The sequence below is a fragment of the Apodemus sylvaticus genome, chromosome 12 (assembly GCF_947179515.1).
Source record: "Apodemus sylvaticus chromosome 12, mApoSyl1.1, whole genome shotgun sequence".
Classification (NCBI taxonomy): Eukaryota; Metazoa; Chordata; class Mammalia; order Rodentia; family Muridae; genus Apodemus; species Apodemus sylvaticus.
In genome coordinates, this window is record NC_067483.1 from 9736157 (window position 1) to 9808245 (window position 72089).

Consider the following 72089-nt stretch of genomic DNA (forward strand, 5'->3'; position numbering starts at 1 on the left):
GTGGGTGGTTCTGAAACGGAAGGGAATGTTCCACTTTTCACAAGCCAAATAACCAGCTCAACCCAAATATCCAGAGAAAGACTTATACTGCCATATGTAAACTTTCTATTATCAATCTTTTTGTGCATATGTGTACATGTATGTGCATACATGTCACTGGCCTGCACATAGCTAACTAGGCTAGGCTTTTTAGCCAGCAACATCCAGGGATAAATCTGACACAACTTCTCCAGGGCTGGGATTAAAAAGTGCAAACCACCATGAGAGGTCCTCCTGCTCAAAAGTACTTTATCAGCTAATCTCCTATCCTATCTCTTCCATATGTGTTCATATCTCTTTGTTACAATCAAAACTGAAAGTTTTTCTCTTGTGGGTCAACATATTTTTAGTTTTATTTTTTGGAATCCCACCCTGGAAGATACCTACCTAAACAGCAAACTCACATGTATGGATATTTTATCACAGTGCACAATAAGCACATGCATAGTAACAAGCAATTAGCAAACCTCAGTGGGTTTACCAAGCAGAAATTTGTATTACGCTTGATACTCTGTTGGTCTATGCAGCCTATGGAACTTCAGTGATCGAGGATACTTTCTTATGTTTCATAGGCATAAGAGTTTCCAATTCTCTGTACTGAGGGAGACGACAAGAAACATATGTGAACTTGTCACTACCCAGAACAAATTGAGAATTATCTTGTGACCATTTTCTTTTTTTGCCTAGAAGTGAGCACAATCCAAATGAAATATGAAACAGTTTGATAATGCTATGATCCAAGAGGAAGAAAGACTAGCTATGTACAGCAGCATTCTGGACAGTATTTTCCTATAGTATACCAGTTTCTTCTGAATAGGAACGTTTCACTCCCACAGGAAGCTCCTTGAGACTCAAGAGGTAGACATACTACAAGTCCTGGAAATTTCCTGAAATTTACAAGATTCTTAAGATCACCCTCTTCAAGATTAAAAAAGCAGTAATACCAACTGGGGAGACTAGACTGCACTCTAGTTCAACCTGTTGAGCTTCATGCAAATTCTCTAAGGAATTCCAACAATATAACTGATATGAGTCATCATCCACACTGAGGTATACTTTTAAGTGATGCAGCTACTTTTAAGTCACCCATACTTCTGTAAGCAACATCAATAAACTTACCACATCACCAAAACAAGTTCTGTTACTATTAATACTTTGTTTTGACATTGGTGCCCTATTTTGATATGTAGATATTTATTCACATGTTCCCAAGTGAAGTAACACCAAGAGAGATGAAATAACATTGTGAGAACCCACTGTTCACAGAGAAACAGTGCAGTAAGTGTTGGGGTCCTGGAACAGCCAAGCAAGCAATATGTACATCAATCCCAGTTAAACAAAAATAGTTTATTGAATGCATACCATAATGCTGGACTTCTAGGACCACAGGATAGTAAAACATAATTGTGGTATGAGTTTGTCCTCCAGGCAGGCTTTTTCTACAAAACAAAACAAAAACAAAACAAGAAAGCAAAACAAAAACAACCCAAATTCACTACTTGAAAGGCAAGCAGTGATGTGGTACATTTTTGACTAACTAGATAAATTATTATCAACTAACCTTTAAACTGATTGATCTTGAGTAAGGTAAGAGGCTTGGTAGACAGGTGTTGAACAGGAAAATCTTAAAACATTTAAATAACAGGGTATAAATGATTCAACCATAACATTTTGGCTTATTTATAATATTGTTTATGTCCGCTATAGATAATTACTTCTGGGAAGTAGAGTCTGAGAACCTGAACTTAATTTCACCTTCTGAACAAAATGGAGACTAAATACAATATGGCTATAGTTATGTTAAAAGGAGAAGGCCTCAACAGTAATTATGTCCCAAAGACCTCACCCAGAGCCAAGAATATGTAGTTGCTTTTCTTCTAGGACTATATAAGAATGCACACCTTTGCTTGGCAGATTCCTTTTTTTATTTTTATTTTTATTTTTTCTACATTCTTTGTTTATATTTCAAATGATTTTTCCTTTCCTGGTTCCCCCCTCCACATAAGCTCTCTTCCCTCCACCCATTCTCCAATCAACACCATCATAAATCTCTGTCTTGGTCATCCCCTATAATACTGCATCAAACCTTTCCAGGACCAATGCCTTCCTTCCTTCTTCTTGGGAATGATTTGATATGTAAATTGTGTCTTGGATATTCAGAGCTTCTAGGCTAATATCCACTTATCAGTGACTGCATTCCATGTGTGTTCTTTTGTAATTGGGTTACATCACTTAGCATGATATTTTACAGATTCAACCATTTGCCTAAGAATTTCATAAATTCATGGTTTTTAATTACTGAGTAATATTCCATTTTGTAAATATACCACATTTTCTGTATCCACTGAGGAACAGACATGTGGGTACTTTCCAGCTTCTGGCTATATAAAATAAGGCTGCTATGAACATAGTGTGGCATGTGTCTTTATTGCATGCCAGGGAATCCTCTGGATTTATGACCAGGAGTGGTATAGCAGGGTCCTCTGGAAGGGACACGCCCAGTTTTCTGAGGAACTGCCAGACTGATTTCAAGAGTGGTTGTACCGACTTGGATTCCCACCAGCAGTGGAGGAGTGTTCTTTTTTCTCCACATCCTTGACAACACCTGCTGTCTCCTGAGCATGCAGGGATGATTCAATATATAGAAATCCATCATTGCAATCCACTACGCAAACAAACTCAAACTAAAAAACACATGGTCATTTCATTAGATGCTGAAAAAGCATTTGACAAAATTCAACATCCATTCATACTAAAAGTCTTGGAAAGAACAGGAATTCAAGACCAATACCTAAACATAGTAAAAGCAATATACAGCAAACCTGTAGCCAACATCAAACTAAATGGAGAGAAACTTGAAGCAATCCTAGTAAAATCAGGGGCTAGTCAAGGCTTCCCCCTCTCTACATATCTTTTCAATATAGTTCTTGAAGTCCTAGCTAGAGCAATTAGACAACATAAGGAGGTCAAAGGGATACAAATTGGAAAGGAACAAGTCAAACTATCACTATTTGCAGATGATATGATAGTATACTTAAGTGACCCAAAAACTCCACCAGAGAACTCCTACTGCTTGGCAGATTCTGATCACTCAATAGAACCATGTATGTTAGAAAATCCATCAATTTCATGGTGAGTCTGGCTTTGCCAAGGTAAGAAATGCATGACATGGTTGCCACTCCTGGAACATAGTCAACATTGTGTGGGCCACCATGAGTGTTGATATTTGCTGTGGCTTGTTCATATAATAATTTATATATTTCCATGTTACTTTTCAGGGAATGCTCTTCCTGTTAACATTAATAACTACAGGAAAATTAGAAACAGCATAAAAAAGGAGTCATGTTTACCAAAAATATAAATGCTGTGACTTTTAAAACAGCACTTAAGTCTGTTTACATAACTCTGAAAACATGATTCCAAAAATATGTAATTTCTGGAATATGCAAAATTTAAGAATGAAATAGGAATTATATAAAGGGCTTCACAGATATAAAAGGAAACAGGTAGCTGCTCTGAGTCAGCTAGTTAGAAAGATATTAATAAAGGAGATAAAGAGATTTAGAGAGTAGGGATTAAAGAACAAGTTTCCACCTAGTTATTTGTGCTTAAAAGGTATGTATGAGTTCGAGGTCAGGCTGGGACAAAGGAAGCTTTGTTCCAGGCTGAGGCACGATAAGAATGGTAATTTTAGGGTGGGATTCCACCCTGCTAGTTTATTGTCTGTGATTCACAAAGGCAAGCAGATCTATGAATTATTTTAAATATTATAAAACAAATATGCTTGCTGTCTTCAGCCATTAGGGGGCTATTGTCATGGGATTCTGATTCATGAAATAATCAAAAAAGAACCTGGGGTGAATGGCTGAATTGATATGTAAATAAAACACTGGACTTTTGATCTACAAGAGATGAACTATCCTGAGAATTTTTTTAGGATAGTGAGAAAGCTGTCTCAAGCAGAATATAGAGTATTCTGAAAAGTTATCTAGAGCAGAACATAAGCCATCCGTTTGTAATCCACAATTTGACCTCAAGTCATTTTTCTTTTTGCCCCTCCCAAACATCCATTCTTTAGAACTACTCTTCAAGCCAAGGTTGTCTCTCAGTAGGTGGCACCTAAATCACAGACTTGGACAAGGGAAGTTAAGTAGATTAGGCAAGCTCAGGATGCATTTCAATTATGGTGTCTCAGATAACCCTGCTCTGAGCTTGGTAAAGGAATGCACATTTAATAAATAATAAAAAAAATATGTCAAGCAAATTCAAAAATCAAAAAAAATAATGTTTTGAATTAAGCCATTTTTAAGAAAGTTATGAGGATGCACACAGCCTTTTGTAATATTTCATTAAGTTCATACAGAAATTACTCCATAGTTCCCTAAAAAAAGGGTCATTGAGGTCTAGTACAAGGCATAAGGTCATAAAAAAACCTTTGCAAGGAGGTACAGGTCCATTAGGGTGAAGAAATGCCTAAGCATACTCTTTTCTTGTGGAAAACATTTAAGCAATATTTAAAGACAGAAATGGTTGATGATCTGAATCACTCTAGCTCAGCCATGGTAAAGTCAACTTGCTTCAATTTGATTAGGTTGGGTTAAACTATGCTGTAATTTAGGAGACTACCATCAGCATTTTGCTTACTGCTACCAAATGTTTTACAGACAAATCTTGCTATATCTGAGAATGCAACTACATCAGTAAATGAGCTGGTGATGCTCTTGATTCAGAAGAGGAGTTCATTGAGTATCACTGTAATAAATTACCTCCTTTCTTGACCACAGCTCTGACACCACAAGAATGGCAGCATGTAGTGCAGCTTGTCTCACAGGAGAATAGTTTTCTTGTAGTAAATGGAGTATGAGGAGGTCAGACAAGCATTGTTTTTCAAAAAAGAAGAAAATAAGTAGGCTATATATTAAGCATTGAATAAAACAGGGACATTTTTGGACCCTAAGGCATAATTAAGAATATATAAGTTGGTGATTATTTTAAACCTTACTATTACTGTCTAGACAATGTTACCCACTTCGGGATCACAACACTCAGCTGTGGCGGAAAAAGAATCATACTATGATCTTGTGGCTCATCTAATGGAATCAGTCACAAAAAATTATAACTTGTGGAATGGTAGCAAGTGTATTGCTGAACCAATTAGCTTACAAAAATGCTAATATAGCCTGCAGAGACTTGCTCAGGTCAGCAAGGCACTGTGGAAATGTTTAATATTTTGTCTGTCCCTTTGCTGACTTAACACACTTGCTGGCACAAGGCTGGCAATAGCAGTAGCATTACAGCGGCTTTCCACATTTCAAACTGGTGGACCTACTGCCTCAAGAGCAGAGAACTGCCAAATACCTCTGGCACTTCACATCCAATTCTACTTTCCAGGGTTTCCTGAGTATGGAACACATCCAAATGCCCCCCTCAAAGCTGTGGGGACTCATAGCCAAGAGGAGAAACAAGCAGTGAAGAGTGACCTGAAGGCACAGACACACAGGTGATGACAGAATGGGCTCCTCCTTATGTTATAGGTCAGACATGGATGAAGTCCAGGCAGTAAGGACCAACCTACCATGTGGAGTACAGTGGAATATTGCTTCTGACCCCTTTGAACAGCACAGCTCACCCAATATTTAAAAAATTCTTACTTGTTTTTGAAAAATGTATTTAAATTCTTATTGTTCCTTCATAAAAGGAACACCTGAAACATTGTTCGTGATTTTTAACCCAAAATTATTTAATTTTTTTCAATTTGATTAAAAATTCTTTTCTGTTTCAGAAAATCAGGCAAGCTGACTATTAATAAACAACACTTAATCTTTAATTAATAAAATAATACTTTCTACTTAAGCTGTTTATTTTCTCAAACAAATTCATTACTGCCTAGTCCAGGTCATTACTTACTTAACATGATATCTTCTTTGTCAGGTATCTAAAGCCAATAAGACAAATAATTCCTCAATCTTTCCTCTGCTTTGCTTAATACAGCATAGGTGACTTCCCAATAGTTAAGGTCCAGGTACAGGAATGATAGGAATGGGAATTGTAAGACTGAGTCCCACCTAGCTAGCTTATTGTCTGAACTTTACAAAGATAGGCAGATCTGTGAATTATTTCACAATGTTAAAAAATATGCTTCCTGTTTCCTTGTAACAATCAAGGTACTAAAGTCATAGAATGTTCATTGGTGACATAATTAAAAGGGATCCTAGGGTAGATGAGTGAATCAATACGTAAATAAAAGACAGTGCTTTTGATCTGCAAGAGATTTGCTATCAGTGACTTTTTAGGATAGGAGGAGAAAGTTATCTCAAGCAGAGCATAGAGAGAGCAGGCAGGAAAACTGTCTCAAGCTAACGGAGGCCATCAACTTGTAGCCAATAATGTGACTTCAATTTGTTCTTTTGCCACCCCCCAAAACCCCTTTCTCAGAAACCCACTCCAAGCAAAAGCTGGTCTTTGGCAGTTTAACAATTAAGGTTTTTATTAAAATGGTGTGTGATCTGCATCATACATGTTATTTATGTAATACAGAATTGGAACACACACATATGTCAAGGTATGAAATGGAATGTTTAAAGATGGCACAAGCTTCTCAGGTAAAGATGAGGACAAAGTTTCCAGAATACATATATGACAAATGACAGTTACAGGCATGGTAACTCTAACTGTCAGACTTCTTTTATGGGTTGATGTTGTAAGGTACTTAAATGCAGAAAGTGACTGTGCCTGGAAAATGTCCAGGGTGCCAATAAATAGCCAGGCATGAAAAATTCATTGTCTAGTAGCCACAGTGCCAGGATGGACATGAAAACAGCAACAAAATATCCACTGATATTACATTTACAATGTCCCAAAGAGAGGATGACAATATGGTGCTAACATATAGAAGGTACTACAGCTAAGCATAATACAGGCTCAGTACAAACAGATTAGAATGGGCCTAACAAAAGATCATTGTTCAGGAAACAAATAACGGTGGCAAGCCACACTGATTTGATTTCTGATGATTCAGTTCTGACTTTTGACTCAATTTTTTTTTTATCTGTGTAGATACTTTGGGCATTTTCTTTAACCATCAGTATTGAAGTACATATACTCTTTGCCTACCTAAGTATAGCCTTTATCTCTGGGCTGCTTCAAATCCAATTCAGGGTGGAAACCTCATCCAATATGTACTGGCAACCTGTTCCCAGTCTATGAGACCACATTTATCAAACAGAAGAACTAGACCAAGAGCCACAGGACTGAGACAGTGATCTTGCCCAAATCCAAGAGCATAGAAAGCTGCCTACCCCTTAAAGATACTCTGGTAGAGAGTGGCTGGCTGAGCCACAACACTTCTTATCACTCCTATATTTAGTAATTATTTTAGTAACTATTTATTTTTAGGTACAGCCACATATAAACCAACCCCATAATTCAATCATATGTCCACTATCTAATCTTTCTTCAGGACAGCGCCTGGCAGTCATGCATTAACATTACCTCAGGGCAACTAAAAGAAAAAAAAGCATGTTACATTTATAGAAGGCACTTAGAAACAGGAAGTTATATCAAGTAATAAAAGTTTAAATAGCACTCTCAAATGTAAGTCCTTAACTTGGCAAGCAGGAATATATTTGTCCAAATTGATCATTCTTTCAGGATGAGAGAGTAGCCCAGTTGGTTAAAACAATGAATTGGCCCATCTAATGGATCTATTCAACTGAAATAATGGTCCTGAGTTTTGGAATGAGCAAGGTTTTGTCTTGGTTTGGTTTTTCTTTCTTTTTTTTTTTTTTGTTCGTTTGTTTATTTTTTGTTTTTGTTTTTGTTTTTTGCTTTGTTTTGCTTTTGCTTTGGTTTATTCTTTTTCTTGGTTTGGTTTTGTGTGTCTATAATTCAGTGATTCATTTTCTTTTGCTTCTCCCAAAAGGCTGAATCCACAATGAGAAGCCTGATTTCTCCTTAACCAGCAAAGTAGCAAGAAACCTCAAAACTGGGGTAGAAGTAAAATCTAAAAGCAAGATGTCTTAGTATATTTAAACATTTCTCTATCAAAATACCTGACTAAGGCAACTTAAGGAAAAACTAGTTGACTCCAGTTGACAGTCCATTACAGTAGAGAAGGCATGGTGGCTGGAAAAAGAAGGTGGCTAGTCATACTATGTCAGCATTCAGGAATCATTTTGAGGGCACAAAGAGGGTCCCAGCTAAAACATCAATGCCCATGCCCTAGTGACATACTTACTCCCACAAGACTCATGACCTAAAGACTCTACAACCTTCACAAATTTCACCACCGTCTGGAGACTAAATGTTCAAACATTTGAGAATGTAGCAAGCATTTCACAATAAAGTCACAAGAACATGATGTGATGTTCAGGTCTTGTTTTTTCAGCCATGTTACTAAGACACCCTAGGTGAAGCTCCCTGTCATTTCTAGGAAACACTCTCACAGCAGACTTATTAGTCCTCTTCCTCTTACAGACTTTCCATCTATTTTTTAGTGATACTCCCTCGTTCAGGAATTGTGTTTGGACACATTATGGTTGGGGTTGGGTACTCTGTGGTCAGTTTTCTCTGCATTTTGACCAGTTTTGTTTTGCTTCTTTTCTTTTCTTTCCTTTCTGTTTATTTATTTATTTTTTTGTTATGTTCCCCCGGCTTTTTTTGCCATGATGTGTCTTTGATGAGTGCTGAATGATACAGTTATTGGTGGGTATAAAGAAAAATATTTAGAATAAAATTAGAAATCACTAATTTCCTAAAGTGGTGATGAAAGTATACAACTCATAGCTTCAGTAGATTCAGGTGCTTGGGTAAGTTTCCAGTACCAGGCATGATTTGCTTTCTGTTAAACAGGCCTTAAATCCAGCACAAGGATTTTAGTTGCCAATAATACATGTGAGTCACTATTATACCCTTACAAATGTTTTCCAAGTTATGGTTCTTACTTGTCACAGCTAAAAAGAACTATTGGTTTCTTCTCTCCCTTGGCAGTTTTCACAGCACCTTCTGGTTGATTTTTAAGGTTAGATCCAGGTCAGTACTGTATCTCATGTGCATGATGTCTTTAGCAATAGAAATTTACATTCAACCTCTGGGAAGTAACCAAGACCAATAGAAATACCCTGGATTATTTTTAAGTCTCTTGAACTCTTCTGACAAACAATTGGGAAGGGATTTCTAGAGCCTGTTATTGGGTTTTTGTTAGTCTATGGCTCTTAGAGTGTTATCAGCCCAAAATGGCATGGTTTCATTTAAACTACATATGTATATGTGTGCAAATATATGTTATGTGGAATTTTCATATATAAAATCAGTCTGATTCCTGCACTTTTTTCTAAAATTGTTTAGTGTAATTGTTTTCTTCTTGCTTCCTCTCCTTCCATATTGATACCAATTAAACCATTTCTAAAAACAAAAAGAAAATGGTAGCTTCACAATCCTAACATATGGGTTTTGGTCTTGGCTCATTCATTTTTCTGAGAAGATCTATGAAGTCATATCACAATTAAAACTGTGAGCAGCTGCTTGCTTAACTGACCAATGTATTTATCATCCTACACTCCCAACCTGAATCTGTGACTTTCTAGAATGAATGTTTTATTAAGACTGATTCTTGATACTTCCTTACCTTAGGACTTGCTAAATAGACATTTCATAGCATTGTAACCAAAAATTAAAAAAAAAAGATGGGAGACTGGTGAAATGGTCTAGTCCATAAAATACTTGTAACACAAGCATAAGGAACAGAGTTTGATTTCCCCATAACTCAGGCAAGAAAACTTGGTGGCATGCACATGCAATCCCAGTGTTAGGAAAGAAGACACAGTGTCATCCCAGGGACTTGTTGATCAGCTGGTGAAGATCAATCAGTGAGCTCCAGTTACACCAAAAGAGTCTGTATCAAATACAAGTTGGTAAGCAATTAACAATACATTTATTATTGACTCCTGTTCTAAACACACACACACACACACACACACAGAGAGAGAGAGAGAGAGAGAGAGAGAGAGAGAGAGAGAAACACATATACACACACCACCATGGAGGAAGTACAGAGTTCAGGAGTTACAGAGGGTGAAGAACAACTATAAGACAGGAGCTTATCTAGCTATGTCACCTGTTGAGATCCTGGATCGTGTCTGAAATCTTCTGGCCAGAGTCAGTCCTTGCTATAAAATATTATGTTGCTTTGAATAAAAATGGCCCAAATAGGCAATTACATTTGAATGTTTGTTCGATAGTTGGCAGAATTATTTCAGAAAGAATAGGAGATATGACTTTTTGGAAGAGGTGTGTTATTGGGGGAGGTTTTTGAATTTTCAAAAGCCAAAACCATAGTTTTTCTCTTGCCTCCTGCTTATGGATCAAGGTATAAGTTCACAACTACAGCTTTACCACCATGCCTTCCTGCATGCTGCCAAATTCCCCACCATGATTTTCATGAACTTTAGCACTATGTAAATGTGAGCACAAAATTGAAGGTTTTATTTTATAAGTTGCCTTGGCAATGGTGTTTTCTCATGGTAATTGAAAAGTTTTCCCAAGTCCCCACCACTGGGGCACAGTTACTGAAACTGAACCTTGTACACATAACTGATACAAGAGTAGATAGCATGCATTAGAGAGGTGGGGAAGAAAGAAAGGTATAAAGAAACCAAAGAAAATATTTTGCCAAATATTGGCCTTTGATGTTGATACTGAAGGCAAACTTGTGGATAATATTAGACTAGGAGGCTCCATTATCTACCTAAAATATACACAGTGTAAACAAGACTTTGAGAAAATCATCCAAAGCCAAATGTTCATATGACTTTCTGTTACCTCATTTTAGATGTTCCAGTGGAAGGAATATATGCCCTTGCCTTAGTCAAGTTAATTTTAATTTGTTGATAGTTTGACAGGAGTCTCTTTCCTAGGTATCAGAAAAGCAAGCTGTGTGACACAAGAAAGTCATTCAGTGCAGCACAATATAATAGCTGCTGTTAGTTCAAACTTCAAGAGTTTGACCTCAAGTTCTTTATTTTAGGTATATTTAACCATGGGACAATCTGCTGAAAATTACTCTTGTGATGACCATTTAAGTCCCATGTGCACAGAAAAGCATACCTAAATTACTAAACAAAGTAATTAAAATATGAATCAGAATGTGACTAAGTTAAAACTCTTTGTAATGTATGTATGGCAACATCCATAAAGATGAGTTTGATAGAATGACTCAAAATATTAAAAACAAGACAAAGAAAAAGGAAAAAATAAACAGATAAGCAAACAAACAAGTTCTGGAGAAATGTGAACGGTCAGTACCAGAAAGTCTTTGACCACACAGATTTCATAAAAGTTCAGAGACTAGGAAGCACACCCAATCCAGTCTTCTGGGCAGAAAACAGGTTTTCTTCTTTCCCTTGAATGAACAATCCCGTGTACTGAACATTTCAAGTTATCCTACTGTTTGTGAGCACAATGACATGCATGCCCTCTACTCAGTTTCATTTCTCACTTAGGCTTTACAATGTTCTAAGGCAGTAAAGTCTCACATTAATAGAAAACAAGCGTAAAAAGCCCTGTGCAAAAACAGGAATAAAAAGATGCAAAATCAGGAACATGACTATATATAGAGAAGCTCGACTCAACCATCTGCTCTCCTTGTAAAGCAGGCTCACAGTCCCTGTGTGCTCTCCAGGTCAGGTAAATCAGGATAGTTTTCCTTGCCTGTACATAGTTCTCTGACAACATTGGACTCCCTAGCCTCAGTTTTCAGAGCTGATTCTATTGCTAAGAAGCAAGTCCTAGTTCATTGCTGGTGCCTGACCAATGCATGTCTGGTTCCCTAATGAACATGGACTTTCCATGTTGCTTTTCGGTAGTAAGATCCATTACTTCTCAATATTCTTTCATGAGGAACATATCATAGTTATGTGGCAATGCTGTCTACAGAGTGCACATCTTCTAGTCTCTAAGACTATGTATTATTCAATTAAAACTAGCCTACAACAATTTTATTTCAAAAGTTGTTTGAGAATAAAGTAAAGCAAAATTTTAGTGCTACATTTCAATAAGACTTCATCCCTTATCTTCTTACACTGGACACTTACAAAAGAATAGGTATATCTATGAGAATGTTTGTATAGTGAACACAACCCTGATCTCAGTGGAAGGAGTACCTAAGGGACCATAAAAGTTGAATTTGAAGCTATGGATCAATCTTGAGAATATTATATTAATATCTTCAGATATGTAAACTAGATGTTCAGGAAGAAAAACCTGGTTCTTGTAATGCTGGAGGCTAAGATGGCCAAGATAATGAAGCAGAAGTTTAAATATCTGGTGAAGTCCTATGTCCTGATTCAGAGAACATTTTCTTCTTGTGTCCTAGAATGTTAGAGCAAGGTAGCAAGTATCTCAGGCTAACAAGAAACTGTTGACTACTCACCTAAAGCCCCACTTCATAAAACTATCACTTCTAGGTATAGATTTCAAAAATGAAGTGTATGTGCTTGTGTGTGTGTGTCTGCGTGTCTGACTGTGTGTGCACATGCAAGTGCAAATGTGTATTTGGATATGTGTGTGTGAGTGGAGGCCAGATCCCAACCTTGCTGTCATTATTCAGGTGCTGTTCATCTTATTTTAGGGAAGTGGAGTCTCCCAATGCTGGGAGCTCATCAAATAGGCTAGCCTGGCAGGATAGCCAGCTCTAAATTTCCTGTCTGGCTCTCCTTCTGCAGCTCTGGCATTACAAATATATGCCACAACTTTCAGAATTTTTAGCTTTACATGGGTTCTAGGAATGGAAAGGTTTTTCTGCTTATAATAAGGTAATTGATTATCAGTTAAGGTATCTCCCCTGTCCCAACATACAGATTTTGAAAAGGATACAACATTGAATAAAGTGCATATATGAGCCAAATCGAAAGAGGTCTTGAAATGGAAGATCGATAGCTTTGGCCATGATGAGCTTACCTTATCACCTGATCATGCTACAACTTTACATATTGTGGACATCTGAAGATAAACAGAAAGCAACATTTAGACAGGACATTTATTAAAGACATGGCTTGCTGGAAATTCAGCAAAACTCAGACTTTTTCATCTCCAGAAATAATAGTGAGGGATTTGCCAATAATTGTTCCTGGCAGCCCCCTCCATGGGAGGCACTAGTGGCCAGCCTTGTTATAGTAAGTGAAGAAGTAAATGTCAAATACAAAAAGAAAATAATACCATGTGCCAGCAGTAATAGCTGGCTGCAAGAGGCAATGGGGCCTGGGGAAGCTTGTGGCCAGCAGACTTCCCTGCCCAGCTAATAAAGCTTGGATGGGACTCAGTCCCAGGGGCTATGCTGATGTTCAGAGACAGGTGTCTGGATCTAATCATCAGACCTCTTTTTCCCTGGCACATGCTCATGGTACCCACCTGCTGGAATAGCAAGCTGCCTGCCAACCCAGAAATGCTATATTCACTTACCCTGCCAATTAGGTTCAGACTTAAAAAGTTGCAGAAGTGCGGCCCCTTCTGTGCAAAGGAATCATTCCAGCCTCCAGAACCCATCTGAGACACATGCCAAAGACAAGCTGTGATTCCTAACAGCAGCAGCCCTCTCCCCAGCAAGGAAACAGAAAGACTAAAGTTGCATCTAAATGTCCTCTCAGAGAACTTGTTTTGATTTTTTGTTTATTGTTTTTTTCATTGGAACTGGTGATGACTTCCAAGAGAAATATAGGGGCCTTTACAGGCTGGGTGAAGCATGGCATGAAAATGTGCTAGAGGACCAGGCCCTAATATTCAAAAGATGCCAGCAGATCTTGGTTGATATGCTGTTTGTACCTGATGGGTCCAACTGACAGCAGGATTTGGTGAGAGGTGACAAGGGGCACCCTGTGCATGATGATGACTCACATCAGGGTCTAGATACATAATATCATTACCAGGATCTAAATGAGCAGGATTCTGGATGTTACGATCCACTTATTTCCCCACATAACTCTGTGAACCCTTATCCTAATTGGAAAATAAAATCATATTTTATACATGTTTAATCCTAGATCTGGAGAGGAAAAGATGTATATTCCTGGGGGTTTTTGGACAGCAAGCTTAGAAAGCTTTGGGCTAGTGAGATACCCTGTCAGAAAAACAAGATTGAGATTAAGTGATGGATTTTTTAAAATTCAGTAAGGCAAGCAACCAGTGGATCTCAGAACTCAAACCAGGCTCTCAGGTGTCCTGCACCGGGCAACTGTTCTGTCATTATAACACTGCTGGTTTATGACACTATGTTCCAGGAGGGTCCCACACCTCATGACCCTAGCTCCTTGATCTACCACCCTGCCCTCTCCCCAGCCCCAGCTTAGTTACTAGGTAGAAACATGATTCATAATGCTTAATTAATTAGCCTATTAGATTTATGTATACTTTAATCACAATGACAAGATGCCAATACAGTGAAAGCGTTATCCCAATATATCTAACCTTATGAAACACACAGAAAAACATCACAAGCCTCGATCCATCTCTGGCCACGACCCTCTCTCAGTGAGCCTGCACCCTTCCTCAGCAAATCCTACCTCCGCCCCCTTTCCTTGTCCAATCACAGACCCTTTCTGCCCTGATGTAATGTTACAGGAAAGTTTCCTGTAACAGGAATGACACTCAAAGTTATTGTATAACCTTCACTCATCCAGACATTCATATAAATGACAATACTTTATAAATTTAATTAAATGGGGATTTTTTTCACTAGGGAAGATAAAAGCATGAAACTCATGCATCAGTCCATCAACTGAAGTCTTAGCAACTGGGGTAATCAACTCTTAGAGCTTAGTGCTTTAGTCCAGTGACCACCTCACATGACTGGATAACACTATCTGAAACATTATGATTCCCTATTCTAGGAATTTCGTGAAAATTACAGAAACAAGAAAAGGAAAGAGGAAATGAAGCAAGAAGGAAGAAAGGAGAGAGAGAGAGAGAGAGAGAGAGAGAGAGAGAGAGAGAGAGAGAGAGAGAGAGAGAAAGAGAGACAGACACACACACACACACACACACACAGAGATTATTGAACAAGTGTAATCTCAGGGCCAGTAAGGTGAATTTGTTGGTAAAAGCACTTTACCCAAAGTCTAGTGACATAGGAGCCACATGGTAACTGGAAAGAACTGATACCCATAGTTGTGCTCTGAACACAGTAATAACATTCTCTTACACCTCAGATAAACATATAATAAAAATTATTAAGAAAGACTACTTACAACTTTGAAATTGATCACAAGCCTGAAGCTGACTTTTCTTTGTTGTTTGTTTGTTTGTTTTGGGAGGGTTGTTTCTTTTGTATCTATCTAGTATTTATGAACCATTCTGTGTCATTTAAAACATTTGGGTAAAGTTTTAGGAAATTTTCTTCCTTTTGATTTAAATTGTATATTTTATTTATTTACATTTCAAGTGTTATCCCCTGTTCAGGATTCCCTATTGCATCTCCCCTTATCCTACTTCAATGAGGGTGCTTCTAAACCCATGCACCAACTCCCATCTCATTGCATTCCTCTACACTAGGAGATCAAGCCTTCAAAGGACCAAGGGCCTTCCCTCCCATTGATGCTAGATAAAGCTCCTTCAGCTCCATCAGTCCTTCCCCTAACTCCTCCACTGGGGTCCCTGTGCTCAGTCTGATGGTTGGCTGCAAGCATCCACATCTATTTTGGTCTGGCTCTGGTAGACCCTCTCAGGAGACAACTGTATCAGGCTCCTGTCAGCAAGCACTTGTTGGCATCCACAATATTGTCTCTGTTTGTTCTCTGCATGTGATATGGATCACCATGTGGGGCAATCTCTAAATGGACTTCAGGCTCTGCTCCACAATTTGTCCCTGTCTTCCATTTTGACAGGATCAATTCTAGGTTGAAATTGTCGAGATGGAGGGTGGCAGGTGTTGGCATGCCTAACCTCTAGATATGGTCTCTACAGGTTCTTCCTTCCATTTTTATGATATTTCAGCCAATGTTATCCTGTGGTGTCATAAGAAGATCATGCTTTCCTGATATCAGGGACTTTCTGGTTGTCACAGCCAGTTCCCAATCCTCAATTGCTATACAAATCTGTTCAATTTCCTGACCCCTTCTACATCTCCTCCATCTCCACTCATACTCCCCTCTTCCCCCCTTCTCTTCCCCCCAAGTCCCTCAAACTCTCTACTTCTCTTTATTAATTTGGATTAGTTTGTTCCCCTTCTAAGTAGGAATGAAGCATCCACACTTTGCGCTTCCTTCTTCTTGAACATCGTATGGTCTGTGAGTTGTTTCATGGGTACTCCACATTCATTGCCTAATATATACTTATCAGTGCATACATAACATGTGTGTTCTATTGTAACTGAGTTACCTAATTAAGGGTGGTATTTTCTAGATCCATTAATTTGGCAGTGAATTTCGTGAAGTCATTGTTTTTTAAAGCTGAGTATTATTACATTGTATAAATGTATCATGTTTTCTGTATCCATTCCTCTTTTGAGGGGCATCTGGGTTGTTTCTAGGTTCTGGGTATTATTAAATGGTTGCTGTTAACAGAGTGGAACATGAGTCATTACTAGATGTTAGAACATCTTCTGGGTATATGCCCAGGAGTAGTATAGCTGGGTCCTCAGGTAGCACTATGTCCAGTTTTCTGAGGAACTGCCAGACTGATTTTCAGAGTGGTTGTTCCTGCTTGAAATCCCACCAGCAATGGAGTTTTCCTCTTTCTCCACATCCTCACCAGCATCTGTTGTCATCTGAAATTTTGATCTTAGCCATTCTGACTGGTATGAGGTAGAATCTCAGGGTTGTTTTGATTTGCATTTCCCTGATAACTAAGGATGCTTCTCTGCATTCAATTTTCTTCAGTTGAGAATTCTATGTTTCACTCTTTTTCCCATTTTTAACAGGGTTATTTATTTCTCTTGATTCTAACTTCTTGAGTTTTTTTTTTTTTGTTTTGTTTTTTTTTTTTTGTATATAATGGATATAAATCCTCAATCAGATAAAGGATTGGTAAAGATCTTTTCCCAATCTGTTGGATGCCACTTTGTACTATTGACAGTATCCTTTGTCTTACAAAAGATTTGCAATATTATGAACTCCTGTTTGTCTATTTTTTATCTTATAGCATAAGCCATTTGTGTTCTGTTCAGGAAATTTTCCCTTGTACCCATATGTTTGAGGATTTTCTCCATGTTCTCTTCTATTAAATTCAGTGTATATGGTTTTATGTTGGGGGTCCTTGATCCACTTGGACCTGAGCTTTGTACAGGGATATAAGAATAGCTCAATTTGTATTCTTCTGCATGTTAACCGCAGGATAAACCAGTATGATTTGTGGAAAATGCTGTTTTTGTTTCAATTGGATGGTTTTAGCTTGTCAAAGTTCAAATGAGCACAGGTGTGTGGGTTTATTGCTGGGTCTTTAATTCTATTCCATTAATCTAACTGCCTACCACTGTACCAATATCATGCAGTTTTTAATCACAATTGCTCTGTAGTATAGCTTGAGATCAGGGATGGTGACTGCCTCAGCAGCTTTTATTGAACAGAATAGATTTCACTACCCTGGGTTTTTTTGTTATTCCAAAATGAATTGAAGAATTGCTCTTTCTCACTCTGTGAAGAATTGAGTTGGGATTTTGATCATGATTTCATTGAACGTGCTGATGACTTTTAGCAAGATGGACAATTTTCCTATATTAATCCTGGAATCCATGAGCATGTGAGATCTTTCTATCTTCTGGGGTCTTCTTCAATTTCTTTCTTCAGAGATATGAAATTCTTCAGAGACTTGAAATTCATTTGGTTGGTAACAGTCACACCAAGACATTTTATATTGTTTGTGACTATTGGAAAGATGTCATTTCTCTAATTTCTTTTTCAGCTCTTTTATCCTTTGGGTGGAGCAAGGCTACCCATTTGCTTGACTTAATTTTATATCCATCCACTTTGCTGAAGTTGTTTATTATGTTTAGGTGTTCTCTAGTGGAAATTTTGGGGTCGCTTAAGTATACTATCATATCATGCACAAATAGTGATATTTTGACTTCTTATTTTCAAATTTGTATGCCTGTGTCCTCCTTTTGTTGTTTATAGGACTTCAAGTACTATATTGATTAGGTAGAAAGAGAGTGGCCAGCCTTGTCTAGTCCCTGATTTTGGTAGGATTGTTACAAGGTTTTCTCCACTTAGGATGATATTAGATATAGGTTGATGTCTGTATATTGCTTTTACTATATTTATGTATGGGCTTTAAATTCCTGATATTTACAATACTTTTAACATGATGGGATATTGAATATTGTCAAATTATTTTTCAGCTTCTAATGAAATGAGCATGTAATTTTTTTCTTTGTGCTTGTTGAGTAGTGGATTGCATTGATGGATTTCTGAATATTGAACCATTCCTATATTCCTTGGGTTTTAATCATGGTGAATGATCATTGTAATGTATTTTTGATTCTGTTTGCAGGAATTTTATTCAGTATTTTTGCATCGATGTTTATAAGGGAAATTTTCTGAAGTGTTTTTTCTTTGTTTCCTCTTATTAAGGTTTAATATCAGCATAACTATGACTTCATAGAATGAATTGAGAAGTGTTCCTTCTGTTTTTATTTGGTAAGATAGTTTGAAGAGTATTGGTATTTGTTCTTCTGTGAATGTCTGATAGAATTTTGCACTAATCCCATCTTTTGGGCCTGGGCTATTTTTGGTTGAGTGCCTTTTGATGACTGCTTCTATTTCTTTAGGGGTTATGGGACACTTTAGATGGTTTATATGATCCTGGTTCAACGTTGGTACCCCATATCTCCCTAGAAAAATCATCCATTTAATCCAGATTTTCCACTTTTGCTGAGTATAGGCTTTTGAAGTAGGATCTGATAGTTTTTTTTAATTTGGACAGCCGTGGCACAGTGTTGGATCTGGGAGCAGATGAAAGCCAAAAGGACCCTGTCCGAGGCTGCTGTTCTGTTCCTATGTTCTGAGGGCCTAGGTAGGTCTTTCAAGGCAGAAGTGGTGGTTTTGTCCGTGTTCACAAATGCTTCACCACTCCTGGGAGACCAGCTCTCTCCAGGCAGTATTTGGGTATGGAAAGCTGTGGCACCCTAACCCTAACCCTAACCCTAACCCTAACCCTAGCCCTAACCCAGGTACCAATGGAAACCAGATGCCCTGCACAGGGTTTTAACAATAGTTTGCAAATATGGTATTTCATTTCTCTAGTATGCAGCATACCAATTTGGAGCTGTATCTGATTTCTTCCCTTGGCCCGGGATAGTGGAATCAAAGGAATGCATCACCATGACTTTGTTCACTATAACTCTAAAATTTAGAAAACAATGTGCAGACATCCATCTATCTCTTCAAGAATGAAGAAATGCATAGGCTATCTTCATCCCACTCAAATATTTAATTTTAGGTATAAATCATTCCAATGGTGACAGATTTATAAAAGAAGTTTGAACTGCCTTAAACTTTTGAATTTACATAAAAGAGTTTAAATTTCTTAGCTCTGTCTTTATTAACAAATACTTTTTATTTAATTAAGTAGAAATGTCAATACTCATGTCCATAACAGTTTGTGTCATGTGACAATCTAAAGTCTAACAATGTAATATGGAATTAAGACATGACGTTCAAGCAAACTTATTTTTTAATTTCTTTCTAGGAAGGCAAGTGTGCTTTTGGTAAATTATTATTTGAAAATATATTGTTTTAATGTTTTCCTTCCTGATCAAATGAAAGACATTTGTTAGTCTTTATAAGTTAACCATGCTTTCTGATTATTCAGTAGATCCCTCCTGTTTGAATCCAATCTTTATCAGTTTTGATGTTATCTATAGCATTTCATTTCCCATGAAAACAAAGACAAAACCTCTTCCTCAACATAACACATATACCACCTTCCATTCTGAAGTCAACACATCTTTAAAATATACAAGTTGATTTAATTCTACAGGCTTTTCCAGTATCCAATGTCTTCCTTAAACTGTTGTTTCTTTCTCTCTAGCATGAAATTTTAAATTAGGTATGGTGTTATGCATCTTTGGGGGGTGTTTATTACCTCTTTATGTTTAATGAGCATATCTTTTAAAATATAATTAGATCTTTCTATAACTATTTGTCCTGCATTATTGTGTGGCATATGTTGTGACATACAAAAAGATGCTTCATTTTACTAGACAAATATACTGCAGCATTGTCAGTCTTAGTTTGTACAGGCAGCGGCACAATAGCCATAACTTTTAATACTTATAGAATTATAGAATCAGCCTTTTCAGAAAATAAAGAATTGCCCATTGAAATACTGAATATATATCTATGATATGGTGCACAAATTTTAAGTTTCCAAACTCTGAAAAATGGTACACATTCATTCACTAAACTTTTTTGGGGTGGTACTTCCAGAAAGTAATGGCATTTGGTAATATGAATAACAAGCAGGGCATATATTATCATTTCTTTAGTGTATTGTCATACGATCTTACTTAAAGCCTTCACAATAAACATAGTGTATCTTATGAAATTGTGAAGATTCTAGCAGAATTGCTATTAAGAGCTGATCAATTTCATTATTACCTTGTGATGAAGGGACTGGTAAAACCATTTGAGATCACATAAGACTTCTATATAATGCATGGTTTCTATTTCTTATTACTTGTTCAGTAAATAGTGAGGTTAATTTGGAATTATCTGTAATAAGTTCAGTAACTATAGTATGTAAAACAATTCTTTCTGAATATTGAGAGTCAATAATTATAATCAGAGATTCAGAAATAGCTAATAATATAATCTTGGCATATATATATATGATTTTTAAACTAAACCATAAGGGCTCCCCACCACATTACTTACATTTTCTGTTTAATAACCTGCCTTTCCTGATTAATTCACATCAGTAAATAAAGTAGTTGCATTAGAAATTAGTGTTCCTTTTTCTTTTTTCTTTTTTGGATATTTTTATTTTTTATTTATAATTTTTTATTTTCAATATTCTTTGTTTGCTCAAAATGATTTTCCCTATCCTGGTTTTCCCCTCCCCTTAAGTCCCCTAAGTCCTCTTCCCTCTGCCAATTTTCCTATCAACCCCCCTCCCCCCCCCACTCTTTTTTCCATTTAGAATCAATTCAGAAAGCTTTCTTACATAGGACTCTTTTTTTTTTTTTTAATATATATATTTACTAAAAATATCCCTTCTAAGATATTTGCTTTTCTCTGACTAAATATTCCTGTGGGAGAATGAGAAAGTAATTAAAATCTGGTCCATGTTTCCATCCAAGTGATGTACAAGTACACATGTACATCTTGTAATTTCTTTTCTACTAAAGCCAACTATCTCTCAGGCTCTACTGATAATTTTCTTGGATTGTTTATGTCTGTATCACATTGTAAGGTCAGAAATAAATTATTTAGTTCTTGAGTATTTAATCCAGTTGTAGGATGTTACAAGTTTTTCCCTGTCCAATCACATTAGGGTATCAAAAATTCTGTGATTAGACAGGGAAAAAGGAGACATAGCTAAGAGTAAGGGAGACTGGGAGTGTCTCAGGAGAGAGGGAGAAGGAAATTGGAGGCAGATGAAAAACGGGTACCTTCTTGCCCTTCTGAATGGTCCTTTCTGCTGGGGCTGACTCTTAGCTGGTCTGCTCCAGTGAAGACACCATATCCTGACCCATCATAGATAACCCACTGCAGAAGTTAGTAAGAAACACCTTCAGCAAAGTGGCCAGATATAAAATTAATTCAAATAAATCAGTAGCCTTCCTTTATACAAATGATAAACAGCCTGAGAAAGAAATGAGAAATACAATTCTCTTCACAACAGCCACAAATAATAAAAAAAAATATTCTGGGATAACTCTAATCAAATAAGTGAAAGACTTGTTTTTGTTGCTACTTTGTTTCTAACCCAATATCCAGTAAAAGAAATCTCAACTCAATCAGTTAACAAAACAAGCTATAAGCCTAGACTGGGCAGATGTCCCACTATACTACTCTATTTACATCTATATTATCCCATATAACTTGTGGTTTCTCCAGGCCACGAGCTGCTCTCTCTGAAGCCTCTCCTTCAATCTCTCGTAGCTCTTCTCTGTCCAGTTGATGCCCTGAGGTCCCTACCCTAAACTCTCAGCTCCTGTCTAATCATTGGCTAAAGCCTTTATTGAATAAGGGAGAAGGTTTAGAAGGCCACTCCTCATCTGCAACCCCTCTGAGGAGTGAAATTAGCATCAAAATACAAGCCAACAGACCTGTATGACAATAACTTCAAGACTCTCAAGAAAGAAACCTAAGAAGATCTTAGAAAATGGAGAAATTTCCCAAGCTCATGGATTGGCAGATTTAACATAGTAAAAATGGTAACCCCACCAAAGGCAATCTATGCATTCAGTGCAATCTCCATCAAAATCAAAAGACAATTCTTCAAAGACATGCAAAAAGCAATTCTCAAATTCTTTGGGAAAAGCAAAAACCCAGAATATCAAAAACAATACTTAACAAAAAAAGAACGACTTGGGGGATTGGGTGGCTGCAGCAGCAGCAGCTGGTCCAGTGGAAGGGCAATCAGCAGTGGAACCAATGTAACAGGGTCCGGGCAGGCCTTGCACCCGCTACCACTGACCTTCACTGGCCAGCTGGGCTGCAAGCTGTGGCAGATTTACAGCGCCTTTCACAGAAGCTACATTAGAACTCTGCCTCCCGCCAGTCAGTTATGAGAGTTTCTCCACCATCTTGGATCTCAGGTACCAGAGAAATCAGACAGACTGAGGTATTCAAATATTACCCAAGGCCAACATTGCGGGTGTCTTAACCCGGCAGGCGTTGGCCTGCACCCAGGCCCTGGGCTGTTTGGGGGGTCATAAGTGTGCCAACCCGGCCAGGAAGCTGCAGAATGCCAGAGAGTTCTAGCAGGCAAAGTCAGCTAAGAGTCATAGCCCCAGGCTAACACAGCTGGGGTATAAGCCAGACAGGTCTTGGACTGACCCCAGGCCCTGGGCTGCTCAGTGGGCCATCTGTGTGCCAACCAGGCCAGGAGCTAGTTAGCCTAGCAGACTCTCTGGGCACTTTCAGGCAGTGCACGCACACTCCAGCACACTCCGCCATCCTGGCCTCCTGACAGAACCAATTAACAGTCATAGCCCAAGAGGAACTTTGCTCAGGCCTTAGCCTGCCTGGCTTTTACCTAGACTCAGGGCCTCAGCAGCTACGATAGCCTTGTGTACACCAACCCAGTTGGGAGATTGCCCAGCAGGATGACCAGCACTCAGAAAAGGTCCCGCAGCATAGACCATCAGCACTCACTGAAGGAGCAAACGGGCACCACCTGGTTCACACAGACAATCTGGGGCAAGGAACACTAGGTCTCCAAGGGCACCCAAGAGGAGGACAGCACATCAGCAATCTTTAATAGGGGAAACCCAGCCATCCAGTGTTGCAGAAATAGCCCTACAGCCTCACAGAAGGCACAAATACCAGCCAGAGACAAGACCAACTAATGCCAGAAATAACAAGATGGCAAAGGACAAATGCAGGAATGCTACTAACAAAAATCTAGGCAATATTGGAGTGTCTGAACCAAACTCTCCAACATCAGCAAGTCCGGGTTACACAAACACACCAGAAAAACAAGGTTTGGATTTTAAATCACTGTTCATGATGCTGCTAGAAGAACACAAAAAGGACATAAATGAATCTCTTAAAGAAATACACGGGAACATAAATAAGCTAGAAACCCGTATAATGGAAACACAAAAGTCACTTAAAGAAATTCAGGAGAATAAGGCTCAAGAGATAAAAGCCAATAAAGAAGAAACACACACACACACACACACACACACAGAGAGAGAGAGAGAGAGAGAGAGAGAGAGAGAGAGAGAGAGAGAGAGAGAGAGAGAGAGAGAGAAATGCAGGAAAAAGTGAGTCAAACAGCAGAAGTCATGAAAGAGGAATCATTAAAATCTCTTAAAGAATTACATGAAAACACAAACTAGCAAGTGAAGGAGCTAAGCAAAACCATCCAGGATCTAAAAATCAGAAGTAGAAATAACTAAGAAATCACAAAGGGAAACAACTTTGGAGATAGAAAACCTTGAGAAGAAATCAGGGGCCATAGAGGCAAATATCAACAACAAATACAAGAGATGGAACAGAGAATCTCAGATGCCAAAGATAAACATATAAATCATTGACTCAACAGTCAAAGAAAATGCAGAATACAAAAAGCTTGTATCCCAGAACTTCCAGGAAATCCAGACACATTGAGAAGACCAAACCTAAGGATTATAGGTAGAGATGAGAGTGAAGATTTACAGCTAAAAGGTCCAGCAAATATCTTCAACAAAATTATGGAAGAAAAATTTTCTAACTTAAAGAGAGAGATGACCATGAATATACAAGAAGCCTACAGAACTCCAAACAGACTGGACCTGAGCAGAAATATCTCTTATCACATAATAATCAAAACCCCAAATGTACTAAACAGAGAAAGAATATAAAAGGCAGCAAGACAAAAAGTCCAAGTAACATATAAAGGAAGACCTATCAGAATCATACCAGACTTCTCACCAGAGACTATGAAAACTAGAAGATCCTGGGCAGATCTCATGCAGACTCGAAGAGAACACAAATGTCAGCCAAGACTACTATACCCAGCAAAACTCTCAATCACAATAGATGGAGAAACCAAGATATTCCATGACAAAACCAAATTTACACAACATCTTTCTACAAACCCAGCTCTACAAAGAATTATAGGAGGAAAACTCCAATACAAGGAGGGAAATAACATCCTGGAAAAAGCAAGATAGTTACCTTCTTTCATCATACCCAAATGAAGATAACCACTCAAATATAAAAATAACAGGAAGTAATAATCACTATTCCTTAATATCTCTTAATATCAGTGGACTCAACTCCCTAATAAAAAAACAGAGACTAACAGACTGGATAAGGAAACAGGATGCTACATTTTGCTGCATACAGGAAACACATCTCAATGTCAAAGACAAAAACTACCTTAGAGTAAAAGTCTGGAAGACAATTTTACAAGCCAAATGGTCTCAGGAAACGAGCCGGAGTAGCGATTCTAATATCAGATAAAATTGGCTTTCAAGCTAAAGTCATCAAAAGAGACACTGAGGGACACTTCTTGCTGGTCAAAGGAAAAATCCACCAAAAGAACTTTCAATTCTAAACATCTATGCTCCAAATACAAGGGCACCCTCATTCGTAAAAGAAATTTTACTAAAGCTCAAAGCACACATTGCACCTAACACAATAATTGTGGGGGACTTCAACACTCCACTCTCCTCAATGGACCGATCAGGAAAACAGAAACTAAACAGGGACACAGTAAAACTAATTGAAGCTTTGGACCAATCGGATTTGACTGATATTTATAGAACATTTCACGCTAAAGAAAAAGAATATACCTTTTTCTCAGCACCTCATGGTACCTTCTCCAAAATCGACCATATAATTGGTCACAAGACAGACCTCAACAAATACAAGAAGATCGAACTAATCCCATGCCTCCTATCAGATCACTATGGTGTAAGAGTGGTTTTCAATAACAACAAAAAGAACAGAAAGCCCACATACACATGGAGGCTGAACAATACTCTACTCAATGACACCATGGCCAAAGAAGAAATAAAGAAAGAAATCAGAGACTTTTTAGAATTTAATGAAAATGAAGGCACAACATACCCAAATCTTTGGGACACAACGAAAGCAGTGCTAAGAGGAAATCTCATAGCCCTGAGTGCCTCCAAAAAGAAAATGGAGAGAGCATATACTAGCAGCTTAATGACACACCTGGAAACCCTGGAACAAAAAGAAGCTATTTCACCCAGGAGGAGTAGAAGACAGGAAATCATCAAACTCAGTGCTGAAATCAATCAAGTGGAAACAAAGATACTACTACAAAAGCCTATACTCAACAGAACTGGAGAATCTGGATGAAATGGACAATTTTCTAGACATATTCCAAACAGCAAAATTAAATCAGGACCAAACAGATCACCTAAACAGTCCCATAATCCCTAAAGAAATAGAAGGGGATAAAAAGCCTTCCAACCAAAAAAACCACAGGATCAGATGGCTTCAGTGTAGAATTCTATCAGACCTTCAAAGAAGACCTAACACCAATACTCTTCAAACTATTCCACAAAATAGAAACAGAAGGAACACTACCCAATTCCCTCTACAAAGCCACAATTACACTGATACCAAAACCACACAATGATCCAAGAAAGAAAGAGAACTTCAGACCAATTTCACTTATGAACATTGATGCAAAAATACTCAATAAAATTCTTGCCAACCGAATCCAAGAACACATCAAAACGATCATCCACCATGATCAAATAGGCTTTATTCCAGGGATGCAGGGTTGGTTCAATATTTGGAAATCCATCAATGCAATCCACTACATAAATAAACTCAAAGAAAAAAAAAAACACATGGTCATTTCATTGGATGCTGAAAAAGCATTTGAGAAAATTCAGCATCCTTTCATGCTTAAAGTCTTGGAACGAACAGTAATTCAAGGCCCATACCTAAACATAGTAAAAGCAATATACACCAAACAAGTAGCCAGCATCAAACTAAATGGAGAGAAACTTGAAGCATTCCCACTAAAATCAGGGACAAGACAGGGCTGCCCCCTTTCTCCTTATCTTTTCAATATTGCACTTGAGGTACTAGCTTGGGCAATTAGACAACATAAGGAGGTCAAAGGGATACAAAATGGAAAGGAAAAAGTCAAACTATCATTATTTGCAGATGATATTATAGTCTACCTAAGTGACCCAAAAAAACTCCACTAGAGAACTCCTACAGCTGATAAACAAAGGGCTGGTTATAAAATCAACTCAGGCAAATCAGTAGCCTTCCAAAACCCAAAGGATAAGCAGGTTGAGAAAGAAATTAGAGAAATGACCCCCTTCACAATAGCCACAAACAGTATAAAGTACCTTGGGGTGACTCTTACCAAACATGTGAAAGATCTGTTTGACAAGAGCTTCAAGACTCTGAAGAAGGAATTAGAAGACCTCAAAAATGGAAAAACCTCCCACGCTCATGGATCAGCAGGGTTAATATAGTTAAAATGGCCATTTTGCCAAAAGGAATATACAAATTCAAAACAATACCCATCAAAATCCCAACTCAATTCTTCACAGAGTTAGAAAGAGCAATTCTCAAATTCATCTGGAATAACAAAAAACCCAGGATAGCTAAAACTATTCTCAACAACAAAAGAAATTGTGGGGGAATCAGTATCCCTGACCTCAAGCAATACTACAGAGCAATAGTGTTAAAAACTGCATGGTATTGGTCCTGTGACAGGCAGGCAGATCAATGGAACAGGACTGAAGATCCGGAAGTGAACCCACACACCTATGGCCACTTGATTGTTGACAAAGGGACTGAAAACATCCAATGGAAAAAAGATAGCCTTTTCAACAAATGGTGCAGGTTCAACTGGAGGTCAGCATGCAGAAGAATGGGAATTGATCCATCCTTTTCTCCTTGTACTATCCTCAACTTCAAATGGATCCACATAAAGCCAGACACTCTGAAACTAATAGAAAAGAAACTGGGGAAGACCCTTGAGGACGTCGGTACAAGGGGAAAGTTCCTGAACAGAACACCATTAGCATATACTCTAAGATCAAGAATTGACAAATGGGACCTCATAAAATTACAGTTTCTGTAAAGCAAAGGACACCATCAAAAGGAAAAATCAACAACCAACAAATTGGGAAAAGATCTTCACCAACCCTACATCAGGTAGAGGGCTTATTTCCAAGATATACAAAGAACTCAAGAAGCTAGACCCCAGAAAACCAAATAACCCTATTAAAAATGGGGTACAGAGTTAAACAAAGAATTCTCACCTGAAGAACTTCGGATGGCAGAGAAACATCTTTAAAAATGCTCAACTTCATTAGTCATGAGGGAAATGCAAATCAAAACAACCCTGAAATTTCACTTTATACCAGTCAAAATGGCTAACATTAAAAACGCAGGAGACAGCAGGTGTTGGCGGGAAAATGGAGAAAGAGGAACACTCCTCCTCTGCTGGTGGGGTTGCAAATTGGTACAACCATTCTGGAAATCAGTCTGGCAGTTCTTCAGGAAACTGGGCATGTCAATTCCGAAAGATCCTGCTATACCACTCCTGGGCATATAACCAGAGGATTCCCCAGCATGTAATAAGGATATATGCTCTACTATGTTCATAGCAGCCCTATTTATAATAGCCAGAACCTGGAAAGAACCCAGGTATCCTTCAACAGAAAAATGGATGCAAAAAAATGTGGTATGTATACACACAAATGAGTACGATTCAGCCATTAGAAACAATGAATTCATGAAATTCTTAGGCAAATGGATGGAGCTGGAGAACATCATTTTAAGTGAGGTTGCCCAGTCTCAAAAGATCAATCTTGGTATGCACTCAATAATAAGTAGATATTAGCCTGGAGAACTGGAATACCCAAAACATAATCCACACATCAAATGAGGTACAAGAAGAATGGAGGTGTGGCCCCTGGTTCTGGAAAGCATCAGTGTAGCAGTATAAGGCAAAACCAGAACAGGAAAGTGTGAAGGGGTCAGTGGGAGAACAGGGGGAGGGAAGAGGGCTTATGTGACTTTTGGGAAGTGGGGTAACAGAAAAGGGGAAATCATTTGAAATGTAAATATATATATAAACAACCCTACATTCAACAGAGGGCTAAAGAACTCAAGATGTTAGCTAAAAAATATATCAAATAAAAGAAAAAAATTAACGATTGGGGGAATCACCATTCCTGACCTCAATCTTTACTTCAGAGCAATAGTCATAAAAACTGCATGGTATTGGTTCAGAGACACATAAGCTGATCAATGAAATAAAATTGAAGACCCAGAAATAAAATCACACACTTATGGACACTTGATCTTTGACTAAGTAGCCAAAAATATAAAAGGGAAAAAAAGAAAGCATCTTTAATAAATGGTTCTGGTCTAACTGGCTGTCTATATTTAGAAAAATGAAAATAGAACCATATTTGTCACTTTGCACAAAGCTCAAGTCTGATTGGATCAAGGACCTGAAAAAAAAAAAATTGAATCTAATAGAAGAGAAAGTGGGAAAGAGCTTTGAACTCATTGTCACAAGGGAAATTTTATAAACAAAACTCCAGTGGCTCAGGCTCTAAGATCAAGAATTGACAAACGGGACTTTGTGAAACTGGGAAACTTCTGTAAGACATAGTAAGATAAATTGGCAACCTACTGTATGGGAAATAAATCTTCACTAACCCCAAATTCAATAGAGGGCTGATATCTAAAATATATAAAGAACTCAAGAATCTAATCGCCAAAAGACCAAACAACCCAATCCAAAATTAGGGTATAGAACTAAATTGAGATTTCAAATTTGAGGAATCTCGAATGTCTGAGAAGGACATAAATTCCTTAGTGATCAGAGACATGAAAATCAAAAAGACCATGAGACTTCACCTTACTCCAATCAGAATGGTTAAGATCAAAACTACAGGTGACAACACATGTTGGATAGGTTGTGGAGAAAGAGGAATGCTCTTCCATTGCTGATGGAATTTCAAATTGGTATAACCACTCTGGAAATAATCTGGATGTTCTTCAGAATACTGGAAATAGATCTACCTTAACACTCAGTTATATCACTCTTGGGATTATATCCAAAAGATGACCCACCAAGCCACAGAGGCATGTGTCCACTATACTCATAATAGCCTTATTTGTGATAGGCAGAAGCTAGAAACAACCCAGATGTCTCATGACAGAAGAATGGATACAGAAAATGTGGTTTATTTACACAATGGGATACTACTTAGCTATTAAGAACAAGGACATCATGAGTTTTGCAGGTAAATGTATAGAACTAGAAAATATCATCCTGAATGAGTAACTTAGACCCAAAAGGACAAGCATGGTATGTTCTCACTAATAAGTGGATGTTAAAAAGTACAGTGTACCCGAGATACAGTCCACAGAACTCAAATACATCAACAAGCTGAAGTGCCCAAGTGAGGACACCTCAGTCCAATTTGGGAGGGAGAACAAAGCAATCACAAATGGGGAGGGATGGAGGGACCTGGGAGGAAAATTTGAAAGGTGGGGAGAGAGTGTGCAAAGAGGGGAACAACATCTAGTATTGGGTCAGGGAAAATGACTGAAGTCCTGAGGGCCAGCAGAAATAATGGAAATAGTGAACCTCAGGAGATGAGGTTGGGGAGCCCTTCAGAATATACAGAAACTTGGGAAATGAGAGACTATCAGGACTGAAAGGCAGGAACCTTAGATGAAGTGTCTGACAGTAGGGAGGGGGAACTTATAGAGCCCAACTCCTGCAGGAAGACAGGGTATTAAATGAGGGAGAGGGTGGCTATCCCACAGTCACAACTCTGACCCATAATTGTGCCTCTCTGAATGAATTACAGGGATGGAAATGGAAAGAAGCTGAAGGAAAGGAAGGTCCAGTGACAGGCACAAAATAGGATCCAGCTCAATGGGAGGTCTTAAGGCCTGACACTATTACCACTATTACTAGACTACTGAGCACCTACCAAAAGGGCCTAGCATGACCACACTCCAAGAGACCCAATAAGTAATTTAAAGAGTCAGATGCAGATATTTGCATCCAACCAATGGACAGAAGCTGCTGACCCCTGTGGTTGAATTAAGGAAAAGCCGAAAGAAGCTGAGGAGGGCAGTCCTGTAGGAGGCCTAGCAGTCTCAATTAATCTGGACTCCCAAGACTCCTTAAACACTGGATTACCAAACAAGTAGCATACACCAGTTTATATGAGGCCCCCAACAGACATACAGTAGAGCACTGCTGGGTCTATGTTCATTCAGAGATGATGCATCTAACCCTCAAGAAAATGGAAGCCCCAGGGGGGTCAGGTGGGGATAAATGTGGACATATCCACGTGGAGAAAGGGGTGTGAGGAGGAGGTATTGATGTAGAACAGACAGATTTTAGACAGGGGTTGGGGGGAAATATGTAGTGTAAAAATTAAATAAGTTAATTAATTAATAGCAATTAAAAATGGTACCACAAATGGATTTGCAGTAAGAACAAAAATAAATAAATAAATAAATAAATAAATAAATAAATAAATAAATAAATAAATAAATAAATAAGAAAAGAAAGATGTCCTGTTGATGGACAAACTGGTCAGTATGTGTCTATTATTGGCAATAACTTTAATATTTTCTTCTGAAGAATTCATTTTTTACAGTTTGTTTCTGAGTTTGGAAGAATATTAGTCATTGTTTTCCATTGCTACAACAAACCACAACCCCATATATTCATGGCTATATTAGTTACATATGGCTTTAATTTGCCTATTTGTTCTTTTAGCCCTATAAACTCAATCCATCCTATACTTTGTTTCACCTAACATGAAGTTACAAGCTGTACAAAATAAATATTTACCTGCTGGAGAGGCCAATCTGGATACTAATACTTTGGTGAAGTTAAGTAGACACATCTGCTCCTGTGTCTACTAAATTTTCAATGTCAATGTCAATGCCATTTATTCACATTTTTAGCTTTAGTCTTTGGTCATTTATAACATTTTGCCAAATTCCTTTTTTCTTTTACACCTATTCTGAATTGTTTTTATCTGCTGAAGCTGTCTGCCCCCAATGATATCCATAGCACAGTTGTTTTAACAACAGGTAATCAACCTGTTAATTGCACTGTAGATGAGTTTCCCTGATGGTGACAGAGACTGATTGAATCAAAATTGATATTAACATCTTTGAGAGGCCACTTAAGGTGTTTCCTGATAGCAAAGGATTACCTTTCCTCTCTTTTTAAATGTATGGTTAGTCTAGTGCTGGCATTTGCCAAATTGTCTATATATTCCAGAAGGCTTTTACATTATGTCAAAGTTTAAACAAAAAGTTTCTATAAATACCTGGTCTATGATCCCATTTCAAAAGACCATGCTTACCACAATAAAAGCATCTGGCAATTTGATTAAAAAAATAAAAAGCAAAAACTTTTAGAAATTACTTCTATCAGTAGCATTATAAATGGGAGATCCAATATTAGGAGTATTTCTAATTCATTCAGCTCTTGGTACTGATCATGCCAATAAAGCTCTAATCACCCCTTTGTATTCTGAATTAGCATTTATAAAAGCCAAAGATTCGATTAATACTTATCTGATTTCTTAATTTGATTTGACTATATTTACAGCTGAAGTAAAACTTTGCAAAAAAAATTAAGCAAAGAATTGTTTTGTGCTTTATATAATCAGACCTCTTTCTGATACATCAAACATGTCTCAGGCTTTGAAAACTGGTAAAAGACATAGTACCAAAGTGACATCATAAAATGGAATCTGCCTTTGTAACTCAACATATTTACCTTCACCTACAACTGATCTTGGGAAACATCAATACTGATAACTTGGTATTAGCTCAGAAACTCTGAATACCCAAGACACAATTCACATATCAAATGACTACCAAGAAGAAGGAAGGAGCCAGAAAAGGCTTGTTCCAGCATTGTAGGGGAATACCAGGACAGAGAAATAGGAGGGGGTTGATAGGAGAATGGGCAGAGGGAAGAGGGCTTAGGGAACTTATGGGGAGGGGGGAACCGGGAAAGGGAAAATCAGTTGGAATGCAAACAAAGAATATAGAAAATAAAAAGTATAATAAAAATAACTAAAGCTTTTAGGATTTTATGTTTTATTAAGACAATTGTTTATCATTTTAATAAAATGTTAATTAAAACAGTAAAAAAATCAATATATCAAGCGCTAATTAGTTGTTCTATGGCACTAGCTTCCTCTTTCCACTGTGTTTGCCTTTATAACTGAGGACCATCTTTCAATATTGCTGTGCCCAAATTTTCCCAGTCTTAAGAGGATAATTCTGCTCTTAGTTGCTAATGAATTTTATACACACTTCACATAGTGTGAATGCATACTATATTAAATGATCACTTATATGAATTCAAATCTAACATGCATATAGGATTAGATTAAATTTCTTCATCACCGTGGGAGGTGATAGCATGTATCATTTTGCTGGTATTTCTTGTTCAGTAACTAGAAAAACTAAGGTTGGTTTTGTAAAAGCCATAGGCTCTTTCAGTTTCTTCATGTGATGGTATAGTAAGCTCTTGTCTAAATTCCTCTTTGAGTGTCTGAATATTTTTCTTATTTTCATTTATAAGTCATCCTAAGGCTTGCATCTCATCAATGCACTTTTCATACTTGGGACAAAAAACACTATGGCTTTATTAAGGAAAAATATGAATTGCTAGACTGATAGAAATTATACTCGGCTTTATGTCAACTTCAGTTCAGTTACTTTTATTTTCATTTTTTCCTTCTATTTTCAAGCCATCTAAAGTAGCATTGTGCAGGGTCCACGTGTCTTGTATTATGGTATTTCCCATCCTTAACTCTCTGCTTGAAGATTTTCCAGGTGACTTACAAAATCTAATGTCTTCTATGTTTGTCTGCAGCTGGCTATTCAGCAGGTTGTCCCACACATTGGGATACCAAAGAGTTTATACAAAGTATCAAATGTTCAATTTCACCAATGAAATTTCAGGATGCAGATGCTGTTTTGAAAGCCTGTTATGTCAGAGAGGCAGATAAAGCACCCAGATGTTCTTCCTCAACTCATGACCCCAGAAGGAAGCTCTTTTTCTAAATGCCATCTCAAAAACCCACTCACATTGAAGGTCTCTCTCTTCTACTTCCTGTGTGTTTCTTTATTCATTTTGCTGAATCCTGTCACCCTCTAGGTTGTTTATTCCCCATGTTCACTTCCTATCAATTGCTTGATTGCTTGATGACTTTACCTACAAATTATGTTATTTAATACTGTTCACAATAATCAGAAAGCTCTTGAATTAAAGGTTGTGCTAGGGCCGAGCAATACTACAATTAGAAACAGGGCTTTTAAATATTTAGCACAATCCTTACAGTGTGATCAAATATCCTATAACAATCAAAAAAATCCCACTTTTAGAAGTGAAAATCTTCCTAATAGAGAATGTTCTTTTGAACATGTACACAGTGTGCAAACACTCTACCATTGTGCAACAAAGCAAGTCCAACCACCAACTGGCCAGTCAGACCATTCTATCAGGGTTCAAGCATTTATACACCCTTTGATGAGTGCCTAGAACTTAAAATGTCAGAGGCTTACATAAAATATCTGCAGTTATCAAAATCTCAACCCTACTAGAGCACAATGCAAATCATAATCAGCTAATGTGAATAGGCTAAAGCATCCCAATATTTCACACCTTGGATTATAACGAAATCATATTCCTATAATATTCCTGTATATTTTTCTTTTAAGAAATCAAAATTTACATTACATTTCCTCCTTTCGGTTTAAAACAGTTAATTGTGCTGTGTTTAGAGAGAAACTATAAACAGAGACATTTTCAATAAAATAAGTGTTTTTGGATCAGTTGCCAAGATTTTCAACAGAACTCGCTTATTCTTTGTACCTTTGTCAGTTGTGGGTCTCCATCAACTGTGAATAGATAAAAATGAAAGGCACACTGTTTTATGATATAATGAGAAATCACTACTAATCTACCTCATACTGTGTCTGTGAGAGATAGCAAGGTTTTAGAAGAAGTGCTGTGTTTTATTATTATAGAAGTGATACAAATGCTTAAATTCAAGGGTATAAAGTTCCAGTCTCTTTCATAACAACATAATCTAAAACTCTACAATTTGGTACAAATTTACTCATAATATTACTCAGTTTTGCTATGAAATAGATGATAAAGTAGAAACAACAAAATATGTAAATATTAAACTAAATCAGTAGTGAGAATACATTTTCCCTCTGTTCGTATTCCTTCACGACATTCTTACACAAATAGAAATGAACTGAAGAAACTGTTCATGGTTAAGAGTACTTGCTGCTCCTTAAGAGGACCTGACTTTGGATTCCAACCTCCACATAGAAAGCTCACTAGCCTAGTGAAGCTCTAGCTCCACAAATCCTGAAAGCCTCCTGTGACTGCTATGGGGACCCACATGTCTCTCTAAATAAATGATAACTAAATAAAAATATTCAAAAATTAATGAGACAAAAAGAAATTGAGAAATGCACTGTGTGCCATGTCTAAACAACTGAAAGTTTATTCAGGAGACCTCAAGGACATTCTAAATGGAAAATATAAAAATAGAGAAAGAAAACAGATGAGGAAACTGACATCAAGAAGCACTAACGACCTTGCCCACATCACTAAAATCAAGTGGTAAAAGTAACATCCTGGCCCAGGCAATGTGGTTGTAACACTGTGAATAAACCACCACTTAAAAGTATGCTCTAAGAGCAAGAATTGACAAATGGGACCTCATAAAATTACAAAGTTTCTGTAAGGCAAAGGACACCATCGAGAGGACAAATCGGCAACCAACAAATTGGGAAAAGATCTTCACCAATCCTACATCAGATAGAGGGCTAATATCCAATATATATAAAGAACTCAAGAAGTTAGACTCCAGAAAACCGAACAACCCTATTAAAAAATGGGGTACAGAGTTAAACAAAGAATTCTCACCTGAAGAACTTCGGATGGCGGAGAAGCATCTTAAAAAATGCTCAACTTCATTAGTCATTAGGGAAATGCAAATCAAAACAACCCTAAGATTTCATCTTACACCAGTCAGAATGGCTAAGATTAAAAATTCAGGAGACAGCAGGTGTTGGAGAGGGTGTGGAGAAAGAGGAACACTCCTCCACTGCTGGTGGGGTTGCAAATTGGTACAACCACTCTGGAAATCAGTCTGGCGGTTCCTCCGAAAACTGGGCACCTCACTTCCAGAAGATCCTGCTATACCACTCCTGGGCATATACCCAGAAGACTCCCCACCATGTAATAAGGATACATGTTCTACTATGTTCATAGCAGCCCTATTTATAATTGCCAGATGCTGGAAAGAACCCAGGTATCCCTCAACAGAAGAGTGGATGCAAAAAATGTGGTATATCTACACAATGGAGTACTATTCAGCCATTAGAAACAATGAATTCATGAAATTATTAGGCAAATGGATGGAGCTAGAGAATATCATACTAAGTGAGGTAACCCAGACTCAAAAGGTGAATCATGGTATGCACTCACTAATAAGTGGATATTAACCTAGAAAACGGGAATACCCAAAACATAATCCACACATCAAATGAGGTACAAGAAGAAAGGAGGAGTGGCCCCTGGTTCTGGAAAGACTCAGTGAAACAGTATTCAGCAAAACCAGAACGGGGAAGTGGGAAGGGGTGGATGGGAGGACAGGGGAAGAGAAGGGGGCTTACGGGACTTTCGGGGAGTGGGGGTCTAGAAAAGGGGAAATCATTTGAAATGTGAATAAATTATATCGAATAAAAAAATTAAAAAAAAGAAAGATAAACACCAAAAAAAAAAAAAAACTGCTCACAAGTAAGAAAAAGGAACTAAAGAAAGATAGAAAAGAAACTGAGCTCTAAGAAACACTCAGAATTTCGAACAAAAAATACATATTTAATGGCCACCATTTCTTTTTTAAAGCAACTGATTTTGTTTCCATTAACAGGTCTGCTGCAACCTTGGAACAACAACTAGTCTTCTCCTCCTTCACAGGAAGATTGGGGGCATTAAATCCCAGAGAGATTGACTGCTGAACTAAAAGGCAATTGTGGTACAGGAAATTTTCATCAGGGAGAGATGAGCCATACTTCTTTGAACATTCCAGGAGGGTTCAGTCAGGTGGCCACTATGGGTATTGGAAGGAGTCCTTGTTGGAAGCTGTAATTTCTCAAAATTGAAAGCGTTTGCTAAACCTACACACTCTGAAGCACTGAGAAGCTATTGACACTGGTAGTGACACATCAATGTAGACTAAAAAACAACTGATAACATTTCTGCAATAGAAAGAATACTAGAGCATGAAAATAACCATAAGAGACCCTGTGAGGGTAGGTTTGTGGTGACACATTTCACATTCACCTCCAGAAGCCTCTCTTTACCCTCATAGATTTCATTAATTCTACTGCCACAGAGAAATAACAAGCATTCTAATAAGATATTCTGTCTGCCAATCCTTGATTCTCCATTCACTGAAGCAAATTTACTAAATACAATAAGCAGTCAGGGCTGTGGGTGCCACCTCCCATATGGTAGACACTCATTAATGCTCATTTTGTTTTTACCAAAGAATCAGAAGCAACATGCTTGTATGGCTTACCTAGGAAATACAGATGACACCTCTAATATGGGTCCCAAAATTTCCTTCAGGGACTGAACCCTGCCTAGAGCCTCAGCCATGCCCACTCCCAATCTGTAGAATTGGGCACACTTCTAATAAATCTCTCATTCAAAGGGGCAATGGTATCTGTGTCCTGGAAATATAAGTCCATATACTAAGCATATCCAGTTAAGGAGTACCTTCCTATGTATGCTGAATCTGAAGATATAAATTAAAAGAGAGTAAAAAAAAAATCTGTGTATTTAGTCCAAGTTTTGGATCACATGTATAAAAAAATGGAAGTGATGAGAAAAATGCTTCTGGACATGCTCATGTTGTGCCAGAAAAATTTAGCTGAAATATTGCAAGGAATACTTTGAAGGTGCATCAATTAGGAATCTTTGCCTGAGGGTGCCTGACACATTTAGCCTCTAACAGAATCAGGTCATGTCTAAGCAAACAGCACCATTTTGTTCCTCTTGATGTGATGCAATTAAACACTTTAGAACTCAAAATAACTGATATTATGAGGATGTAATCTCCAAGTATGCCAGAGAAAATATGAGGTTACAAGGAATGCCCTCTTAATGTCCAAAACAGAAACAAAACTAATGTCACTATCTCCATTCTAGAAAATGTATAAGTTAATTAACATGCCAGAGGAGGACTCATGAGTCATAAGCAGACAGTGTAATTAAAGTATGTATATGCATGCACTAGTTTGAGGCAACAGAATAAATGGGATGAGCAGATGACATTGAAGATTGATAAAAAATAAATGAACCAAAATATCAATGCAGAAATTTTCATGACTGTTCGGTAATCATTTCTTCCAAATTAAAATTTTCTCCCTAGAAGGAAGAATGAGGCTCTTAAACATGGAGAAATAGGACAAACATCCAAGGCACAGGAAGTAAACAAAAATTACAAAATGTAGGCAACTTCTGAAACTTACAACCTTCACAAAACCTGGGCTCAAGGTTATAATTTAGAAAAAATTTACTGGAGAGAAGAGACTATTTTGTGTAAGGCTTTAATTCCTTAAAGGAAGCTCAGTGGTTGCAGGGTTTTTTTTTAATTTTTTTATTCAATATATTTTTTATTTACATTTCAAATGATTTCCCCTTTTCTGGCCCCCCACTGCCCGAAAGTCCCATAAGCTCTCTTCCCTCCCATAGTTCTTCCATCCACCCCTTCCCACTTCTCTGTTCTGGTAATACCCTATACTGCTACACTGAGTCTTTCCAGAACCAGGGGCCACTCCTCTTTTCTTCTTGTACCTCATTTGATGTGTGGATCATGTTTTGGGTATTCCAATTTTCTAGGCTAATATTCACTTATTAGTGAGTGCATACCATGATTAATCTTTTGAGACTGTGTTACCTCACTTAGTATGATGTTCTCCAGCTCCATCCATTTGTCTAAGAATTTCATGAATTCATTGTTTCTAATGGCTGAAGAGTACTCCATTGTGTATATATACCATATTTTTTGCATCCATTTTTTTCCGTTGAGGGATACCTGGGTTCTTTACTTCTTCTGACTATTATAAATAAGGCTGCTATGAACATAGTGGAGCATGTATTCTTATTACCTTCTGGGGTAATCCTCTGGGTATATGCCCAGGACTGGTATAGCAGGATCCTCTGGAAATGACATGTCCAGTTTTCTGAGGAACTGCAAGACTGATTTCCAGAGTGGTTGTACCAATTTGCAACCCCACCAGCAGTGAAGAAGTGCTCCTCTTTCTCCACATCCTCACCAACACATTCTGTCTCCTGAATTTTGAATCTTAGCCATTTTGTCTGGTGTAAGGTAAAATCTCAGGGTTTTTTTGATTTGCATTTCCCTAATGAGTAATGAAGTTTTCCCTAAAAAGGATCCACAATTTTTATGATACAGTTGCTGTTGAGTCACACTTGCACTTTTAGGTTACTTAAAAAAAAATCATTGATGGACCAAGACAGACCTGAGTGGAATCATTTCATTGTTCTGTCTACAGTGCCCTAACTGATGTGAAAAGATGTTAATATATGACTATGGAAAGGGCACACAATACTGATGCCTAAAGACAATGTGGAACTATTTGGTACAGAAATTTGTAAAATAATACTAATGCATTCAGAGAAAGATGAGATAGGACTCTGTCATTAATGGACATTTAAAAAAAAATCCAGTCTTTATTTACCAATTCATTTCTTCAGAAAGTATTTAGTGAGTAACTTCTGGATGGAGTATGTTCTATACATAACAGAGAATAACAACTGGTCAAAGTATAGAGAATAAGTAATTTTGTAGTTCTCTGTCCTAAATAAGATACCTTGTTACAACTACTATCCCATGAGGATCTGGAAGCATTGTGGAAGATTGGAAAGAATGAATAGAAGAGATTAAAAAAAATTCCAGGAGCTGTGGTTGCCTTAATAAGATCTTAGAAGCAAACATTTCACATGGATGGAGGATGAATTCACAAGTGTTAATACTTAATTGAGGAGCTACTGATTTATGAAGGCTTCTAGGAGATGGCGATTCAACTTCCCTCACTGGAGTAGCCCCTGACAAGATTTTTATTCTCTAGTGAATGACACCATACCTATGCACACAAAAGCAACAGTAACTCAATTCAGTGGGGGGTTATATTACTGTTTTTATTAAATGTGTTCCTTGATAATGTTATTCATTTAGGTCTATTACATTCTGGTTAATCTCATATGATTTTTCTTCGAAGTGAGTTTTTTTTTTTTTTTTTTAAGGAGTTGGAAATTACAGTGAATTCTGGGAGTCATCAGCTGGGTAAAATGTTAATATTATCTAAATATATATTGTTCACATGTATGAAATTACCAAAGAATAAGTAAAAAGTAAACAATAATGTATACAGTAATAGTGTACTAGAGCTATATAATATTCCCCATCAAACATGTTTTATGAATACTGGCATATTTTGTAATTGCGACTTGAGATCAGCATATGAATTTTCATTCCTTGTGATGACAAAATATTTCACAAAAATTAATTTAAAAGATGAAAAACATATTTTCATTAAAGGTCAAGGAGATCATTTCTTCATAGTGGGGAGGTCAAATGTTAGGAGGGGAAGCATCTGGTCATATTGCATCTTTATTCAAGCAATGTAAACAGTAATGGAATCAGCCTATAAAACTGCCAGGGACACTACCATAATCTACTTTCTTAGCAAGGCTCCAGTCTGTGAGTTTTCACAACATTCCCAAATAGTACCACCAACTCTAGGCTAAGTGTACACATGAGCCCATGAGGGAAATTTCACATTGAAACCTCACCAGGGTACATATAAGAGTCAAAACTCATATCAAGACAGATTACTACAACACAGAATCTGTTCTATAAAATGCAGAATCTAGGTGAGACACTCTATCACAACTTACCATGTGCTACAGTGCCACAGCAAGACTCTTCGCATCGCTGTGTGATCTTCTCACACTCTGGAAGTTGTCTCCATTTCAGGCAGAAACATAAATCTGTTTGTTACTCAGGGTCATCCCCATTGGAAAATTACTGGCACTATCAATGAGGACAGAGTGCCCTGTCATTAAGCCACTGCCATTTCATGAGCAACAAGCTTATAGGAAATACATAGGAAGAACAATCAGAATTTTTAAACAGTAAGAGATAAAATTATCAAGTGAGCTAGAAAATTAGTCCAGTCTACTATAAAGTGCTTGATTATAATTGCAGCAGTGAGAAACCAGGTGGATTCCTGTGACTGACTAACCAGTAAATGTAGCATACTCAAAATGTCCAGGCTACTAAGAGACCATGTTTCAAAAAAACAAGATAAATAGAATCTGAAGAAATACTCTCAAGGTTGTCTTGTATACATGGACATAGGAACATACATACACATGCACATAGATATTCACAAACAAAACAAAGAAAGGAAGGAAGGGAGGGGGAGAGAGAGAGAGAGAGAGGGAGAGAGAGAGAGAGAGAGAGAGAGAGAGAGAGAGAGAGAGAGAGAGAGAGAGAGAGAGAACAACTGTTCCAAGAAAATAGCTGGCCATGAGCCAAACAGCAAACATCACTGTCATGCTGTGAAAAGCCAGAGTAAAAGAAACACCTGACTTTTGTCTCAGAAAGGACAAGTGATGAATGTCCCACATGGAAGAAAATGTTGCCAAGGGACAGACGATGCTACTTGGCATTTCAGGACACTCAAAAAGTTAAAATGCTTCATCTGAAATATAAGAGCCAGCCACATGAAATGTCAAGTTTGGCTTATAAATGAATGAAAAAAAGAAAAGTGTCCCCAGGAGGGAGGAAACTTTCAAAACTAGAAGGGACATTAGCAATCAACCATCCACTAACAACTGAGCAACTGAGCAAGGCCAAAGATGTAAAACAAAGTACCCAGAGATATTCACCTGCAGAAGGTAATGGCCTCTGCTTGTATTTCCCAGAGAACAGGTAAAAGTGAGGAGCAGGTAGTGAAGTGTGTGTGTGTGTGTGTGTGTGTGTGTGTGTTTGTCTGTGTGTGTGTCTCTGTATATGTGTGTGTGTGTGTGTGTGTCTGTGTGTCTGTGTGTCTGTGTGTCTGTGTGTGTATTTCTGTTTGTGTGTGTGTGTTTTCAGAATATGTAGGGAGTGATTACAAGAGTCAGGATCTGGTGCCGTATGTTATTTGAGGTAACCTGAATCTATGTTTGAAGGTCATATTTGCCTCCAGAAAAAATGATTTCTTATTCACTTTGAGGTGAGAGTTGTAGCTTTGTCCAGACACTTTTTATGCATACTAGCTGAGCATGTTTCTCAGGCTTCTCTATTGAGAAATTCCTAAGGCCCAAAAGTCAAGCTGAAGATGCACATTTGAACATGGACACTGTCCATAGAAATGCAACCCAAAGGTGTGGAAACTGCTTGAGCCATTGTTGTACATTAGTGTTGGTTCAAAACAGAGGCATCGGAAGTGTATTTTATGGATGACAGATGCTCAAATGGATCTTCTAATTCTAAAGGACATTCTTAGTGGCATGGTTAATAACAATGTCCCCATTTCTGAAATGGTTTAAGGGCACCTGGCCTTTTTTTTTCACTGTGATCTAGCTACAGTGTCACGATGGTAACCATTGTGTCATTTACATCTTGCCTTGAAGCCAACCCAGAACTATAATGCTTCCTTAGGCAGCAAGGGATTATTAAAGGAAGAGGGGAGTGTGTGTGTGTGTGTGTGTGTGTGTTTACATGTGGAGGTTGTATTTTTGTATTTTATTTGTTGGCAGTTTTATATATGTTTACAATAAATTCTTGTTGTTTTACCATATTATTCCCTTATCCACTTTCCTTCTTCCATGAAAACTTTTTCTCCTTTAAGTATCTCTACTGCTACTAGTATTTTTACGTCTATTACATGTATGACCCAGAGTTTAATTACTGTTGACTGCATGTAAGTGGCTAATTTTGGAGGTCTGGGTAACTTATCAAAAATTAGACCACTGAAGAACATGACACTCACACACCAAGCAACCATTATCAGTCAATTGTCTAACAGGGAAGGGATGGGGGAATCTCACAATTCCCTCTCCAATCATTAACTAGTTGTGCTGATAAACTAATCTGTCAGGAGTAACAACAGCTCTATTAACTTCTTGAATGTAATGATATGTCATGTTCCTAAGACCACTTATTGGCAGCATTCCTTGCTGTCTTGGAGCTCTAATATTCTTTCTGTACTTCCTCTCAATTTTTTCCTAAGCTTTAATGAGTATGTATACGTGTTTAATTTAGAACCATGTATTCCTCTATCACTTATTCTTGACATTTTGACAAGTTCTGAGTGTTTGCATTAACTATAAGATACAGCATTAAGGAGATTCTCTGATCAACAATATGTATAAACATGAGTATTTAGGAAGAAATTTGGCATGTCCTCTTAACAAAACCATAATATTAGGTCACTCTCTAAGGAATAAAACCTACATAGCCATGAGATCTTGACCCAATTTATACTTTAAGGCCGAGGCTCCCTCCTATGAAGCAATCATCAAATTCAATCAGAAAAGTGTTAGTAGACTCTATCATAATCTTGCCATTATTGAATCAGTTGAGACACACTGCCTGGCAAGTCAGTATGGCAGCTAGTGGTGTCAAGGAAGACAGTGCAGTGCTCATTCCATCTGGTATTCTTGCTAAGTCCATTTTGGATTTAACTTGAATTTGCTTTCCTTGATGGAGAATTCCATGGAAAATTACGCATATCTGTTATCAGATCCCAAGGTCCATATGCCCCATTTAATTGACCGTAGCTTTTTTAAACTGCCTGCTTATATAGAACCACTCCAGCTAACTGTTTTGCTTACCTTCTGTGGAATGACTTGCTTCTGTGAAGCCTCTTGCAGATGCTGAGATGAATGACAAAACATCTAGTTTGCTTTCAGAAACCCTGTGTTCTTCATACTTGGGGCAATACTTAGGTCTGAAGAGTCTGAATGTATGCCCACCAAGCTGTAATAAAAAGTTTCAATTGATTAGCAGCTGTGTCTGAGTTGCCATCTTTGGTGGGATCCCCAAAACAGTAGGACATGATTTTATGGCTTGTCTCTGCTGGAGCCTTCAGAAAACCTTTAAGACTCATGAAAGTTAAGACAGCAGGTGGGATGCTAACATCTCAGTTCGTGCTTGGTTCCTTTGTGTTCTGTATTTGAAGTGTGTGATGGTGTCTTCAGCAATAGGATCTTACCACCAAGGTCTGATGGGAAACCAAGAGCAATGGCCTGTATTGTTTCAGGGTATCTGGGGCTCCCCTACAAGCAACTCATAGAGAGTATCCTATATTTAGTACTGAAAATATTGTTTAATAAATTTTGATTCTGAGAGAAACGTTGTCCCCCTTTCTACAATACCTCCACTCAAGCTCTTTTTAAAATTATATTTCAATGTTTATAAGGCAGATGACTTCAAATGTTTCCTTTACACATCCTTAGACTAAAGTATTCCACCTTGCTTTGCCCTCTCCCATTCTCTCCCATACCCTCCACCTTGCTTTTTTGAGACATTGTCTCTAAATGGCCTGGAACTTGCCAAGTAGACTAGGCTGATCAAGCAGCCTAGTCTTAGGGTTTCTTTTGTCTTTTTCATGCCAGTACTGAGATTACAAGCACATGTGTACTAAGCTTTTCTGCTTTGGTTGTAGGGGTTGTCACTTAGATCCTCATGCTTACTAGATGAGCATTTGACAAAATGGGCATGTATCTCCCCAGACCTCTAAGCCAAAATTTAAATGCTATTGTTAACAGGAAGCTGAGGTTCTTAATTGTCTTATACCTCAAGGGTAATTTTAATGGAAAAGATTTAAATGTGCTCATGAAAGGAAAGGTATTTGCAGACAGATGGACGTGGATTCAAAATGATCTCTTTAGCCAAGTTGCTGCTAATGGGTTCTGCTTTTCAGTGCCTGAAGGCAGATGTGCAAACTCATACATTTTTATCATTCAATGGAAAAAATACATGAGGAAATAGACAGAATGCACATTTATTTTGCCTTTCAGTTTCATTCATGGTCATATGAATAATTGTGTTAGGCTTGACACAAGGCAGACCATCTTGGGTTTGGGGGTGTATGCCAGAGCATACTGCTCTCCTCATAGAATCTGGAAACATGCAGAGAAAGGGTAAAGACTTCCCCAAAGAAATGCTTTCAGTACTGTACTTCTTGCAGACAGGCCCCACTTCTTTGTAATCCATCCAGTAAAAACCCATTAGGACATGGAACCGTTGATGAGATTAGTGTATCTATTCCTATTAATTTGTAACTGGCTTACTTAAGCCTCTGTTACCACCTTGAAAAGGATGTGATTCAGTTAACCTACTGTATACACAGGGAACAGTCTTCACAATTATTCTAACAGGGATATACACAGTCCCTGAAGAATACATACACAGCCAGTGATTACAATGTGAAGAACTCATACACTCATCCAAGACACTAGAACACACACTTATTGATATTTGTTGTTGTTTTTGTTGTTGTTGTTGTTGAATGTAACTTAGCTGTTAACTGTCACTTATATGTTCTTATATAAAAATGTTGTGGAACGGGAGGTGGCTCATTGTTATGGCTTGTAATGTGTCCTCCAAATTCCAAACTCAGTGCTGAAGCCTTAATATCTTGGATTTTACAATTTGACAGTATTGGGAGGCAGGACTTTCACAGAGGTATTTATATTCAAATGAGACCATTAGGGTGGGTCATGATCCAACTGACTAAGACAGGATGTTTTCATAAATAACTTAGAAACTTAGATTCTCCCTTCCAACTTCCCACCTTCTTTCTACTATGCATAAAACCTCTCATCAATCACAGTAATATTTACTTCTTTAACAACCTCCACATTTGCAGGCATGGCCAAGCACATATTCATAAGAGAAGGCCACACTTCTTCTTAGAAGCTTCATATCATCACCAAGTACCTGCCTACAATTCATCAAAGTTGCATAGCAGATAATCGCTAGCTCTTGAGCTGCATGCTACCCCATACTATCAAGAGATGAATTCATTTTTTTTATTTTTTTTATTCGATATAATTTATTTACATTTCAAATGATTTCCCCTTTTCTAGCCCCCCCACTCCCCGAAAGTCCCGTAAGCCCCCTTCTCTTCCCCTGTCCTCCCACCCACCCCTTCCCACTTCCCCGTTCTGGTTTTGCTGAATACTGTTTCACTGAGTCTTTCCAGAACCAGGGGCCACTCCTCCTTTCTTCTTGTACCTCATTTGATGTGTGGATTATGTTTTGGGTATTCCAGTTTTCTAGGTTAATATCCACTTATTAGTGAGTGCATACCATGATTCACCTTTTGAGTCTGGGTTACCTCACTGAGTATGATATTCTCTAGCTCCATCCATTTGCCTAAGAATTTCATGAATTCGTTGTTTCTAATGGCTGAATAGTACTCCATTGTGTAGATATACCACATTTTTTGCATCCACTCTTCTGTTGAGGGATACCTGGGTTCTTTCCAACATCTGGCAATTATAAATAGGGCTGCTATGAACATAGTAGAACATGTATCCTTATTACATGGTGGGGAGTCTTCTGGGTATATGCCCAGGCGTGGTATAGCAGGATCTTCTAGAAGTGAGGTGCCCAGTTTTCAGAGGAACCGCCAGACTGATTTCCAGAGTGGTTGTACCAATTTGCAACCCCACCATCAGTGGAGGGGTGTTCCTCTTTCTCCGCACCCTCTCCAACACCTGCTGTCTAATGAATTTTTTTTTATTCGATATAATTTATTAACATTTCAAATGATTTCCCCTTTTCTAGCCCCCCCACTCCCCAAAAGTCCCGCAAACCCCCTTCAATTCCCCTGTCCTCCCACCCACCCTTCCCACTTCCCCATTCTGGTTTTGCTGAATACTGTTTCACTGAGTCTTTCCTGAACCAGGGGCCACTCCTCCTTTCTTCTTGTACCTCATTTGATGTGTGGATTATGTTTTGGGTATTCCAGTTTTCTAGGTTAATATCCACTTATTAGTGAGTGCATACCATGATTCACCTTTTGAGTCTGGGTTACCTCACTTAGTATGATATTCTCTAGCTCCATCCATTTGCCTAAGAATTTCATGAATTCATTGTTTCTAATGGCTGAATAGTACTCCATTGTGTAGATATACCACATTTTTTGCATCCACTCTTCTGTTGAGGGATACCTGGGTTCTTTCCAGCATCTGGCAATTACAAATAGGGCTGCTATGAACATAGTAGAACATGTATCCTTATTACATGGTGGGGAGTCTTCTGGGTATATGCCCAGGAGTAGTATAGCAGGATCTTCTGGAAGTAAGGTGCCCAGTTTTCAGAGGAACCGCCAGACTGATTTCCAGAGTGGTTGTACCAATTTGCAACCCCACCAGCAGTGGAGGAGTGTTCCTCTTTCTCCACACCCTCTCCAACACCTGCTGTCTCCTGAATTTTTAATCTTAGCCATCCTGACTGGTGTAAGATGAAATCTTAGGGTTGTTTTGATTTGCATTTCCCTAATGACTAATGAAGTTGAGCATTTTTTAAGATGCTTCTCCGCCATCCGAAGTTCTTCAGGTGAGAATTCTTTGTTTAACTCTGTACCCCATTTTTTAATACGGTTGTTTGGTTTTCTGGAGTCTAACTTCTTGAGTTCTTTATATATATTGGATATTAGCCCTCTATCTGATGTAGGATTGGTGAAGATCTTTTCCCAATTAGTTGGTTGCCGATTTGTCCTCTTGATGGTGTCCTTTGCCTTACAGAAACTTTGTAATTTTATGAGGTCCCATTTGTCAATTCTTGCTCTTAGAGCATACGCTATTGGTGTTCTGTTCAGAAGCTTTCTCCCTGTACCGATGTCCTCAAGGGTCTTCCCCAGTTTCTTTTCTATTAGCTTCAGAGTGTCTGGCTTTATGTGGAGGTCCTTGATCCATTTGGATTTGAACTTAGTACAAGGAGACAAGGATGGATCAATTCGCATTCTTCTGCATGCTGACCTCCAGTTGAACCAGCACCATTTGTTGAAAAGGCTATCTTTTTTCCATTGGATGTTTTCAGCCTCTTTGTCGAGGATCAAGTGGCCATAGGTGTGTGGGTTCATTTCTGGATCTTCAATCCTGTTCCATTGATCCTCCTGTCTGTCACTGTACCAATACCATGCAGTTTTTAACACTATTGCTCTGTAGTATTGCTTGAGGTCAGGGATACTGATTCTCCCAGATTTTCTTTTGTTGCTGAGAATAGTTTTAGCTATCCTGGGTTTTTTGTTGTTCCAGATGAATTTGATAATTGCTCTTTCTAACTCTGTGAAGAATTGAGTTGGGATTTTGATGGGTATTGCATTGAATCTGTATAGTGCTTTAGGCAAAATTGACATTTTAACTATATTGATTCTACCAATCCATGAGCATGGGAGGTTTTTCCATTTTTTGAGGTCTTCTTCCATTTCCTTCTTCAGAGTCTTGAAGTTCTTGTCATACAGATCTTTCGCATGTTTGCTAAGAGTCACCCCAAGATACTTTATACTGTTTGAGGCTATTGTGAGGGGGGTCATTTCCCTAATTTCTTTCTCAGCCTGCTTATCCTTTGAGTATAGGAAGGCCACTGATTTGCTTGAGTTGATTTTATAACCTGCCACTTTGCTGAAGTTGTTTATCAGCTGTAGGAGCTCTCTAGTGGAGTTCTTTGGGTCACTTAGATAGACGATCATGTCGTCTGCAAATAATGATAGTTTGAATTCTTCCTTTCCAATTTGTATCCCTTTGACCTCCTTATGTTGTCGAATTGCCCGAGCTAGTACCTCAAGTACAATATTGAAAAGATAAGGAGAAAGGGGGCAGCCTTGTCTGGTCCCTGATTTCAGTGGGATTGCTTCAAGTTTCTCTCCATTTAGTTTGATGCTGGCTACCGGTTTGCTGTATATTGCTTTTACTATGTTTAGGTATGGGCCTTGAATTCCTGTTCTCTCCAAGACTTTAAGCATGAAGGGATGCTGAATTTTGTCAAATGCTTTTTCAGCATCCAATGAAATGACCATGTGGTTTTGTTCTTTGAGTTTGTTTATGTAGTGGATTGTATTGATGGATTTCCGTATATTGAACCAACCCTGCATTCCCGGGATAAAGCCTATTTGATCATGGTGGATGATCGTTTTGATGTGTTCTTGGATTCGGTTGGCAAGAATTTTATTGAGTATTTTTGCATCGATGTTCATAAGGGAAATTGGTCTGAAGTTCTCTTTCTTTGTTGGATCTTTGTGTGGCTTTGGTATCAGCGTAATTGTGGCTTCATAGAAGGAATTGGGTAGTGTTCCTTCGGTTTCTATTTTGTGGAATAGTTTGAAGAGTATTCGTGTTAACTCTTCTTTGAAGGTCTGGTAGAATTCTGCACTGAAGCCATCTGGTCCTGTGCTTTTTTTGGTTGGAAGACTTTCTATGACTCCTTCTATTTCTTTAGGCATTATGGGACTGTTTAGATGGTCAAGTTGGTCCTGATTTAATTTTGGTATCTGGTATCTGTCAAGGAAATTGTCCATTTCCTCCAGATCTCCAGTTGTGTTGAGTACAGGCTCTTGTAGTAGGATCTGATGATTTTTTGGATTTCCTCAGTTTCCGTTGTTATATCTCCCTTTTCATTTCTAAGTTTGTTAATTTGGATACTTTCTCTGTGCCCTTTGGTCAGTCTGGCTAAGGGTTTATCTATCTTGTTGATTTTCTCAAAGAACCAGCTCCTGGTTTTGTTGATTGTTTGTATGGTTCTCTTTGTTTCTACTTGATTGATTTCAGCCCTGAGTTTGATGATTTCCTGCCTTCTACTCCTCCTGGGCGAAGTAGTTTCTTTTTGTTCTAGGGCTTTCAGGTGTGTCATTAAGCTGGTAATGTATGCTCTCTCCATTTTCTTTTTGGAGGCACTCAGGGCTATGAGTTTTCCTCTTAGCACTGCTTTCATTGTGTCCCATAGATTTGGGTATGTTGTGTTTTCATTTTCATTGTGTTCTAAAAAGTCTTTAATTTCTTTCTTTATTTCTTCCTTGACCAAGGTATCATTGAGTAGAGTATTGTTAAGTTTCCACGTGTATGTGGGTTTTCTGTTGTTTCTGTTGCTATTGAAGACCACTTTTACTCCATAGTGATCAGATAGGAGGCATGGGATTAGTTCTATCTTCTTATATTTGTTGAGGTCTGTCTTGTGACCAATTATATGGTCGATTTTGGAGAAGGTACCATGAGGTGCTGAGAAAAAGGTATATTCTTTTGTTTTAGGATAGAATGTTCTATATATATCTGTTAAATCTAATTGGTCCAAAGCTTCAATTAGTTTCATTGTGTCCCTGTTTAGTTTCTGTTTTCCTGATCGGTCCATTGAGGAAAGTGCAGTGTTGAAGTCACCCACAATTATTGTGTTAGGTGCAATGTGTGCTTTGAGTTTTAATAAAGTTTCTTTTACAAAAGAGGGTGCCCTTGCATTTGGGGCATAGATGTTCAGGATTGACAGTTCTTCTTTTTGTATTTTTCCTTTGACCAGCAAGAAGTGTCCCCCAGGGTCTCTTTTGATGACTTTGGGTTGAAAGTCAATTTTATCTGATATTGAAATGGCTACTCCAGCTTGTTTCCTGAGACCATTTGCTTGTAAAATTGTCTTCCAGCCTTTTACTCTAAGGTAGTGTTTGTCTTTGACCCTGAGGTGTGTTTCCTGTAAGCAGCAAAATGTAGGGTCCTGTTTACGTATCCATTCAGTTAGTCTGTGTCTTTTTATTGGGGCATTAAGTCCATTGATGTTAAGAGATATTAAGGAATAGTGATTGTTACTTCCTATCATTTTTGACATTATTTTTTAAATTTGAATGCTTAACTTCTTTTGGGTTTGATGAAAGGTTACTATCTTGCTTTTTCCAGGGTGAAGTTTCCCTCCTTGTATTGGTGTTGTCCTCCTATTATCCTTTTTAGGGCCGGGTTTTTGGATAGATATTGGGTAAACTTGGTTTTGTCATGAAATATCTTAGTTTCTCCATCTATGGTGATTGAGAGTTTTGCTGGATATAGTAGTTTTGGTTGGCATTTGTGTTCTCTTAGAGTCTGCATGAGATCTGCCCAGGACCTTCTAGCCTTCATAGTCTCAGGTGAAAAGTCTGCTGTGATTCTGATAGGTCTTCCTTTATATGTTACTTGGCCTTTTTCTCTTACTGCCTTTAGTATTCTTTCTTTGTTTAGAACATTTGGTGTTTTGATTATTATGTGACGGGAAGTATTTCTGTTCTGGTCCAGTCTGTTTGGAGTTCTGTAGGCTTCTTGTATATTCATGGGCATCTCTCTCTTTAGGTTAGGGAAGTTTTCTTCCATAATTTTATTGAAGATATTTGCTGGCCCTTTAAGTTGTAAATCTTCACTCTCATCTATGCCTATAATCCTTAGGTTTGGTCTTCTCATTGTGTCCTGGATTTCCTGGATATTTTGGGTTACAAGCTTTTTGCATTTTGCATTTTCTTTAACTGTTGAGTCCATGGTTTCTATGGAATCTTCAGCATCTGAGATTCTTTCTTCTATCTCTTGTATTCTGTTGTTGATATTTGCATCTCTGTCCCCTGATTTCTTCCCAAGGCTTTCTATCTCCAAAGTTGTCTCCCTTTGAGTTTTCTTAGTTGTTTCTACTTCTGATTTTAGATCCTGGATGGTTTTGCTTAGCTCCTTCACTTGCATGTTTGTGTTTTCCTGTAATTCTTTAAGAGATTTTTGTGTTTCCTCTTTCATTAGCTCAGCCTTTTGACCAAAGTTCTCCTGTATTTCTTTAAGAGATTTTTGTGTTTCGTCTTTCATGACCTCAGCCTGTTGATCAAAGTTCTCCTGTATTTCTTTAAGTGTTTTTTGCATTTCCTCCTTGTTGGCTTTTGTATTCTCCTGGATTTCTTTCAATGATTTTTGTGTTTCCCTTGCAAGGGCTTCTAACTTTTGATCCATTTTCTCCTGAATTTCTTTAAGTGTGTCCTTCATGTGTTCCTGTACCAGCATCATGACCAGTGATTTTAAATCCAAATCTTGTTTTACTGGTGTGATGGGGTATCCAGGACATGTTGGTAGAGGAGAACTGGGTTCAGATGTTGCCATATTGCCTTGATTTCTCTTAGTGACGTTCCTGCGTTTGCCTTTTGCCATCTAGTTCTCACTGGTGTTAGTTTTTCTTGTCAGTGCTGGACTCACCAGTGCAAGCTGCCCCTTCCCAGTTGGCCTCTGGTGCACAACTTACCTCCTGCGCTGCTTGTAGACAGGGTGCTGCTGCCCAGGCTGTTCAGATCCCAAAGCAGGCACCCGAAGGCTCCCGCTGGGGCCCGCTGGATTCACTGGAGCACACTGACTTCTCCAAGCTGGCCGCCCGGAAACCCAGCTAGCCACTTGCAGGATTTGGATATGTGGTGCTGCCACCCAGGCTGATCTGGGCAGCAGAACTCCCAACCGGGTTGGTGCACACAAGGCTAGCCTAGCTGCTCAGGCCCTGAGTCTAGGCAAAAGCCTGGCAGGCCAATGTTGGTGCAAAGCTCTCCTCAGCTGTGGGTGTTAATTGGGTGTGTCCGGTGGCTAGGATGGTGGCATGCGGGAGTTCCCTGAGAGTGCTGGGAGAGTCTGCTGGGCTAACAACCTCCTGGCTGGGTCAGCACACAGATGGCCCAACGAGCAGCCCAGGGCCTGGGGGCAGTCCAGGGCCTGACCGTCTGAGACCCCTGCTATGTCCTCCTTGGGCTATGCCTGTTAGCTGGTTTGGTTTTGCCTGCTAGGTCTCTCTGGCTTCCCGTAGTCAAAATGGTGGTGGTGCGCAAACTGGCCCGGATAAACAACCTCCTGGCCGGGTTAGCACACAGATGGCCCACCGAGCAGCCCAGGGCCTGGGGGCAGTCCAGGGCCTGACCGTCTGAGACCCCTGCTATGTCCGCCTTAGGCTATGCCTGTTAGCTGGTTTGGTTTTGTCTGCTAGTCTCTCTGGCTTCCCGTAGGCAAAATGGCGGCGGTGCGCGCCGGCCCGGGCAAACAAGCTCCTGGCTGGGTCGGCACACAGATGGCCCGCCGAGCAGCCCAGGACCTGGGGGCAGTCCGAGGCCTGACCGTCTGAGACCCCTGCTATGTCCGCCTCGAGCTATGCCTGTTAGCCGGTTTGGTTTTGCCTGCTAGGTCTCCCTGGCTTCCCTTAGGCAAAATGGTGGTGGTGCGCGCGCCGGCCCGGGAGGAAAAAAACCTCCTGGCCGGGTTTGCACCCCGGTGGACTTCCGATCAGCCCAGGGCCTGGGTGCAGGCCAACGCCCGTCGGGCTTAGACCCCCGCGATGTTGGTCTCGGGTTATATTTGCGTACGTCAGTCTGATTTCTCTGGCGACCGAGAACCAATATGGAGCCCTGGTAACTGACTGAATTCATTTTTTAAAGCTTGTTCTTGAAATGTATGTGAATATAGGCATTTGTCTCAAGAATTTACATAAGACCAAGATGTCAAGGCACACACTTTGAATGACACCTGATAAACATACATATACCTCCATAGAGGCAGATAAAATCTTGAATGACTTGAAAAATCTTAAAGTCAGCCAGAAGCATGTAGACGTAGGGACCCACAAAATCAGAACCTCTATACCTTATAAGAGTTCATGTTTTAAAAGTCAATCCTCAGCCCACCTGAATAGTGTGTTTCTAGGTAATGTTAACTTGTTCAGTTTTTCAATGACCTTCCGAACAGTAGGCTTTATGAACATCTAAATTAGAAGTGATTAGACTCCATCAAGAAGAGAAGCACAGGCAGTACAATGTTATATATGAAGTGGTCAGTGTCCAATATGTAAAATAAAAGTTCCTCTGGGCCAAGGTTTCACAGAAAACTTATGCCAACCCATGTCTAATTGATTAAATTCACTTCTGAGAAGAAAAGCAAAAACAAAACACAAACAAACAAAAATCAAAGGCCTTAAACAGGGAATGAATGGAAAGAGGAAAAGCTAACTTCACAGATATCTTAGTAATAAACCATGAAAGGTTTATTGTAGCTTGCTGTTATAGGTTATAGTCTCTCATTGCAGAAAAATCATAACTCAAGAACTTGAGAAAGCTAGTCACATCATATCTATAGTCAAAAGCCAAAAGAGAATAAATTTATGCATCTTTATCTATGCTCAACATTGTCCATTTTTATAAAGTTTAGGATCTCCTACATAGGGGATGATGCCTACATCTACAGTGGATGAGTTGCCCATTTTAACTAATGCAATTAAGATAATCCCTCACAGACTTGCCCAAAATCTATTCTCCAAGATGATTCTATGTTTGGTCAAGTTGACAATTAGCACTATCCATGGCAACTAGCCATCAGAAAAATGTGAATCAATACTATGGTGAAATTCTAAATCACCCTAGTATAAGTGACAAGCAGTAAGAATACTTGCAATAACAAATACCAGAGAGAATATGGACAAAATTCTAATCCTTACACACTGACAGTTGCTATGTGACCTAATCCAATCACTGTAGATATTAATATGGAGACTTCTCAAAAAACTAAAAGTAGATTTTTCTTATGACACAGCTGTACTAACCTTTCCTGAGATTACAAGTCAACACATCACTGAGATGTTTTCCCAACAGTGTTTCATGCAACACTAACCAAATACAAAAGAATGGATAAATTAAATGGAGCATACACACATAATGAAATATCTTCAGCTAGAGAGAATCAAGTTATATTATTTTCTAAAAAATTAATACAGCTAGATATAATCACATTAAGCAATTTAGTTCCATTTCATGATATAAATTGCATGTATTCTCTTATTTGAAGCCCTAGATTATATAAGTACACAAAATCATATATGAGTGTATGACATAAAATTAGGAATAAACAGTCAAGGTGAATGAAGGAGACTGTGTGAGGTAGGGAGGACAGGAAAGGGGAAGTTTATTAGGCAATGAGGAGAATGTGCTTAATATTTAATTCGTGCCTGTGTAAGCCATACAGAATAAATAGAAATACATAAATAGAATAATAAAAATCAAAAAGATAATATACAAACATATAATTATTTAAGGAAAGAAGTCAAAATTATAAATTATTTAATAATGACAAAGTAAAACACTTGGGTGTTTTAACTCAAAAGTAATACCAGACATTTATTTTCACCTGATAACATCTGGTGTGATAAGGACAAAGGGAAATGGGTACTCAGATGTGCTGTTTTATAAACATACAACAGTGTTCATAAAGCATAACTCTGCAAAGTATATTGAGGGAGATTAAAGTGGACACAACAATCAGCCCCAAGTATTCATGGGAGGTTTTGTCTAAGACCCATCTCTCTGCCTGTCCAAGTCCTTGGAATTACAAGGGCGTAAGATCTGTAGATAATCTACATACATCTTTCATCTACTTAAATCCTCTCTAAATTATTTACCATACTTGATATTTTATAAATGTGTGTTATAGTACATTGCTTAGGAAATGAAAATGAGAAACACGCCCATACATGTCTAGTCCAGGTATAATTTTGCTAAGTATTATACAAACAGAGATGCTTTAATAAGAAGATTCAGAATATCCAGATGAAGAAGACACCTGTAATACTTCTGGAACTGTGTCCTAAAGAGATAATTATGAATGGCACATTTAGTATCAAGAATTCTTTCTGCAGTACTGTTTCGTTCTTTCTTTTTTTGCTGTTGTTGTTCTTTAGGATAATAGTTGAAAACAGTCTATATCTCCAAAATGGTTAATAAAGTATGAGCACAACAAGCATTTATGTAAACAAAAAACTGTAAGATACTTTAATTAAAATATGAACATAGTCATAATCTGTTGAGTAGAAAACAGAAATTACTATGGGGCTGGGAAGATTACTTAAGAGTACAGAGGATTTACTGCTCTTGTAGAAGACCTTCTTTCTGTTTGAATACCTACATCATAATCACCAGCATGTGAAACCTCTGTTACAAATAACCACACAGCTCTCCTCTGGACCCAAAGGGCACATGTGCTCATACATACATACACACATGTGGACAGATATTCATATACATAAAAATGAAACATAAATTGAAAAAATAGATTATGCAAAATTTGGATAAATAGCTTGATCAGTATAGTGACTGCAGCACAAACATGAAAACATGAGTTCTAGGACCCACATAAACCTGAGTATGGTAGTGTACATCTGGAATTCCAGGGCAGGAAAAGCAAAGATCCCCAGGACTCAATGGCTAGCCATCTGGGATCTGGGAATGCCTGCTGATCTCTGAACCAGTAAGAGAACCTGTCATAGAAAACCAGGTAGTTCCTGAGGAATATCATTTAAGGTCATTCATTCTCTGACCTCTTGTACACATAGAAATAAATGTGCATGTAATTATATATATGAACATATACCTCTGCATATATATACACAAAATAATAAACAACTATGTTGTGGTCTGATTATACCTGTGCAGGAATATCATCTCTCTCTTTCTCACCCTCTCCATATGTGTGTGTGGGTGTGTGTGGGTGTGAGAGAAAGAGAGATCTAAGAGAGAGAGAGAGAGAGAGAGAGAGAGAGAGAGAGAGAGAGAGAGAGAGAGAGAGAGAGAGAGAGAATGAGAGGTCTGTGAGAGTGTAAATTGTGACCATGTAAGAAGTCTGGAAAGAAATATGTCAATGTCAATGTGTGGATATAGGCTCTGTCTAGGTGGGCATGTTATGAATAGTTTAAAGTATTTCGAATCTGTCTGCGTTTTTCCATTTTTCTGCAGTAAGGCTTGAAAGGCAATTTGAAGCATACTATTCCTGGTAAGTGAGGAAGAGGATTCTATGTAGAAAACAGATAAGCAAAGTCACAAAGCATAGAAGCAAAGGTTGAGCAATGAAGATAGAACAAAAACCAGTCAGATGGTAGAAGAGGGTCCCTCACCAGTCAAGGTTACAAAAATCACAAAAAGACATATTAATGTGAAAATATCTCCACTTGGCTACAACTGGTCTTCTCAGCCCTCTGCTCACCTGAGCAGATTTTTAACCCAGTCCTTTACAGTGCAAGGCAATAGCAGCACTCACAAATTCCCAAGCCAAGCTCCTTGCTGCTCTTGCAGGTCTGAGTTTTGGACACCAAAGGCTAAGATGGATGATCAAGCAGTGAATAGAACACCATATGGGTCTGATGATTACTAGTGTCACAATGAGGACACAAACAAACCAGGATGATTCCTAGTATTGCTATCAAGCCAATCTGGCCTACTTCTTGGATTCGGGACCAGCAACCATTCTTGTCTCAAAAGGCAAGGCAGAGAGTGTCTGAGGCAGAGAGTGTCTGAGGACTAAGCCCCACAGAAGAGTACTGTGTATTGTGGCCAATGCCTTTTGATTTGAGTGTGTGTGTGTGTGTGTGTGTGTGTGTGTGTGTGTGTGTGTGTGTATGTCTGTTTATGGCTCTCTCTGTATATCAGTTTGCCTATGTGTGTTTCAGTGTGTGTGTATGGCTTGTATGTCTTTGCATGTGTGTCTGTATGGGTGTGTATGTATTTTTGTTTTTTTTGTTTTTTTTAAATATTTTTATTTTCTATATTCTTTGTTTACATTCCAAATGATTTCCCCTTTCCCAGATCCCCCCTCCCCATATGTCCCATAAACCTTCTTCTCTCCATCCATTCTTCAATCACCACCCTCCTTTTTCTCTGTCCTTATATTCCCCTCCAAAGCTAGATCACCCCTTTCCAGGATCAGGACCCTTTCCATACTTCTTCCTGGGAGTCATTAGCTATGCAATTAGTGCCTTGGGTATTCAGAGCTTCTGGGTTAATTAATATCCACTTAACAGAGATTGCATTCCATGTGTATTCTTTTGTGATTGGGTTACCTCACTTAGCATAATATTTTCCATATCAAACCATTTGCCTAAAAATTTTGTGAATTCATTATTTCTAATTTCTGAGTAGTATTCCATTGTGTAAATATACCACATTTTCTGTATCCATTCCTCCTCGGAGGGACATCTGGATTCTTTCCAGCTTCTGGCTATTATAAATAAGGCTGCTATGAACATAATGGAGCATGTGTCTTTAGTGCATGCCAGGGAATCCTTTGGGTATATGCCAAGGAGAGGGATAGCAGGGTCCTCCGGAACTGTCATGTCCAGTTTTTGGAGGAACCACCAGACTGATTTCCTGAGTGGTTGTACCATCTTACAGCCCAACCATCAGTGGAGGAGTGTTCCTCTTTCTCCACATCCTCGCCAACACCTGCTGTCTCCTGAGTTTTTGACATTAGCCATTCTGACTGGTGTAAGGTGAAATCTCAGGGTTGTTTTGATTTGCATTTCCCTAATGACTAATGATGTTGAGCACTTCTTAAGGTGCCTCTCGGCCATCCAAATTTCTTCAGGTGAAAATTCTTTGTTTAGATCTGCACCCCATTTTTTAAAAGGGTTATTTGGTTCCCTGGGGTCTAACTTCTTGAGTTCTTTGTATATATTGGATATTAGCCCTCTATCAGATGTAGGGTTCATGAATATCCTTTCCCAATTTGATGGTTGCCGTCTTGTCCTTTTAACAGTGTCCTATGCCTTACATAAACTTTATAATTTTATGAGGTCCCATTTGTCTATTCTTGATCTTAGATCATAAGCTACTGGTGATCTGTTCAGGAATTTTCCCCTATACCAATGTCCTCAGGGGTCTTCCCAAGTTTCTTTTCTATTAGTTTCAGTGTTTCTGGTTTTACATGGAGGACCTTGATCTACTTGTAGTGAAGTTTAGTACATGGAGGTAAGAATGGATCAATTTGCATTCTTCTGCATGCTGACCTTTAATTGACCCAGCACCATTTGTTGAAAAGGCTATCTTTTTCCACTGGATGTTTTCGGCTCCTTTGTTGAAGTTCATGTGACCATAGGTGTGTGGATTCATTTCTGGATCTTCAATTCTATTTCATTGGTCCACTTGTCTGTCACTGTGCCAATACCATGCAGTTTTTAACACTGTTGCTCTGTAGTATTGCTTGAAGTCAGGGATACTGATTCCCCCAGAATTTCTTTGGTTGTTGAGAATAGTTTTAGCAACCCTGTTTTTTTTTTTTTTTTTTTAATACCAGATGAATTTGAGAATTACTTTTTCTAAATCTGTGAAGAACTGAGTTGGAATTTTGATGGGGATTGCGTTGAATCTGTAGTTCACTTTTGACAAGATGGCCATTTTAACTATATTAATCCTGCTGATCCACGAGCATGGCAAATTTTCCCATTTTCTGAGTTCTTCTTCAATGTCCTTCTTCAGGGACCTGAAGTTCTTGTCATATAGATCTTTCACTTGTTTGGTTTCACTTGTTTCACCAAGATACATTTTATCTTTTGTGGCTGTTGTGAAGGGTGTCATTTCTCTAACTTCTTTCTCAGCCTGCTTATCCTTTGAGTATAGGAAGGCAACTGATTTGCTTGAGTTGATTTTATAACCAGCCACTTTGCTGAAGTTGCTTATCAGCTGTAGGAGTTCTCTGGTGGAGGTTTTCCGGTCACTTTAGTAGACTATCATGACGTCTGCAAATAGTGATAATTTGACTTCTTCCTTTCCAATTTGTATCCCCTTGACCTCCTTATGTTGTGTAATTTTTCTAGCAAGAACTTCAATTGAAAAGAACTTCAATTGAAAAGATATGGAGAGAGAGGACAGCTGTGTCTAGTCCCTGATTTTAGTGGGATTGCTTCATGTTTCTCTCCGTTTAGTTTGTTGGCTACCAGTTTGCTGTATATTGCTTTAAAGATGTTTAGGTATGGGCCTTGAATTCCTGTTCTTTCCAATACTTTTGGCATGAAAGGATGCTGAATTTTGTCAAATGCTTTTTCTGCATCTAATGAGATGATCATATGATTTTTTTCTTTGAGTTTGTTTATGTAGTGGATAGCATTGATGAATTTCCTTATATTGAACCATCCCTGCATCCCTGGGATGAAGCCTACTTGATCATGGTGGATGATTGTTTCGATGTGTTCTTGGATTCAGTTGTCAAGAATTTTATTAAGTATTTTTGCATCAATATTCACAAGGGAAATTGGCCTGAAGTTCTCTTTCTTTGTTGGATCTTTGTGTGGTTTTGGTTTCAGCATAATTGTGGCTTCAGATAATGGAGTTGTGTAGAGTTCCTTCTGTTTCTATTTTGTGGAATAGTTTGAAGAGTATTGGTGGTAGGTCTTCTATGAAGATCTGACAGAATTCTGCATTGAAGCCATCTGGTACCATGCTGTTTTTGGTTGGGAGACTTTCTATGACCCTTTTTATTTCTTCAGGTGTTATGGGACTATTTAGTTGACCTATTTGATCCTGACTTAGTTTTGGTGTCGGATATCGGTCTAGGAAACTGTCCATTTCCTCCAGATTCTCCAATTGTATTGAGTATAGGCTTTTGTAGTAGGATCTAATGATTTTTTTGAATTTCCTCAGTTTCTGATGTTATATCTCTCTTTTCATTTCTAAGTTTGATAATCTGTATACTGTCTCTGTTCCCTTTGCTTAGTTTGGCTAAGGGTTTATCTAACTTGTTGATTTTCTCAAAAAATCAGCTCCTGGTTTTGTTGATTCTTTGTATGGTTCTCTTTGTTTCTACTTGATTGATTTTGTCCCTGAGTTTGATGATTTCCTGCCTTCTAGTCCTCCTGGGTGAAATAGCTTCTTTTTGTTATAGGGCTTTCAGGTGTGTCATTAAGCTACTAGTGTATCCTCTCTCCATTTTCTTTTTGGAGGCACTCAGGGCTATGAGTTTTCCTCTTAGCACTGCTTTTATTGTGTCCCTTAGATTTGGGTATGTTGTGTCTTCATTTTCATTAAGTTCTAAAAAGTCTTTAATTTCTTTATTTCTTCCTTGACCAAGGTATCATTGAGTAGATTATTGTTCAGTTTCCACATGTATGTGGGTTTTCTGTTGTTTTTGTTGCTATTGAAGACTACTTTTAATGCATAGTGATCTGATAGGAGGCATGGGATTAGTTCGATCTTCTTATATTTGTTGAGATCTGTTTTGTGACCAGTTATATGGTCGATTTTGGAAAAGGTACCATGAGGTGCTAAGAAAAAGGTATATTCTTTTGCTTTAGGATAAAATGTTCTATATATATCTGCTAAATCTAACTGATCCAAAGCTTCAATTAGTTTCACTGTGTCCTTGTTCATTTTCTGTTTTCCTGATTGGTCCACTGAGGAAAGTGCAGTGTTGAGGTCACTCACAATTATTGTGTTAGGTGCAATGTGTGCTTTGAGCTTTAATAAAGTTTCTTTAATGAATGAGGGTGCCCTTGCATTTGGCACCCTTGCATAGATGTTCAGGATTGAGAGTTCTTCTTATTTTATTTTTCCTTTGACCAGCAAGAAGTGTCTCTCAGGGTCTCTTTTGATGACTTTGGTTTGAAAGTCAATTTTATCTGATATTAGAATGGCTACTTCAGCTTGTTTCCTGAGACCATTTGCTAGTAAAATTGTCTTTCAGCCTTTTACTCTCAGGTAGTATTTGTCTTTGACACTAAGGTGTGTTTCCTGTATGCAGCAAAATGTAGGGTCCTGTTTTTATATCCAGTCGGTTAATCTATGTCTTTTTATTGGGGCATTGAGCCCATTGACATTAAGTGATATTAAGGAATAGTGATTTTTACTCCCTGTCATTTTTTTTTTGTCTTTTTTTTTATTTGATATAATTTATTTACATTTCAAATGATTTCCCCTTTTCTAGCCCCCCCCCCCCACTCCCCGAAAGTCCCGTAAGCCCCCTTCTCTTCCCCTGTCCTCCCTCCCACACCTTCCCAGTTCCCCGTTCTGGTTTTGCCAAATACTGTTTCACTGAGTCTTTCCAGAACCACTCCCTGTCATTTTTAATGTTATTTTTTAAATTTGATTGGTTATCTTCTTTTAGGTTTGATGAAAGAGGGTTACTATCTTGCTTTTTCCAGGGTGAAATTTACCTCCTTTTATTGGTGTTTTCCTCAAATTATCTTTTGTAGGGCTGGGTTTGTGGATAGATATTGAGTAAACTTGGTTTTGTCATGGAATAGCTTGGTTTCTCCATCTATGGTGATTGAGAGTTTTGCTGGGTATAGTAATTTTGGCTGGCATTTGTGTTCTCTTAGAGTCTGTATGAGATCTGCCCAGGATATTCTAGCTTTCATAGTCTCAGGTGAGAAGTCTGCTCTGATTCTGATAGGAATTCCTTTATATGTTACTTGGCCTTTTTCTCTTACTGCCTTTAATATTCTTTCTTTGTTTAGTACATTTGGAGTTTGATTATTATGTGATGGGATTATTATATTCTGGTTCAGTCTGTTTGGAGTTCTGTAGGCTTCTTGTATATTCATGGGCATATCTCTCTTTAGGTTAGGGAAGTTTACTTCCATAATTTTATTGAAGAAATTTGCTGGCCCTTTAAGTTGTACATCTTCACTCTCATCTATGCTTATAATACTTAGGTTTGGTCTTCTCATGTTGTCCTGGGTGTCCTGGATGTTTTGGGTTACAAGCTTTTTGCATTTTGCATTTTGTTTAACTGTTGAGTCCATGGTTTCTATCTTATCTTCAGCATTTTAGATTCTTTCTTCTATCTCTTGTATTCTTTTGTAGATATTTGCATTTATGTCTCCTGATTTCTTCACAAGGTTTTCTATCTCCAAAGTTGTCTCTCTTTGAGTTTTCTTAGTTGTTTCTATTTCTGATTTTAGATCCTGGATGGTTTTCTTAGCTCCTTCACTTGCTTGTTTGTGTTTTCCTGTAATTCTTTAAGAGATTTTTGTGTTTCCTCTTTCATGACCTCAGCCTGTTGACCAAAGTTCTCCTGTATTTCTTTAAAGGATTTTTGTGTTTCCTCCTTATTTTCTTTTGTCTTCTCCTGAATTTCTTTCAATGATTTTTGTGTTTCCCTTGTAAGGGCTTCTAACTTTTGATCCATTTTCTCCTGAATTTCTTTAAGTATGTCCTTCATGTGTTCCTCTACCAGCATCATGACCAGTGATTTTAAATCCAAATCTTGTTTTTCTGGTGTGATGGGGTATTCAGGACATGTTGTTAAAGATTCTGCCATATTGCCTTGATTTCTGTTAGTGATGTTCCTACGTTTGCCTTTTGCCATCTAGTTCTCACTGGTGTTAGTTGGTCTTGTCAATGCTGGACTCACCCGTGCAAGCTGCCTCTTCCCAGCTGGCCTCTGGGCCTGCCTGGAGACAGGGTGCTGTGGCCCAGGCTGTTCATTTCCCGAAGCAGACACCTGAAGGCTCCTGCTGGGGCCTGCTGGACTCACCAGAGCACACTGACTCCTCCCAGCTGGCCTCCCGAGTGCCCCTCTGGCCTCTTGCAGGACCTGAAGGTAAGGTGTTGTAGCCCAGGCTGTTCTGGATCCTGAAGTGGATATCTGAAGGCTCCCGCCAGAGGCCTCAGGACTGGAACCTAAGCTCTGTCATGGGTGTGTATGTCTATGTTTGCTTGTTTCTGTGTCTTCTGTGTGTAGCTCTATGTGTAGCTGTATCTATTTCTGTCTGTGTGTCTATGCTTTCTCTCTCCCTCCCTCTCCCTCACCGCCCCCTATCTCTGTCTCTGTCTCTGTCTCTGTCTCTCTCTCTGTCTCTCTCTCTCAATCTCTCTCTCTCTCTCTCATGTGTGTGTGTGTGTGTGTGTGTCTGTGTGTGTATACCAGAACTAAACCTCAAGGAATACCTACCACTAGCACCTTTATCAGTTTGACTCTGCCATGGCTTTTGAGAGAGAGCAACTTACTTTTATTTAAAACTTGACTATTAGGCATGGCTAGCTAGATAGTAAACCTCAGGGATTGACTGTTCTGTATACGTCTGAATAGTGGAATCCCAGTCAAATATCGCCATGACTAGATTGGCACTTTGGGGGGGGGGGGGGGCACATGCATGCATGTAAGACCTGAGGGTGGGTATCTGTGAATCTTTTATATTGAGGTGTGGGCCCCACACTCACCACCATGCTCTCTGGCTATGATGACATGGTACATTGCTGAGAACATGACTTTCTCAATAATCCAAGTAGGTATCCAGAAGAAGTCTTGTAGTTATGGGCCACTGTATTTGTCATACCCTCTCCTGCAGTCTCTGGCCATCAGCAGGTCTCAAATGTCCCCAGTGTTGCTGAGGACAGGGATCACCCAGGGATCAAACTAGAGAACCCCTGTCCCAGGGCTGACATTTCCTAAAATGGTAGAATAAATACCTGCATGTATGGTGGTCAGCAACAGCAAATCTCCTGAGAGGCAATGTCTGAGCAGCCCTAGAAATAAGAACATATTTTAAACACTTGAAGCAGGAAAATGGATGTATATTCCATGTAGTTAAAAAGTATATGGGGACTAAAAAAGTAACTCCATCAGCAAAACACATGCCCTACAAGCATGAAGACTTGGTCTGGATCCTCAGCGTTGAAACAGACATAGTGACACATACTTGTAATCCCAGGAATCATATAGGGGAAATACTTTCTTTGTAAATTGCCTATAATCTCCTCCTTACTGTTTATATTCAAATGCAAGCAACTATAGAGCAGAAGCCTACTGAGAAATCTGATATTTATATACAATTAACACAACAAGATATGAGAACAACTACATTTATGAAGTAATCAAATACACAATGTGGTAACAGAGAATCCAGGAGGATTCCTAGTATTGCTATCAAGCCAGTCTGGCCTACTTCTTGGACTCAGGATCAGCAAACATTCTTGTCTCAAAAGGCAAGACAGAGAGTGTCTGAAAAATAATATCTATAATAGCTAGAGTTGTCACCTAATCTGCACACACACACACACACACACACACACACACACACAGTATATAAAATTCATATAGATAAAGGTTTACTGAAACAGAACTTCATCTGCTGCTTCTTTGTCACCAACTTGGAAAGCATGTACAAGTTCAGAAGCCATATAAGCAACAAATACTTGCTATGTTGGTCTTCAGAGAAAAATCCCTTTCTAAGATAAATCCTTCATGGGTCCCTGAAGAGGAAAGGAAAACCCACACTCAATGTTTGGTTACTACATCCTTAGTCTTGTGCTCTGGGTCAAACATAAGGTGGGTGTTTCATAAGGGATCACATTCTCAATAGTATGTGTTAATAAAATGAAAAGAAGATCAGAAAAGGTGTATCAATAGATAAAAGCACTAACCTTTTATAGAGGAACAAGATTTGGTTCTCACAACTTGCATCAAACAACTTACATTTTTGTCACTTCAATTCTAGGAGGTCCAAAGCACCGTGACCTCCACAGGCATCTATTCATATATACTACACATAAACACACTCTCTCACTTACACACACACACACACACACACACACACACAAACATACACACACACATACACACACATCAACATAATTAAAAATAAATAAGACAAAAATCTTTGCTAAATAAATAATTAAACAAAGGGGAATTCTACTGTTTTTATAGTGGATGCAATCTCTCTTCTTCACTTTGTACTTAAATGCAAGCAATTTTAGGGCAGAAGCCTACTAAGAAGTATGAAAACATATATACAATTGTTTTAACAAGAGCTCTGAGCAAACATATTTTGAAAGCAGCTATGTAGCCAGACAATCACAAATAAGAAGTAGGGGAGGGTTAGCAGAGGGGCAGGGTTGTGTATCTTCAAACCTGTGATTCTTATTTGGTATTTTATTTGCATTTTCATTTAAATGATTATTCATCTTGGAACAAATTACTTCATGCTTTTTCCATGAGGAAAGGGAGAAAAGAAAAACTGCACACTATGGAGAAAAATCTCTACAAGAGTCACAAAGTGATAAATGCCCTGAAGCCCATTCACAAATGAAGGGGATGAGACAGAATTTTAATGAACTGTGCCACATAATCTAGTGGTTAATGATCTGTAAGAACCCTTGTCAATGGTAGTGATTGTAAACTAACTCTTTCAACTTTAAGATCAATATGAGCATACACAGCTCTGAGTTACCCCAAAGGGCACTCTGGGTAGAAAAATGATTGTCAGAGGACACATAAATTATGGATCACAGCTATAAGACCAAGGTCTGCTTTGTGTTTATCTCCTTCTTTTTAAGTCCCTATTTCAAACAAATGTAGCCCATGACAGTTTGGAGATCAAACCACACTGCTCCTAAACAATGCTGCTACAAAAATGAATAATAGCTCTAAAGATATCGCTATTTTTTAGAAGCTATGTGGGTTTGCTTGCTGGTGTGAACCACTGGGAATGTGGGAAGTCCAGACAGCTTGAATTCTTAGTTTAAAAAGATAGTTATAGTGGACTGTTAATTCTGGGTTATTTTACAGACATAGGGATCCTATTAATTCTGCCTTGTGTAATAACTCTAGTTCTTAAGCACTAGAGACCATATGTATGTGAGTCTGGCTGCACTAAAAACAATGTCAAACAACTACCTCAGGTATTAGTCTCCAAATGCTTCACTTTGTTTGTGTTGTTGTCATTGTTGTTAAATTTATTAACTTTACATCCCAATATCAGCCCCTACTCTTCCCAGGAAAGCTCCAGGTAAGTCATCCCCAAATCCCATCCCTTTCTACCTTGAAAAGGGGAAATCACCCTCTGGGTGATATACCTACCAAGTAATCTGCACCCCTGAACCCCAAGTTGCTCTGGAACTAGGAACATCCTCCTCCAGTGAGGCTAGACAAGTTGGTTTAATTAGGGGAGCAGAATACATAGGCAGGTAGGAAATAGGCTCAGCCCCTGATCTAGTTTTTCTTGGACCCACATGAAGATAAAACATCATATGCTAAATATGTGCAGGGGTCTATGTTTGGCCCATGCTTACTCTTTGGTTGGTGACTGAGTCTACAGGATACCCAAGGGTCTAGGTTAGTGGAGTCAGATGGACTTCTTGTGGTGTCCCTGTCCTCTTTGGTTCCCTCAATCTTCTCAACTAATTTTGAAACACGTTCTTACTTGTGTTTATCTGCATACTCTAAGCCAGTGGAACCCCAACCTCCCTGGTCTTCTACAGTCTCTATCTTCCATCTCCTTATAGGCATACTAGAATTACAGACTCTTGGAACTGTGTCCAGCTTTCTATGTGGACTTTGAGGAACTGAGCTCACATCCTCATTCTTGTATAGCAAGCACTTTTGCTAACTGAGCCAATTCACGAGACTCATCATAACTCTCTTACCTTTTCTTAGTGTTCTGAATAAAGATAGTCACTTTCTTCCTCGAAATCTGTATTTTGCAATTATAATTCTCTATTTTTACTACCCAGAGTCATCAGTAAGAAAATATGGTTGCCTCTATGGTCCAAATGCCTCCAGATAGAAAAAAACCCAAGTAGACAAAACTAATCATTAAAGTCTAGAAATGGAAAGGAACAGAGATAGTTTAATAAGAGAGAGAGAGAGAGAGAGAGAGAGAGAGAGAGAGAGAGAGAGAGAGAGAGAGAGAGAGAGCTCTTGTAGAAAGAATGATATGATGGGGAGGCCATAAGAGCCTTCAAAGAAATTACTTGAACAAAATAAAAGAGCTGCTAGAAGTTCCACTGTTCATGTTTTACTATAGGGTAGACTCCCTGACAAGAATCATGGAGGATACATGTACTGGATCAAACCATATATTATAGGCTGTGAATTCACAGTTCAGAATGGCTTTTGAACTGTCTGGCCTCTAAGAAGTAGAGATAGCCTAATTATTCAAGCTGTGTGATGCAGCTACTTAGAATGACCAATCTTTTAAAGGGGCAGGTCATGCCCTAAAAAAGAAAAATTAAATAAATTTCTATAAGCAATTGTTATAGTTCAGATGAAGTCTGTCCCCAAGAGGTAACTGTGTTAGAGGTAGTTGACACCAAGGGAAATAATTTTGACAGATAGTGGAACCTCTAAAAGGGAGAACTTCATTGTGTGACAGTATTTTTTACCTCCTCATATGATACTATTTTGTACCCAAAAGCCATGGCAACTAGAACAAACCACTGCAATATTAGCCAAGTCTATGGTACTGGCAGTGTAGCAAGTGACCCACCCTAGTTGGTGAAGGAGTGCTTTGTTGGGAAACCCTCATCTCTGAGTCCAGCTGTACCCCCTACCCCTTTGCTCAGTTGCAGGTGATCCTGGAAATTATATATATGAAGGTTAATTGAATAATGGACTATATGGTGCAACTTGCATGAGGATATCATCCATGATGAGGTAGGATTTTTGTGGTGATCCAGCTGTTTCATCTCTCAGGTGAAACTTGTAAGTGAGCCCTTAGTCATTCCATAAAGAAGTGCTGTGAAACACTTTCCTGTCTCTAATTTGAACCTCTAAGTTGAATTTTTAATTATACTTTGGACTGTCTTTGGCACCCATGTGGAGTGAATGAATTTTTACTGAATCTCTTCTGGAAAAATTAATGCAAAAAGCACTGTGAGAGGTAATTGAATCATCATGGCAATATCTTTTGAAGGAATTAATTCTGGAATCTAGGCAAATCAGTTTTCACCAAATGTAGTTTGTTTAAAGTGTGCTGTGTGATTTTAATGAGAAATGTTCCCAAATACACTTATGTAGTTGAAAACTTGGTCTCCAGCTGGTGGTAGAATTGGTATAGGTTTGAAAGTTGAACTTTATCAAGGAATTATGTCACTAGGGACAAACTTTCAGGATGTACAGACTGTCTATATTTCTGACTTGTTCTAATTCTTGTGTGTAATGGAAATATAAGCTCTCACCTTCCTACTCTGGCTATGATACCTCCTTGTTACCATACTGCCCTGCCATTTTGGACTCTCATGCTCTAGAACTATAAACCAAAATAAGCTTTCTTCCTCAAGTTGCTTTTGGTCATGGTATTTTATCAGAGCAACAGAAAGGTAATTAATACACAGAGTAAGTCTTGTCCCAAAAAGAAGTTTCAGTGGGAAAGAGTACTTCCTGAACAAACTTGAGAACCTGTACCTAAGAATTTGCTGAATCCATGTACCTTAGGCATTATAACCTACATTTCCTCATTGTAAGTGTTACAACTCTAAAGAGAAAGGTATCCTGGCAATACAGAACCAAGGAATACCACAAAGTCACACAACACAACAAATCTCACACAAAAGATTTGTTGAGAGAAACACCAGAGAGTAACTGCCTCTGCTTGGCTAAGAGCAGGAGTAAATGAGAAGGAGAGAGACTTATGAATGGTTTCTTGGGGAGGAGTTTTCTAGAATGGAGATTTTGAAGGTGAGGATTGATGAGATTTCAAACCAAGCCAAGGAATTGGTGGGATTTGAACTCAGAGACTGATGAGTTTACATGCTCATGAATTATTTATTTGGGGGACAGGGATTTGTGGGTTAGGATGGGTTTCAACCCTCGATGTGGCTTCAGACATTTTATCCTACTTGCAGTGTTTCTGTGTCCCTGCACTGAGGAGGATATGGGGGAATTCAGGACTGCTAGTGCTTTCTGCCTGGCAACTTTAAGAAAAAGGAGTGAGCTCTGAGTTCAAGAAGATACAATATGTCATGGAAATAAGAGAGTGTTAGAAAAGGACACCGAATGCCTGCTATCTCTGCATTTCAGTGCATGGGTAGATATGTTCTCATATGTGAATGTGTACAGAGAAGTAGATATAGTATCATTGATCTCAACCCCAGCTCCTCCTATGTCATCATGTGTTCTCTCTCTCTCTCTCTCTCTCTCTCTCTCTCTCTCTCTCTCTCTCTCACTCTCCCCACTTGTTTGTGTCTCTATGTGTGTGTTTGTTTTGTGCTGTTGTGTGCAAGTGCATGTGTATCTGTATATGTGTGTGTTCTTATACATATAAACATACTTGTGTATGCAAATATCCATGTATGTGAGTGTGTTTGCAATCCAACGGATATTTCCTGGTTTTATTCTTCAGGCATTATTCATCATGTGGTTTTGTTTTGCTCTTTGAGGCAGAGTCTCTCACTAAATCAAAACTCATCACAGTCAATAAGTCCCAGGGATCTGTCTCTCTGCTTTGCAAGTAATGAGATTACAAGCACTAACAACTCTATAGAGATTTTCTGGCAGTGCAACATGTTGGCAGTCAAGAGGCAAAGAGTACCACAAAATCACACCATGCAACAAACCCCACAAAAGAGATTTATTGGAGAGACGAATAGAGTCATGGCTGCTTCTGAACTGGAAGAGAAACAACAGAAGCCTGGATGGAAAGTGGTGCTTTTATGGCGTTCTTGGAGCATACACAGTGAGTGTAATGGAAAAATACAGTTTTCATAGGAATCATAATCTGGTTGTTCAGGATGAGCTGTAAGGGCTGAGATTTCCAAGCCCCAGAACTTGAGGTCAAGCCAGGAGCAGGGTGTGCCTTCCGGGCCCTTTCAATCAATAACCACCATCTTTGGAAATTTTTATGTATGTTCTGGAGAATGAACTCAGGACTTCATGTATGCAAAGTTTTAATGACTAATCCACCCTGGGGCTTTATTTAAATGTGAGGAATGAAGATATCTTAGTCTCTCTCCTTTGCATCACATTTAGAATTCTGTCTGACTTTCTAAGATGCTGATTATTTACTCTTCCTGTATAAATCAACTCAAAACCCATCCTTTCAATGGATTGGTCCAAGAAACAACTATCACTGCTTATTTTTATAAAAGTCTCAGCAGAAAAGAAGTATAGTACTTGGAAACTTGAATGGCCACTGCCTTTGGAGAAGTCACCAGAAAGGGATCCGAATAAGAAAGTATAGATCATGGCACAGAAGAAGTACACATCACAAGCTCTCTATCCCCCACAGTGTGGACAAACAGGGCCTGAAATGTCAAAAAGAATGCTGGCATCCATGTCCTTCCACAGCTAATCCCTTTACTCTATCACTTCTGGAGAGAAAAAAAGAAACTTATAAGACTAGGGAGGAAAATGAAACACATATGGACCAAGATATAAATAAAGCTTTAAAGCCACCCAAGCTCCTAAAATTTAGGAAGTTTATTGGGAGTCTCTATGGCTATGGACACAGGAACCGAATGCTGCAGTAAGGAGATTATCTATCTGGATCTAGAAGTAGATTGAGCATAGGGCTATATAAATGAAGATATTTGAGACTTCACTCATGCTATATGAACTGTTTGTCTGTGTACCTTCTAGCCAACTATGACCTTGTTATTAACTCATCACCTATTCTCCTATTACTAAGGTCACCAAACACATTGAATCACTAAGCGAGAAGTGAGAGGACTTGTTTTTTTGGATATTTTTGTATTAGGTATTTTCTTTATTTACATTTCAAATGTTATACACTTTCCTCAGTTCAACTCTGAAAACCCCCATCCCATCGCCCCCTGCCTACTAACCCACCCACTCACATTTTCATGTCCAGGCATTCCCATGCACTGGAGCATCGAACTTTCAGAGGACCAAGGGCCTCTACTCTCATTGATTTCTGACAAGGCCATCCTCTCCTGCTACATATGCGGCTGTAGCCATGGGGACCACCATGGGTATTCTTTGGTTGGTGGTTTAGTCCCTGGGAACTCTGGGAGTACTGGTTAGTTCATATTGTTCTTCCTCCTATGGGGATCCAAACCCTTCACCTCCTTGGTTCCTTTCTCTAGCTACTCCATTGTTGACCCTGTGCTAAGCACATTAGCTGACTGAGAGCATCCCCTTTGTATTTGTCAGGCATTGGCAGAGCCTTCTCAGGAGACAGCTATATGAGGCTCCTGTCAGCAAGAACTTGTTAGCATCCACAATAGTTTCTGGGTTTCATAACTGTATATGGGATAGATCCCCAGGTGTGGTAGTCTCTGGATGGCCTTTCCTTTAGATTCTGCTTCACACATTGTCTCTGTATCACCTCTCATTTGTATTTTTTTCTCCATTCTTGGTCTTCCATCTTCTTGAGCTTCTTGAGGTCTGAAAATTATACCTTGTGTATTCTGTATTTCTGAGCTAATATCCATTTTTCAGTGCAGGCATACCATGTGTGTTCTTTTGTGATTGGTTTACCTCACTCAGGATGATAGTTTCTAGGTTCATCCATCTGCCTAAGAATTTCATGAATTCACTGTTTTTAATAGCAAGGTAGTACTCCATTGTGTAAATGTACAACATTTTCTGTATCCATTCTTCTTTTAAGGAGCATCTGGGTTCTTTCCAGCTCCTGGCTATTATTGAAAAGACTGCTATGAACATATAGGAGCATGTGTTCTTATTACATGTTGGAGCATCTTCTGAGTATATGCCCAGAAGTGGTATAGCTGGGTCCTCAGATAGTATTATGTCCAATTTGCCAAGGAACTGCTAAACTGATTTCCAGAGTGGTTGTACCAGCCTGCAGTCCCACCAGCAAAGGAGAAGAA